The sequence below is a fragment of the Impatiens glandulifera genome, chromosome 1, assembly GCF_907164915.1.
Source record: "Impatiens glandulifera chromosome 1, dImpGla2.1, whole genome shotgun sequence".
NCBI classification, from domain to species: Eukaryota; Viridiplantae; Streptophyta; class Magnoliopsida; order Ericales; family Balsaminaceae; genus Impatiens; species Impatiens glandulifera.
This window is the reverse complement of record NC_061862.1, coordinates 145,981,115-146,053,203: the sequence shown is the minus strand read 5'-3', so window position 1 is coordinate 146,053,203 and position 72,089 is coordinate 145,981,115. Positions and strand designations below refer to the sequence as shown.

At 29.0% G+C, this 72,089-nt stretch overlaps 3 protein-coding genes and 1 long non-coding RNA gene across 5 annotated transcripts; 2 read left to right on the top strand and 2 right to left on the bottom strand.

Moving 5' to 3' along the window:
* Positions 1-28,469: 28,469 nt before the first annotated feature.
* LOC124920039 (3-ketoacyl-CoA synthase 4-like) lies at positions 28,470-30,311 on the bottom strand. The gene has a single exon (XM_047460427.1). The coding sequence runs from the start codon at positions 30,071-30,073 to the stop codon at positions 28,514-28,516; it is 1,560 nt and encodes a 519-aa protein (XP_047316383.1). The 5' UTR covers positions 30,074-30,311; the 3' UTR covers positions 28,470-28,513.
* An 11,948-nt stretch (positions 30,312-42,259) lies between these two features.
* On the top strand, positions 42,260-44,812 carry LOC124920038 (DUF21 domain-containing protein At1g47330). The gene is made up of 7 exons (XM_047460426.1): positions 42,260-42,594; positions 42,689-42,765; positions 42,869-43,381; positions 43,465-43,663; positions 44,001-44,245; positions 44,339-44,385; positions 44,466-44,812. Exons 1-7 carry the CDS (start codon positions 42,417-42,419, stop codon positions 44,566-44,568), a joined length of 1,362 nt encoding a protein of 453 aa, XP_047316382.1. The 5' UTR covers positions 42,260-42,416; the 3' UTR covers positions 44,569-44,812.
* A 26-nt stretch (positions 44,813-44,838) lies between these two features.
* Positions 44,839-48,143, bottom strand: LOC124920037 (pentatricopeptide repeat-containing protein At2g13420, mitochondrial-like). Its single transcript, XM_047460425.1, has 2 exons — positions 46,369-48,143; positions 44,839-45,597 (listed from the first exon to the last, which is right to left on the bottom strand). Exon 1 carries the CDS (start codon positions 47,992-47,994, stop codon positions 46,411-46,413), a length of 1,584 nt encoding a protein of 527 aa, XP_047316381.1. The 5' UTR covers positions 47,995-48,143; the 3' UTR covers positions 44,839-45,597; positions 46,369-46,410.
* A 10,178-nt stretch (positions 48,144-58,321) lies between these two features.
* On the top strand, positions 58,322-60,474 carry LOC124920036. 2 transcript variants are annotated; one of them, XR_007097621.1, is made up of 3 exons: positions 58,322-58,599; positions 58,789-60,058; positions 60,211-60,474. It is a non-coding gene; the product is annotated as an uncharacterized LOC124920036 (long non-coding RNA). The 2 variants fall into 2 exon arrangements; XR_007097620.1 differs by having other exon boundaries at positions 58,322-58,716.
* Positions 60,475-72,089: the final 11,615 nt, after the last annotated feature.

Here is a 72,089-nt window from a genome sequence, read left to right as displayed (position 1 = left end):
GCTTTGGTTATCAAATAGGGAAAGTTCAATGATGCATGTTTAAAAATTGATTAACTGCTGGTTTTGGTAATTTTAGGATAAAACAATCAAAAATTGAGAAATTACTAAAAATACATATAGCACTAGCTTTGATAATTTATTCTAAACAATCAAAAAGGGAGAAATTGTTAGATCAAAATAACTAATTAACTTAGGATAATTAGCCAATGATTGTAAGATCACCAAGTTTTGAATACTTAGTTTAAATAATCAAAAAGAGAGAAATTGTTAAATAAAAGTATTAACTATAAACGTATAAATAAGGAACTGAATTGGGTTAAATCAATTTTGTGCAGAAAAGGAAAAGCTCTCCGATAGTGGATCAAAACTGGAATTTGATCAAACTTCATTATTTTATCAAGGAGCGCTTCCGATTTTATCTCCAAATCGATATTATACAAGATTGGTTATATATTGGAACTATCTGGTAGTTTGTAACTTCGGTATTTTACAAACACGTATCCAGTAGTTTATAATTTCGGTATTTTACAAACACATATCCGGTAGTTTATAACTTTGGTATTTTACAAACACGTATCCGGTAGTTTGCAAGTTCGATTTTATACAAACACGTATCCGGTAGTTTGTGAGCTCCATTTTATAAAGACGTGTCTAGTATTATATAAAATTGGTACTTTTCAAGTTCGGTTTTATATCAAGACGCATCTGGTATTATATCAAGTCGGTATTTTATACCTTAGTTTTATATTGGAAGCATCCGGTAGTTTATCAAGATAGATTTCTGGATAAACGCTTCCGGTTTTATCTCACCCTCAATCCTTCCGGTATTTTATATCAAAGTCGGTATTATATCAAAAAGGCGCACCCGGTTGTTTATCCAAATCGGTCTTTGGATAAATGTATCCATTAATTTATCAATTCGGTTTTATATTAAGCGTACCCGATATTTTACCACTTTGGTCCTACAAGGCGCTTCCAAGTTCGGTATTATGGATTAGCACTTTCTTGTACCTGATCAATCTTAGTTCCCGATTACGCATTAATTATGGGCAGTCTGGCACAGCAGCAGAATCAGACCTATACAAGACTGCTATGAATCAAGAAAAATCAAACATTCTGAGTTGTACGTTCCTCGTACATCGTAATCCCATTCATGAATATTTTGGTTTACTATCATCCACGTACAGACAAGATCAAAGAAGATCCTCCTTGATGTACCATTCTATAATTTAGCCAATCAAATTAGGACAAGCGTCCTCTGAAGCAAATGTGTCCATTACATGTCCGTTGCAGATTGCATATTTAAGAACAAGATAAAGGACAATTTGCTTCACCAGATCAAAGAATACCATCCTTGATGTACCATTCTAGAACTCAACCAATCAAATTAGGACATGAGTCCTCTAAAGAAAATGTGTCCGTTATATGTCCGTTGCAGATTGCATATTTAAGAATAAGATAAAGGACAATTAGTTTCACCAGTTTTTCAACGATCAACTTCTTTTACAACCTTTTGAAATATCGTTTTTCACAGCTCTGTCAATCTCTCAAAGTCCTAAAAACCTTCAAATTTGCTAGAGTGTTAACTTCGTAATACATAATGTTTATTTTGTGTGAGTTCTCAATATTATAAGTTGACAGAATTTGTTTATGTTCAACAGAGTGTTGTGTGCTAAGAGTTCGGAAATAGGCAATGTCTAAGTCCTTGTTGTCCGACTAGATTTATACAAGTGTTGTATTCAAACTAAATCTTGTAGTGAATATCCTTCTCAAGGTTGAGAAAAGGGGTGACGTAGGAGCTTTGTACTCCGAACATCCATAAAATCTCTTATCTCGTGTGTTCCTTTCTTTCAATTCCATTCACTTGCTACTTTAAGTCTAAACAAACATTTCAGCACTTGAACTCGGCTCAAGAGTTTGTGACGACTTGCAAAGAATAGAAACGAATATTAACTTCTAACAGAGTTAATCTCAAAACGAAGTGTGTAAACGTTCAACATAGTAAGACACTAGTCTCTATTGTTGTACCCAATCCTAACAACATTTATAAATATAATAGTTTATTCTCTTTTAAGTTCGTGTTTTTAAACTTGATTTTAACTAAGTTTTAACATCATTAAAAATTGGAAATTTTTGGATTAAATTAAATATAGAAAGGAGAAAATTAATTAATTAAGAAATAATTAATTATCTTAAGAGAATAAGTACGACATAATTTTGATGACATGGTTTAAATAAAAACTAAGTTGTGACTTGAACAAAACTAAGTTGGGTAATTTGCTTTTGTGCAGGTACAGATCTAAAGAAGTATGTCTCTAAATTCAATATCTATTATTTAATTCAAACTTTTTACATTAAATCAAATGTCTATAATACAAATTCATTAATAGGGAAGCGGGTTTTGATCGTCTTAATGACATTCAATTTCATGATAAAAACGATCACACTCATGGGAAGCCGAGGAAATAAAAACTAATTTCCAACAAGGTATGGAATGTTATTCGAGAAAGGGGGTTGGTTGTAAAGTGGGGTCCTTTGGTTTGGTCGTTCAAGCTTATCTCGAGGCAGCAATTCATACTTTGGCTTGCGTTTTGGGGAAAGTTGAACACGAGGGATCGGGTAAAGATGTACATGGAGATTTCGGATGATAGCTGCCTATTATGCGAAGGGAATAAGGAATCTATTTATCCCCTGTTAGGTGGATTCCCGTTTACTAGATTGGTTTGGAACAAACTTGCATCGACTATGGGTTTATTGAGCTTTCCGGAGGAGTGGGAGGAAGTCAAAGTAGCTGCCCTAACTAAAGCCAAAGGTAAAAATTTCCAGCAAGTGTTTATAAATGCGGGTTTGGATCGGTTGTCTACCATATTTGGAACGCAAGAGTCTATTAGAGAGTTCGTAGAGGTGCGGATGGAGTGTGGATTCTCGAGGACGAAAGAAATTGTGAGTTATGCAAAAGATGGGGTATCAAATACTCGGATGTCACGAAAGTTCGTATGTTTAAAACGAGATAGATCATATATTTGCTTAATTCATTGTAATAAGTCATAAAACTTGTAATTTTGAATATTTTCGTTTTTCATTCTGAACTTTATTTTATAATTATAGATTTGTTAGAATGATAAAACAAAATATGTTTGTTTTTTCCTTTTTAGAAATTTTTAATAAAATAACACTAAATTATTCTCCAAAATATATATATATATATATATATATATATATATATATATATATATATATATATATATATATATATATATATATATATATATATATATATATATATATTCCTTCCAAGTCCAAGTTGTCATTCATTTGTTTTTGTCATTTTAAATATTTTCATAGTGTAAAGGAGTCAATAAATTAGAGTAAAGCATTAAAATACTCATACATATTATTAAATTGTTTTTTTTATTTAATTTACATTAAAAACCTGTCATTTATGTATGCTAGTGGTGATATATGATGGTGCAACTCTTTTACAAAATAAACTATATCCTAAAAGTATAGTTCTAAAAGAAAAATAATTATATTTATTTATAAAATTTTATTAAAGAAGTACTCTCAAACTTACTTGCATATTGCACCATTCAATAATAATTTTTTTTACAATAACTTACTTACAATTAATAAAAGAGGGAGTGTATGGACTAAAAAAATTTAGTTCAAAATTTTAACTTATAAATTATAGTAACTTAATTGGAAATTTTAACTTTATAAACTAAAAAAAAAAATTAATTATCATTTTGACACGTTAACGGTTATAAATGAAAAAATAATAATTTTTTGTTTAAAAAAAATTAAAAAAATAAAATTATATTTCTGAGTTTAAAAAAGTGGAATTGAGAATATAAAAATGTACTAGTTTAAATTTTATAAAAATTCTAATTTCAATTCTTAGGAATTTTTAAATGTTCTAAAAATTTAACTTAAAAATTAATTTGAAACTGGACCCTCACATCTCAATTACATTTCCAATTTCATGATTAACAAATATGCAATTAAAAAAATTAAGCTAAACAATCTAAGAAAAATCTATAATACAATATATATATATATATATATATGAGCAGAACCCAAAGATAAATATAATTAATTAATAACATTATTTTAACCACTCCTGTGAATTTCGTTTCTTAATTTCAAGACCGGAGTTCATAGGCTGACTTTATATTAGTATTAAAGGTGCAAGAAATATTTATAATAAAAACATACATTTATCCCTATTTTTTCTCACTATTTGTGTTTAGATGGTTCATTTATAAGAATAGTATAAAAATAACGACAGAGAAAAAAAATAAAAGAAAATTTTCATAAAATATGAAAATAAGAAGAAAAAAAATACAAACACGTTACCTAACCGGTTATTGAACTCGTAAATTTTCAAAAATAACGATTAAGTTTACGACCAATTTCATTTATTTTTCGAAACGAATCTAAAAAGCGTTCAATAATAAATTGATACATATTAGATTATTACTATTATTTTCTTCTTTTCATTTATCTTAAAAACACAAAATATTTAAAAATAAATAAATTAGGGTCCAAAAGATCTAATTATAAGACAAATATAATTAGATCTTGTGAACCTTAAATATATTGAACGAGTAGAGATATTATTCGAACAAACTATTATGATGAAAGTGTAAACGAACTAGGTATTTGAAGTCCTTCCTTAAACCAACTGAACATTTATCCGTAATTTTAAATTTGAAATCGAAATTAAGTTGCAAAATTATAAAAAGCTAAAATAAAAAAAATGGTATGTTATTGCCTCTTAAAAGCGAATATTTTTTTAAGAAAAAAACAATTATGAAACATGTAATCGATAGATAGTTTGTCATCATTCTATTTTAGGCCGAATTGTCAAGTTGAGACTCCTTATTTAGATTATTTTGGATTTTGATTTTTTTTTCCAAACCTTCCAATTTAAGGCTTCTTATTGTTAAACTTATAAAAATATGAGGTTTTATGTAAATGGTTTTTAACGTCGTTAACTTATTATCTAAATTACATTATTTATAAAAAAAAACATGTTACTAATTTCATGACATATTACTTTTTTTTAACTAGTTAAACTTCAACACTTTTAACCTAGTAGGTTTAAAGGATTAATTTAGGATTTATAATTTTAAACTAGGGTTTTTGTTCTTCAATTCCATTTAAAATTAATTTTTTGAAATTTTAACAAAGGTTGTATGTTTATTTTAAACTGAGGTTTTATTTTAAGTTTTATATGAAATTTGATTTAGGTTTTATTTTTTAAATAATTATTATCTATAAACAAATAACATTTGATAACTATTATACATAAACAAACTAAAAACATAAACCGAAGAATTATTATCTATAAACTTATCATAATATAAATCATAAACAAGAAACCATTATTCATAAACAAAAAAATATATATAAATCATAAAACACAAGCCAAAAATCACACATTTCTTTGCTGTCTTAAGACGAAAATAATGATTTCTCTTATGGAATTCATCTTCCACCTTGAAATATACTGAATGAATTTTCTCTTTCATCTTTCTCTTCACAAATTTTTTCTTCTCCAATTACAACATCTTTATCAATATTATGTTAATTTTCATAACACCTTTTTCAATAACATAATATTTCTATTCACCAATCTCTTCTTCCTCAACTTCAACATCTTCGTTAATATTATGTGTTGAATTATTTCCAATATTTGGGTACATATATTATTTAGTAATTGTGTATTAGTTATTATCATATAAAGATTAAAGCTTAATTAAAGTGATCTATTAAAGTATAAAGGTTATGAAGCTTATTTAGACATCTATAATACATATGGGGATTGTGTAGAAGCAGAAATATTATTTATTATTTTGTTGATGGGTCGAAAAATAAATGGGTATATTACTTAAACCCAACCCACATCAAACATTTTGATCTAGGTTCAGATCCAGAACAAGAAGATCCAAGATCAAGAAAAGATCCTCCGATTCTTAAAACATATGTGCCTCTATTAAATATCTCTATGGCCTTTTTAATATTCAATGAAGCTAGAAATCTAGATCCGAAAAAGAACGGCTTAATTCATTACAGATTCAGATATGTTTCCGAAATTACCGTTTATCTTAATTTATCGACACAAAGTATAAGGATTATAAAATTAAGGATTAAAGATTTAGATTAAAGCTTTTAACATTATGTTGATTCAATTCAACACCCTCTTTTTCAACAACAAAATTTTGCTCTTCAGTTACAACTTTAAGTTGAATAGTTGAGTTTTTGAGAAATGTAAGATATTTCGATGGAAATTGAGGAGACCGAACAATGGTGAAGATATAAAACAGTAAAGAACTACTTCATATAATCAAATTATTTTCTAATATATATATTAACCGGTTTAAAAACGACAAATTAGTGAAATGTTTTTTTTTTTGTTTTTTTTTATAAGTTAACTACATTAGAAACCATTAAAATAAAATTGTGAGTTTTGGAAAAAGGTAGTTATCAATGTGGAGCTTTACTTTGATAATTAAGGTCTATTATTTTATGTATTCTCACCAAATTAACTAAATCTTGTATATTTTTAATATAAAAGTGCTATTTACTAAAATAATAAATAAAATCATATCTACATAATATTATATAAATTTGTTTTTTTATGTGATCCTTATTTTCATCATGTTATTTATATACTAGTCCTTTCATTTTCATTTTCATTTTCATTTTCATTTTCATTTTCATTTTCATTCTATTTCTAAAAAAGAGTTTATTAAAATTATATATTTATTTTCTCTTTCAATAATGAGTAAGTTGAATTTTATTTATGTCATTGTAATATTATCTCTATTGATGGTGATGTTAAATGAAGTTCATGCCAGGAAAGAAAAGACTAAGATCGATGACGAAGATATGAATGGCTTTACTAATAATGTTTCCCCAATACTTTATCATGGTAACAGTCACAAGGGCACAGGTCACCTACCATTATATCCATGTGATGAGGGAAATGCATGCCCGCCCATGTCAGAGAGCAAATAAAAATAAATGCCCTTGAGTTCCTATATTTTATCTAGATATGAATAAAATGCTAGTCAAAATAAAACTTCCTAAAATAACTTGACATTCTTACGGATCGGTTACAACAGCTAAAATGTTGTCTTTATTGTAATTCCAACTACATCCTTCTAAATTAATGTATACCTATTTATGGGAATTGTTTTTATTTAAAGTTTCATACCCCAAATGAATTAGACAAGTCGTTTGGACTAATCTTATTTGAAAGTATAAAATATCAAATTAGACAATCCAAATCCAAATTATCAAATACTAGGACGAGTAGCTTATGCTTCCATGATTTTCATTCTAATGTTAAAATATCTTACTGATCCGTGTAACACATTGTCATGCCATGTGTGGTATGTTTTAAACTAAAAAATTAAAATGTTTTATTATATTTATCTAAAAAATATCATATAAACTAGAGTTGTGTCCCAAAAAAAATTAAAATAAAAGATGATATTTGATTAACCCGGGTAATTAAGTGTGAATTCTAGAAAAAAAATTCATACCTATAAAAATTATAAATATTACATTACTAACAAGTGAGCTTATATATTAAACATATTAATTGAACCGACTACTAAAATAAAATAAATATATACAAAATCTAAAAAGTAATTATAATATCTGATTTAGAAAATAAATTTTTATATTTATATTTTTATCCCGTGTTATTAAGAATATAAAAAAAGAAAAAAAAAATTATGAAATTTAACAAATTGTTGCATATTATTTAAATTTATGTCATCAAAACTTAATAGATTAAGTATGTCATTTTGTATTATATAACAATAGATGAAAATAAATCGATCTAACATGATGAGATGTCATTGTTCAATTTAGAGAACGTAAAATAGAAAAAGGTTAATTGAATTACCGAATTCTTGTAGTGATCCCTTTTAGTTGTTGTACATGTCTCTCTAGTACACATCAATGGATATTTATTTTTCCAATATATATCAAGAGTTGATTAATCCACAACCTTCTAACACAACAATATTTTAATCAAATATATCACTTTTATACTAAAATGAAAATTTATATATTTCATAAGAGTCTAAATTAAAGTATAATAATGTAATTAAGAAAACAAGTTATTCTTAATAGACCTAATTTATAACATTGCAGAATCATGTAATAAAAATATGATTTCATCCATAATCAAATCAAAAGGATATTTCATAAACATTGTGATCAATATGAGAAATATAGACAATTCACTTGATATTGTCTTCTCTTTATTTTATTAGATTCATCTATTGAACCATATTTAAGACAAAGAAAAATATAATATATATTTTCAACGGTTGAATAAAGAATGTAAATAAATTCACAAAGATTACCAAAATAAATCCACAAACATTGTAAATGCAATTTCAATCAAATATGTTCTTAAATTTATATACATTACATTTAGTTGATAACTATGAAAAAAAATCAATTAAGAAACAAACAATTATTTCGTACCTTACGTACATTGGGGACAAACTTTGTTACCTTTGCGCCTCTCGTATTTATAGAAAGATCTAAAAACAGGGGATACCATTTTCTTCTTCTTTGTTGTTGCTTGAGTAGAGAATATGGATGAACTAAACCTAGTTCAGACCAATTAAGATCTTAGAAACACATATATAAGGTATACATGCATAAACTATGTCATAACCCATACCCTCCATTTAGTTAAAGATTGTTAGTTTTAAGAAAATTATAAATTTTATTATACTGAATAGCAATGAAAGTTTCCCTTGGTTTTGATAACGTAAAAAAACTTTAAATTAGAAAGAGCAGGTAAATAATGTCTAGATGCTCATCATGATTAATACGATATTAAAATAAATTGTAGATTAATAAAAATAATTTCACCCTTAAAAAAAGACATTATCACACGGTGAAATTTTTACCTATATTGACATCAACTTCAGTTCGGAAATAAGGGCTATGCCCGTCTTCTTAATCCCTTAGAAAATTTGAACAAGGATTAATGTTTGCAGCCGCAATACCGCAATCTTTAGGGTCTAAAATAGAACTAAGAGATGTACATATGTAATTTCACTATATTGAAATATAGTGTTACATATGTAATTTCAATGTACGTTGTGTGTATACCATTTGCACAAATTTTAAGAGATGATTAAATATTTATTTTTTAAAATTGAAAAGTAGTGTTTTAGTTGTTGAGACTAGATCCATGAAAATTATAATATTAAGAGATTTGTGTTGTTAAGCGAGATGGGAAAGAGATACAGAAAGTATTTGAAGAGAAATTAAGTTAAATAAACGTGAAAAGTTAAATTAATTAAGTTTTAAATAAGTGAAGACTAATATATAAATCTATTTTATTAGATTCCGGCTTAATTTGAAGGAAATGTATGAAGAAAAAAAAGTAAATAAGGTAATTATAAACCACAAGATTAGCCTAGAAAGGGTTGAAAAATTATTTAATTTAAAAATAAACTTGCCAAAAATAATAATTAAATTAACAAAAAAAAATATTCCTTTTAATATATATGATTTTTAAAAAGTTATTTATAATATAACGGCAAAAATAGGTGAATATTAATCCTAAGTTCCTGAGTTCGAGTCCCTTATGCGGCATGTTCTGCGCTTGGTTAAATGGTTAAGTATATTTGCGGGCTACATACTTATTCCCGTTGTCTCATTATTTTCCCAAAAAAAATATATATATAAATATAAATATATATATATATATAAATTAAAAAAATTACCGAGATTACAACAATCACTTAAATAAAAAAAAATACATATATTTATTTATTTATTTTTGCTTTCACCTCTCAATAATTTCATTCTTTTCTAAATTTAAGGAGGGCACCCGATAATTAATTTCATTTATAATTTCATTTTTATTATATTGTAAACAGTAAAAACAAAAATACAAAATAATTACTTCCATGCAAAGAATACACAATTACTTTTGTATAAATAAGTTTACATTATTATAAATAATAATAGTCGGTTTAATAGACTAAAATATTACGAGTTCAATTCCAACTTAAAACGTTTTAAATTGAAGCGGGGTCATGATTGTGGAGTGTAGACTAGTTTTCCTTAATTAAAAAAAAAAATAATAATAATAATATGAGAAATGATTAGGTGAGGGAATTTGGTGAGAAAATGACGTGACATAATCTTATTCGCTGAAAAAATCAAATAATTTCTCTTTTTACTCTCTTTCCTCTCACTTTTACATTTTCCAATAAATGAAGGTGATGTCACGTCATTCCCTCACCAAATTCTCTCAATAAATTCCCTCACTCTATCACTCCTATAATAATAATATTGATATATAATAAAATACATAAAAATTAGACTATTTTTAATTATATACTATTAATACGTGATTGACAATAATATATGATACTCTATTTATGTGTGATATAAATATGTGAAAATAAATAATTAGAAAGTGATATTTTCTAATATTTAAAACAATATTTATTTATACACTAAATGCTTTTTTCGAAGTTAATAAATAAATAAACCGATCCGAGAATGTTTTTTTTTATCTGGGGTAACAGAAAGTTATATATTTATCTAGAAAATATATACAATAATAATAAATTTTTATTATATAGTTAATTTATTAATTATGGTTGTGTAATTATTTTAAGATAATAAATAAATAAAGTATGTAAGCTCGAGTATATGCTATGTGGTTACTTGTTACACTAGTAATCGCTAATTAATAATTGACAATATATATATATATATATATATATATATATATATATATATATATATATATATATATATATATATATATATATATTACTATAATTTTTAATATATTAATATTTATATTTGAAGTAAAAAAAAAGAGCTGAAATTAAGACATCCTATAAACTACAATCAATGTGATCATTAGCTTTACTAGTGTTTAATATGCGTCTTTTGTTCATCATCGTGAGTACCACACTATAAAACTTGTGTGTCATTTATGATGTCATCTCTTACTCGTTTGCATCCGAAACGGTTAAATCCATCGTCGGAGAATTATCATTTCACTACAAAAAAAATTATTTGCAACAAGTAATTCAACGGCATTGCAACAATTTTAAATGGTAAATATAGTGGTTGAAGTGTTCATGCTACATAATAAAGACCATGGTTCAAATCTCGCTAGGCATATTTAAACTATAAAAGAAAATGGTTAATATGTGCGATGAAATTAGTGGTTAGGTAATTTACATTCACGATATGGAATGAGATGGTGAGTTAGTCGAAATGAGTATACCACACAATAAGAGGTTGATTGGGGATTGGTGGGCTAGAGTGAGGGTAAAAGAGATTGGTAATGTACCAAAGTGAAAATTTAAGGTCACGGTATGAGAGGTCCAATTATAGTGGATAAGGAATGAGATGGCTGATCAGTCGAAGTGGTAATAAATAAGTCGGGTTGTTTATTGTAAAATATGTGAGGAGATGAATTGTTTGACCAAAATTAAAGTAAAATTTCGAGATGAGACATCAATTGAGATTAATGGGATACAAATGTGGAATAAGATGGTTGGTTAATCGAAGATATTTATAATGTTGGAGATGTTTGATTTGACCGATATGAAAGTGTGTAAGGTCACAGTATGAGATGTTGATTAGGTGTGTGGATAAATGTGGAATGAGGATGTTAGTTAGCCAAAGTGGAGATAAAAAAATCATGTTGTATATTGTAAAATATGTAAGGAGGGTGCATACAAGATTTATGAAAGAAGAACAGAGTATCTGGACACGAAGCATCAATGAAAGATTGATATGGTCATTGAAGAAGATCCTGAAAACAAGAAAATATGCATTTCAAATTGTGCAAACCACAATTGGAAATGGAAGAGGGGTACTATTTTGGCATGATCCTTGGTTGGATAATATTCTCATTATGTTCAAAGAATAAATGCAAGGAAACAGAGTTAGAAGAGAATGCATCAAGTACTCATTTAGAGACACGTCTAAAAGGTAAATGTGATTCACTTCTGAGGCGTATTAAACAAAGTGATAGAATTCTAAACCTGACGAGGCATAAGCAACTCAATGAAAGAAATGATGAAATATGCTGAAAAATATAAAGCAACGAGAAATTCATTACAGGAAAGGCATGAGAAATGGTTAGAACAAGAGGACAGGAGGTAGATTGATATAATGTGGAATGGTCTCCAAAGATTATTTCTCGTCACCAATTTATTCTCTAGATGGTATACAGAAAAAAAGGTTGACAACAAAAGATAGAATTTGAAAATACATAAACATTCATGATATTAACTGTGTCCTATGTTCGGGAGTTGAGAAAAGCATAAACCATTTATTTGGGAAATGCACTTTGTAATACAAATCTGAAGGAGGTATGCTGCAAACATGAACATCATTAACTTTCCAGGAACATAGGGAAAATTTATGAGTGGATGAAGAATAAAACAAAAGAAGATCCTTCTATATAAGTATGTTGAAATGCTACTTTGGAGCAGTAATCTAATATATTTGGAAAGAAATAAATTCAAGAACTTACAGTGGAAGAAGTAGAACTGTTGAAGATATTTAGGGAGATATAACTTCATATGGAAATGCACTCATTCAATCCTGGAGAGGAATCGAAAGGAATGAAGAGAATAGAAAGCTCTGCTAGATATAGGATATTTCATTTGAGAAAGTCACAAATATAATCAAAGTAAGAACGTTATAGGCGCTAATTAATTGTTGTTGATGTTTGTAATTCAGTTCTTGTTTCACTATCAAATCTAGAAATTGTCTAGATTTGATCTTAAATTTTTATATTTTTTTCCCTCTTTTGGGTTTTTTTTAATGAAATAACACTAATTTGTTTTCCCAATAAAAAAAATATATAAGGAGATAGGTCACGAAATAAGAAGTTAGTTGGGGATTGCTGATCAAAATCGAGAGTAAAAGATATTGGTAATGTTGAAGATGGTTGATTTGACCAAAGTGAAAGTGTAAGGTCATATATGAGAGGTCGATTATTGGGGTGGATAAATGTGGAATGAGATGGATAATTTAGTTGAAATGAGGATAAAGAAGGTTGTATTGTATATTGTAAAATATGTTAGGAGATGGGTTGTTTGACGAAGTGAAAGTAAGGTTTCGAGATGAGAGATCGACTGCAAATTGGTGGATAAATGTGGAATGAGATGGTTAATTATTCAAAATGAAAGTAAGGTAACAAGATGAGAGGTATATTGGGGTGGATAAATGTAGAATGAATTGTATGGTTAGTCGAAGTGAAGATAAGATTGTCGAGTTGTATATATTATAAAATATGTGAGAAGATGAGTTGTTTGATTAAGTGAAAGTAAGGTCTTCGAGAGATGAAAGATCAATTGTGATTGGTGGATAAATGTGGAATGAAATTATTTTTTATTAGTCGAAGTAAAAGTAAGGTAAAGATATGATAGATCGATTGGGAACAAATTGATTAGTTGTTTAACCAAAGTGAAAGTTAAGGTCACGAGATGAGAAGTCTGATTTGAATTGGTAGATAAATATGGAATGAGATGGTTGGTCAATCGAAGTGTTTTAAGGTCACGAGATGAGAGGTAAATTGACCGTTGGTGGGCTAAATTGAGGGTAATAAAGAAATTGGTAATGTTTGAGATTTTTTATTTTACCAAAGTAAAGTGTAAGGTCACGAAATGATAGGTGCATTGGAAAAAAAATATGTAATGAGATATTACTTATCTTTTTCAGAAACTTTCAGATTGTTGAGTCAAAAATATATTATGCAATAGATTAGATATGGGATGGGCCATTCTAGTGAAAATAGAATTATAAGGGAGAGTGAGATGTTTAAGATAGATTATTCTTCAATTGGTTTCACAATTTCAAGAGATGAGTATTACCTCAAAGATTTTGTCAATTTGGGTCCTTCTTATTTTTAGGTTAACAAAAAAGAGTGAAAATTTCAAGGGACGAAAAAATGTGGGATCAAAAGCTTATGTAATTGGTCAACTACTGGAAATCTTTCCAAAGTTAGAAAGACTACTAGAATGGATCAAATCCATTTGAAAGAATTTTAAACAGGTGAATATTTATGCTGAGAAAGCATATCATCTAATATTCAAGATGTAATTTTAATGTCTTGTAATTATTTATTTCATTAAAAAGAAAATCATTGTAAATATTGATACTTTAGATTATCTTGTATGTGTTTTTTAGACTCATCTTTGATAAAAATGTAGGTCTACTACAATGAAGAAATAGTGAATCATATATCAGAATTGAGGGTGATTGTTTATATGGCCATAAAAGTGGTAATTAAACTTTTTTATCCTATATACTATTAGGAATGTCCACTTGTTATTTAAGATCTAAGTTTGCTATTTTTTTTTTGGCTACAGTTTTCAACTCATATCCAACAAAGTTTCTCAAAAGTTATAATCCAATTGGAAACAAAAATAAAGGGAAGGGTAAAGAAGGAGAATATAATTTTGATGACACTGAAGAGCAAAGAAGGAGAATCATATTACTCCCTTGTCAACCCTCGATATTTTTGTTGGTTGTGGTGGTTTATCGGAAGGATAATCACATTACTCCCTTGTCAATCCTTTTCGAATTATTTGTATACCAATTATTTGTATCATATATGATGAAATTAATAGGAGAAGGTTGAATGTTTTTTATATTGAATTTTGGGACAAAAAGTTCTTATTTTGATTTGGACTTATTAAGATGGAATAAAAATTCTCTTACGAAAACTATATTGATAAATTTCGAAATGATTTTGTATGAAATGTTTATAATATGTTTGAAGTGGTCGAATTTAGATAAACATCAAGTTTTATAAATTCAAAATTTTTTTATAGATAACAATGTATATACCATGGCTTTTAAATCTCAAATGCTAAAAATAATAGCGCACTTCTTGTGAAGAATGAATTATTTTTGTAACAGATATTTTATCCGTGGTTGGTACTTATTAGGCTTGGTCAAAATTAATATTTAATTCAAAAATGAAGTTGATATATGTTGGAAAATTAATGTAGGAGTTGTAAAATTCATAACTAATTGTTTTTCACTCTCTTGTACTTGAATTTACCCTTGCAAAACAAATACTAGTATAATATGAATCGTCTCTCTTTTGCCTCTGGTCGAATGAAAAAGGGAGATCAATCCAAAATAAAAGTCTTGAATGAAAAAGTAGTTGACAACTTCTTTTCGATATATATTTCGCAGCCATTCCTGCTTTGCAATCATTTCTAGTGTGGTCTCTCAAGTCCACCTCAATAAGCTATATATTGACCAAGTTTTCCCATAACACATTATGGTTTGGGTTAAACTCTCTTATTTGACAATTGAGTCGAGAAAATATCTATAAAATAACTAGAGTAACCATTTTTCTAACATTTGATTTGGATCATATAAAAGTATTGATTTTTTTAAAAAATTTTATTTATTTCATATAAAAATACAATAAATTTTTAAACTATTTTTTTTTAAAAAAAATATTCAAATTTATACAAATAATAAAAGATATTTTAAATAGACCCAATATACTTGATAAATTATTTGTTAATCCAAATTCTTATAACTTTATTCAAATTATATAAATCATTTTATAAGATTTTCAAAATCTGAAATTTATTTGACATGAAATAATTAAAAAAAATAGACCCAATGTATTTGATAATTTGATTACTTTTAAATATATATATATATATATATATTAAGAAAACAACTTATTGCTATTTTTATAAATAAAAACAAAATTCTAAAAGAGAAAATGAGTTTTAAGAAAAAAGTTAGACATTTACTTTTAAATATTCTCCCAATATTTTTATTGTCGTCATCTTTGTGCAGTTCAATAAATGTATTTCATAGCTTTTATATAATCTAACTTTAGTAATTGATATTTAGATATTTTATTAATTATTATTGTCAAAATCTCAATGCAATTACTTTTATTTCAAAGCAAATTTAAGAATTTGAAAATCTCAAAAATAATTTATATAATTTGAATAAAGTTATTAGGATTTAAATTAACAAATAAATTATTAAATATATTATATGTTTATAATATGAATCCCCTCCCACATAAGAATATATATATATGTGAGTGTCATATTAAATGAATGAAGAGAAGGATGGTTAGTGTCACATGTTTCAAAATAAGGGTGATTATATATATTGGATAAAATTAAATGCGTTGGCGATATTTTTTTTTTTTTTACGAAAATGCCCCGTTGTGAGACGCAACCGGCAATCGTGAGATGAATTTTTTTTATTTTTTTTAAAAAAAATTGCGTCTCGCGAATGTCGGTTGCGTCTCGCAAATGTCAATTGCGTCTCGCGATTTTGAACGTCTCGCGACATGAGAAAAATCATCCAAAAAAAAATGTCACCAACGCATTTAATTTTATGCATAGGTACTTATAACAAATAAGATAATTTTTAGTCTCTTTTCATCAAATTTCCCTGGGTACGAGGGAATAAGAGAATGGTTTATTAAAATGATTAAAATTATTATAGTATATGGGTGCGAGTGATTCCTTGAATGATCCATTATATATATTAAAAGGATAATTATTTAATACTATACCTTATGTTGTACGAAAAAAAAAATATAAATGAAGTTTTTATATGATATTTAATTTAATATGTTTATATATAATGAAAGAAAATATTTACATAAAATTAATAATAAAATAATATATATTTATATTAAAAATATATATATATACATATATGAACTTACAATATTTTTATTTTTTATAAACAAACTTATATGAACTAAATATTATTATATAAATATAAACATAAACATGAACTTACACTATTTTAATTTTTCTTAATAATTTTTATAAGTTTGGTTCTTTTTAATGTTAAATAATGAAATTTTTTAATGTAAATTTAGTGGTGTCTGCAAAATGTGTTCATAACAATCATTAAGAGATACTAAATTGTTGGAATAAGCTAAATTTAACCTCTTCAACAAAAACGGTGTCACCCTCCTTTACACCAAGTTTAGACAAAGATTTCTATACCCATCTGCTTCTAAGATGTGCTGAAATCTTCTTTTTATATCTATGTAATTGTAATGAAAAGTGATCAGTTATGTTTACATGTTGTGTAAATGAAAGTTAAGATTTTAATTCCATTTAGGCCATCTGGTCCATTAGAGTCATTCCATATCATCTCCATCTGCAAAATGTGTTTTCATAACTCAATCATTAAAAAGATACAAAATCGTTGGAAGAAGAAAAACCTAAATTTAACCTCTCCAACGAAAACGGTGTCACCTCCTTTACACCAAAATTTAGACAGAGACTTATATACTCCACATACTTCCAATACGTGCTGAAATCTGATACAACTAAAATCATTTCATTACACACTCTTCACAATTAACTACATTATAACTGTCACTTTATTCTCGTCACTATATTTAAGCCTAATACATTTCTCTCTTGTATCAAAATCTTCTTTCTGAATCTATGCAGTTGTAATGAAAAGTGGTCAGTTACACAATTATCAATTCAAGTTTAGTAATGAAAAGAGAATCCAACATAAAAAAATAAAGAGTTTATGTTTTGTATCATCATCACAACCAAAAATATGTTTATAGGTTCATTCAAAAACACTTTTGTATTATACTTCTGAAAAAACGTTAATAAATTTATGGATACAAAAAGATGTATTTGGCTGAGATACAATGAAAATAGAAACCTCCCACTCTGAAAGAGAGTAATATTTGAAAACAAAATTGTATTTAAACATTAATATGATACTTCAAATATTCTAAAGACATTAAGATATTTTTTTAAAAAAGGTAAGACCTTGATTTATATTGTTTCTCTTTGAGCCAATATGACTTTATAAGATGCATATATCACTTCTAAGGTACCATTTCCCGTGACAACACTCATACAAAAACATTTAATACCACATCCTTCAAAATTTCCTTGAATGATACCCATTTTTTCATGTGCTTCTGGATGATCCATTTTGTTATAAACTACCAAACATGTTTCTGAATCTATGTAACTGAAATGAAAAGTTGTCAGTTATATAATTATCAATTCATGTTTAGTAATGAAAAGAGAATCTAACATAAAAAAGTAAAGAGTTTATGCTTTGTATCATCATCACAAACAAAAATATGTTTAAAGGTTCATTTATAAACACGTGTGCAATATACTTCTGAAAAGCTGCTAATAAATTTATAAATACAGAAAGAAAGATGTCCCTAGTTGAGATACAATGAAAATTGAGACATCCCACTCTAAAAGAGAGCAATATTTGGAAACAATTTTGTATCTAAACATTAATATAAGATTTTAAATATTCTAGAGATATTAAGATTTCTTTTAAATAAATGGTAAGAACTTTATTTATACTGTCTTCTCTTTGAGCCAGTATGAGTTCATAAGCTGCAGGTATCACTTTGTGGGTACCCTTTCCAGTGGCAGCACTAATACAAAAAACATATAATGTCACGTCCTTTAATATTGTCCTTGAATGATGCACATTTCTCATATGCTTCTGGAAGATCAATTTATTTATAATCTACCCAACATGGTTTTACAGAAAGCTCTGGAATAAACAATTATATTTCAAGCCGAACTGAATCATATTCGTATTCTGGCTGTTTAGATGAACCATCAATAACTTGTACCTGAATTTTATAATGGCTATAAATAAGCAGTAGCACAGTATAATAACATTAATGAATATATAGTTTCATTTTACCAAAAGAAAACATCTTTTCTGTGTGACTAAGAAATTCATGGATTAAACCAAAACCTTGGTGAGCTCCCTCGAGTAAACCAGGCAAATCTGTGACAACTATTGTTATATCATAATCGAATTAAACAATGCCTAGAGTTGGAAGTAAAGTGGTGAATTTTTATATAATCTCATAATTAACCCTAGATTCAATTATAAAAAAAGTTTAAAATTGGCTCAAACTTTAAGCAATTAGGAAGAATAAAATTTATTTAGACAACTTTTAGAAATCAAAAGTTGAGAAAATGGTGGAAGGTGCACTCTCCTCTGAAAATTATATAAAAGTTTTATTTATTAAAGGAGATGAGAAAGTAAGAAGCTCTTTGTCATTTCGTCAAACACTTGGTATCCTACAACTATCACATCACTCCTCCGATTCTTCTCATCTCTCCTCTTCCTCGTCGTCTTCATCGCCACCGTCGTCTCATTAGGGGAAGAAGACGATGCACTCACCATCTATGATGTCCTGCAACAGAACAATTTTCTAGTATGTCGTCTACCAAAAAGTGTAACAGAATACAAGATCAATCGAAACTCAGAAAAATCAATGTGTACCTTAAGGATACCTGTAGTTACAGCGTGGAATGTTGGTAGAATGACGCGATGAACGCCACATCCTCTTGTGCATCAATCTCTTTATATTGATATATATAAAAACGGAAAGAAAGAGAAATTAGTAATTATGAAATGAGAAAATAAAATATAAATTAATTATTAAAGTTATAAAAAAAATAAAAAATATTAATTAGGAAGAAAAAATTAATATATATAAAAACGAAAAGAAAGATAAATTAGTAATTATGAAATGAGAGTTAAATTAGTAATTATTATAAGAGAAAATTTGAGAATTATTATTATTATTAGGTATATTATATATATATATATATATATATATATATATATATATATATATATATATAATTTTTTCTTTTATTAAAAAAATATAAAATTTATTTGTGTGAAAATATAAAAAAATATATATTTATATAAAATTATTGATAAATGAGAATTATTATTATTATTATGTATATTATAAATATTTTTACATAAAAATAAATAGATATTTAATATTAAATATAAAATTATTAATAAGGTAATATATATTTTATGTAACTTGTGTGAAAAATAATATATTTATATGAGAGAGAAAATAAAATAAAAATAAAATAAAAAATAAATAAATTAATAATTATGGTAAGTGAAATAAATTAGTATATATATTTATATATATATATATATATATATATATATAAATATATATAAATAATGAGAGAAAATAAAAAATATATTAATTAGGAAGAAAAAATTAATATATATATTAACGAAAAGGAAGATAAATTAGTAATTATGAAATAAGAGTTAAATTAGTAATTATTATAGGAGAAAATTTTAGAATTATTATTAGTAGGTATATATTTGCATAATATTTTATGTTATATGAGAAAAATATAAATAATTTTTTTTAAAATATTTAATTTAATAAAAGAGAATATATTTATATGAAGAGAAAATATATAATATAAATATATAATTAATTATTAATATTAAGTGTATCTCCTAAATTTATATATATTATTTTTTTCTTCCTAACTAATATTTTTTATATATATAAATTTGGTAATTTTAATGATTAATTTATATTTTATTTTTTATTTCATTGTATATATAAAATAGAAAATAAGTTTCAATTTTTTATTTTATCATTAATTTTATAATAATACAAAAAAAAATTATATTGTCTTACAAATAATTATATTTATTTAAAAAATAAAAAAAAAATTATTTATAAAATAAAATTTTAAAAACCAATATTAAACATTACCCCATTTATATACGCTCACCATATTTCTACACATTTTATAAGAATTTACCTCTCCTATCATAATTACCTATATATAATTACTAATTTATTCATCTAACTATAATTATTAATTTAACTTTCCTAATTAAAATTTATTTTATTTTATTTATTTTTCTTTCTTAATTATATTTTTTATTATTATTTTTATTCATTAATTTTATATAAACTTATATTTTATATTAAATATTTATTTTTTTATTTATTTTTTATATAAATATTTATGATATAATAATAATAATATATATATAATAATAATAATAATAATAATAATAATAATATATATATATATAATAATAATAATAATATATATAATGACCTTTAATATGATTGATTAAACTTACACTCAAATTACAAATTTCTCCATCTTAAATATTAAATATTCTAGAAAATTATATATTTATCTGGGGTAACAGAAAGTTATATATTTATCTAGAAAATATATACAATAATAATAAAATTTTATTATATAGTTAATTTATTAATTATAGTTGTGTAATTATTTTAAGATAATAAATAAATAAAGTATGTAAGCTCGAGTATATGCTATGTGGTTACTTGTTACACTAGTAATCGCTAATTAATAATTGACAGTATATATATATATATATATAATTTTTAATATATTAATATTTATATTTGAAGTAAAAAAAAAGCTGAAATTAAGACATCCTATAAACTACAATCAATGTGATCATTAGCTTTACTAGTGTTTAATATCCGTCTTTTGTTCATCATCGTGAGTGCCACGCTATAAAACTTGTGTGTCATTTATGATGTCATCTCTTACTCGTTTGCATCCGAGACTGTTAAATCCATCGTTGGAGAATTATCATTTCACTAAAAAAAAAATTATTTGCAACAAGTAATTCAACGACATTGCAACAATTTTAAATGGTATATATAGTGGTTGAAGTGTTCATGCTACATAATAAAAACCGTGGTTCAAATCTCGCTAGGCATTTTTAAACTATAAAAAAAATGGTTAATACGTGCGATGAAATTAGTGGTTGGGTAATTTACATTCACGATATGGAATGAGATGGTGAGTTAGTCGAAATGAATATACCACACAATAAGAGGTTGATTGGGGATTGGTGGGCTAGAGTGAGGGTAAAAGAGATTGGTAATGTACCAAAGTGAAAATTTAAGGTCACGGTATGAGAGGTCCAATTATAGTGGATAAGGAATGAGATGGCTGATCAGTCGAAGTGGTAATAAATAAGTCGGGTTGTTTATTGTAAAATATGTGAGGAGATGAATTGTTTGACCAAAATTAAAGTAAAGTTTCGAGATGAGACATCAATTGAGATTAATGGGATACAAATGTGGAATAAGATGGTTGGTTAATCGAAGATATTTATAATGTTGGAGATGTTTGATTTGACCGATATGAAAGTGTGTAAGGTCACAGTATGAGATGTTGATTAGGTGTGTGGATAAATGTGGAATGAGGATGTTAGTTAGCCAAAGTGGAGATAAAAAAAATCATGTTGTATATTGTAAAATATGTAAGGAGGGTGCATACAAGATTAATGAAAGAAGAACAGAGTATCTGGACACGAAGCATCAATGAAAGATTGATATGGTCATTGAATAAGATCCTGAAAACAAGAAAATATGCATTTCAAATTGTGCAAACCACAATTGGAAATGGAAGAGGGGTACTATTTTGGCATGATCCTTGGTTGGATAATATTCTCATTATGTTCAAAGAATAAATGTAAGGAAGCAGAGTTAGAAGAGAATGCATCAAGTACTCATTTAGAGACACGTCTAAAAGGTAAATGTGATTCACTTCTGAGGCGTATTACAAAAAGTGATAGAATCCTAAACCTGACGAGGCATAAGCAACTTAATGAAATAAATGATGAAATGTGCTGAAAAATATAAAGCAACGAGAAGTTCATTACAGGAAAGGCATGAGAAATGATTAGAACAAGAGGACAAGAGGTAGATTGATATAATGTGGAATGGTCTCCAAAGATTATTTCTCGTCACCAATTTATTCTCTAGATGGTATACAGAAAAAAGGTTGACAAAAAAAGATAGAATTTGAAAATACATAAACATTCATGATATTAACTGTGTCCTATGTTCGGGAGTTGAGAAAATCATAAACCATTATTTGGGGAATGCACTTTGTAATACAAATCTGAAGGAGATATGCTGCAAACATGAACATCATCAACTTTCCAGGAACATGGGGAAAATTCAAGAGTGGATGAAGAATAAAACAAAAGAAGATCCTTCTATATAAGTATGTTGAAATGCTACTTTGGAGCAGTAATCTACAATATTTGGAAAGAAATTAATTCAAGAACTTACAGTGGAAGAAGTAGAACTGCTGAAGAGATTTAGGGAGATATAACTTCATATGGAAATGCACTCATTCAATCCTGGAGAGGAATCGAAAAGAATGAAGAGAATAGAAAGCTCTGCCAGATATAGGATATTTTATTTGAGAAAGTCACAAGTATAATCAAAGTAAGAACGTTATAGGCGCTAATTAATTGTTGTTGATGTCTGTAATTCAGTTCTTGTTTCACTATCAAATCTAGAAATTGTCTAGATTTGATCTTAAATTTTTATATTTTTTTCCCTCTTTTGGGTTTTTTTTAATGAAATAACACTAAGTTGTTTTCCCAATAAAAAAAATATATATAAGGAGATAGGTCACGAGATAAGAAGTTAGTTGGGGATTGCTGATCAAAATCGAGAGTAAAAGATATTGGTAATGTTGGAGATGGTTGATTTGACCAAAGTGAAAGTGTAAGGTCATATATGAGAGGTCGATTATTGGGGTGGATAAATGTAGAATGAGATGGATAATTTAGTTGAAATGAGGATAAAGAAGGTTGTATTGTATATTGTAAAATATGTTAGGAGATGGGTTGTTTGACGAAGTGAAAGTAAGGTTTCGAGATAAGAGATCGATTGCAAATTGGTGGATAAATGTGGAATGATATGGTTAATTATTCAAAATGAAAGTAAGGTAACAAGATTAAAGGTATATTGGGGTGGATAAATGTAGAATGAATTGTATGGTTAGTCAAAGTGAGGATAAGATTGTCGAGTTGTATATATTATAAAATATGTGAGAAGATGAATTGTTTGATTAAGTGAAAGTAAGGTCTTCGAGAAATGAAAAATCAATTGTGATTGGTGGATAAATGTGGAATGAAATTATTTTTTATTAGTCGAAGTAAAAGTAAGGTAAAGAAATGATAGATCGATTGGGAACAAATTGATTATTTGTTTAACCAAAGTGAAAGTTAAGGTCACGAGATAAGAAGTTTGATTTGAATTGGTAGATAAATATGGAATGAGATGGTTGGTCAATCGAAGTGTTTTAAGGTCACGAGATGAGAGGTAAATTAAGCATTGGTGGGCTAAATTGAGGGTAATAAAGAAATTGGTAATGTTTGAGATTTTTTATTTTACCAAAGTAAAGTGTAAGGTCACGAGATGATAGGTACATTGGAAAAAAAAAATATGTAATGAGATATTACTTATCTTTTCCCTAAACTTTCAGATTGTTGAGTCAAAAATATATTATGCAATAGATTAGATATGGGATGGGCCATTCTAGTGAAAATAGAATTATAAGGGAGAGTGAAATGTTTAAGATAGATTATTCTTCAATTGGTTTCACAATTTCAAGAGATGAGTATTACCTCAAAGATTTTGTCAATTTGGGTCCTTCTTATTTTTAGGTTAACAAAAAAGAGTGAAAATTTCAAGGGACGAAAAAATGTGGGATCAAAAGCTTATGTAATTGGTCAACTACTGGAAATCGAAGTTAGAAAGACTACTAGAATGGATCAAATCCATTTGAAGGAATTTTAAACAGGTGAATATTTATACTGAGAAAGCATATCATCTAATATTCAAGATGTAATTTTAATGTCTTGTAATTATTTATTTCATTAAAAAGAAAATCATTGTAAATATTGATACTTTAGATTATCTTGTATGTGTTTTTTAGACTCATCTTTGATAAAAATGTAGGTCTACTACAATGAAGAAATAGTGAATCATATATCAGAATTGAGGGTGATTGTTTATATGGCCATAAAAGTGGTAATTAAACTTTTTTATCCTATATACTACTAGGAATGTCCACTTGTTATTTAAGATCTAAGTTTGCTATTATTTTTTTTGCTACAGTTTTCAACTCATATCCAACAAAATTTCTCAAAAGTTATAATCCAATTGGAAACAAAAATAAAGGGAATGGTAAAGAAGGAGAATATAATTTTGATGACACTGAAGAGCAAAGAAGGAGAATCATATTACTCCCTTGTCAACCCTCGATATTTTTGTTGGTTGTGGTGGTTTATCGGAAGGAGAATCACATTACTCCCTTGTCAATCCTTTTCGAATTATTTTTATACCAATTATTTGTATCATATATGATGAAATTAATGGGAGAAGGTTGAAAGTTTTTTATATTGAATTTTGGGACAAAAAGTTCTTATTTTGATTTGGACTTATTAAGATGGAATAAAAATTCTCTTACGAAAACTATATTGATAAATTTCGAAATGATTTTGTATAAAATGTTTATAATATGTTTGAAGTGGTCGAATTTAGATAAATGTTTAAATGGAGTACCGATGTATAATCATCAAGTTTTATAAATTCAAAATTTTCTTATAGATAACAATGTATATACCATGGCTTTTAAATCTCAAATGCTAAAAATAATAGCGCACTTCTTGTGAAGAATGAATTATTTTTGTAACAGATATTTTATCCGTGGTTGGTACTTTTTAGGCATGGTCAAAATTAATATTTAATTCAAAAATGAAGTTGATATATGTGGGAAAATTAATGTAGGAGTTGTAAAATTCATAACTAATTGTTTTTCACTCTCTTGTACTTGAATTTACCCTTGCAAAACAAATTCTAGTATAATATGAATCGTCTCTCTTTTGCCTCGGGTCAAAATGAGAAAGGGAGATCAATCCATAATAAAAGTCTTGAATGAAAAAGTAGTTGACAACTTCTTTTCGATATATATTTCGCAGCCATTCCTGCTTTGCAATCATTTCTAGTGTGGTATCTCAAGTCCACCTCAATAAGCTATATACTGACCAAGTTTCCCCATAATGTTTGGGTTAAACTCTCATATTTGACAATTGAGTCGAGAAAATATCTATAAAATTAACTAGAGTAACCATTTTTCTAATATTTGATTTGGATCATATAAAAGTATTGATTTTTTTAATTTTTTATTTATTTCATATAAAAATACAATAAATTTTTAAACTATTTTTTTTATAAAAAAAATATTCAAATTTATACAAATAACAAAAGATATTTTAAATAGACCCAATATACTTGATAAATTATTTGTTAATCCAAATTCTTATAACTTTATTCAAATTATATAAATCATTTTATAAGATTTTCAAAATCTGAAATTTATTTGACATGAAATAATTAAAAAAAAATAGACCCAATGTATTTGATAATTTGATTACTTTTAAATATATATATATATATATATATATATATATATATATATATATATATTAAGAAAACAACTTATTGCTATTTTTATAAATAAAAACAAAATTCTAAAAGAAGAGAAATGAGTTTTAAGAAAAAAAAGTTAGACATTTACTTTTAAATATTCTCCTTGTCGTCATCTTTATGCAGTTAAATAAATGTATTTCATAGCTTTTATATAATCTAACTTTAGTAATTGATATTTAGATATTTTATTAATTATTATTGTCAAAATCTCAATGCAATTACTTTTATTTCAAAGCAAATTTAAGAATTTAAAAATCTCGAAAATAATTTATATAATTTGAATAAAGTTATTAGGATTTAAATTAATAAATATATTATTTAATATATTATATGTTTATAATATGAATCCCCTCCCACATAAGAATATATAAAAGTGTGAGATTAAAGGAATGAAGAGAAGGATGGTTAGTGTATGTTTCAAAATAAGGGTGATTATATATACTTGGATAAAATTAAATGCGTTGGCGATACTTTTTTTTTTTTGGACGAAAATGTCCCCGTTGTGAGACGCAACCGGAAATCGCGAGATGAATAATTTTTATTTTTATTTAAAAAAAAATTGCGTCTCGCGAATGTCGGTTGCGTCTCGCAAATGCTGATTGCGTGCCGCGATTTTGGACGTCTCGTGACATGAGAAAAATCATCCGGAAAAAAATGTCACCAACGCATTTAATTTTATGCATAGGTACTTATAGCAAATAAGGTAATTTTTAGTCTCATCTCATCAAATTTCCCTGGATACGAGGGAGTAAGAGAATGGTTTATTAAAATGATTAAAATTACTATAGTATATGGGTGCGAGTGATTCCTTGAATGATCCATTATATATATTAAAAGGACAATTATTTAATATATGTGAGTACAGATGGTAAGTGGTTAGGTTTTCCATCTTCTTATAAAATTAAATTAATTTATTTAATTATTTATTCTCTTTTATATTGATTTATTTTCTTTGTATTCTTATATTTACAATTAAAATATTTATTTTTTAATTTTTTTCATATTTATTAGTTACACTTATTATTTTAATTTTTTTTAATTTAATTTTTATTTTATATTTTTAATTTTTTAATAAATAATTGTATATATAAATCAATAAGTCTATTTGTATTAATTATTTTTTACTATATAATCATACATTAAATTTTAAAATAATTTTCACACTAGCGTATAATTAAAATTTTCAAATAATTTGTATACATCCCCTCTAAATATTTATTATTTATATTAATAAATAAATATAAGCACTAAAATTTTACATATTCAATTTATAAAATTTAAATAAATTATTTTAAATAAATAAAATTAAAATTAAAACTAAAATATTATTAATTAATTAATTAAATTAATTATTATCATAATAAAATCTTAATTAATTGAAATAATGGCATGAAAAAATAAATAAAATAATTTTGAAATAAATGTATATATAGTCCAAGTTGCAACTCTGGTCGATCTTTGTCTACCATCTTTGTTCCTCTTGGCTTATGAGTGAACATTAAACTTTCAAATCTAATAAACTATTTATAGAAAATCCTCAAATTTCTTTTGAAGATATTGTCATGGCACTAGAAAAAACACATTCAAAATTTCACTTTGATCGATAATCCAAACAAATCTAAAACCAAAGTCAAACAAAAATTTGGGAAATCTGAAAACAAATAACACTCCATTTTTAGACTTTTGTTCTTCCACAGATAGAAAACAAGATCTGAATAACAAAACAAAGAGAAAAATCTAACTACTAAGAAAGAAGAAGCCGCCTATTTCCTTTCCAAAGTATGTTCTCATCTCAAGTTTCGACTAGTCAAGCGAGCTCTTCCCACTCTTTTCCACCACAGTTGCAGATCGAAAGATTAATTTCAAAAATTAAAACCATAACGCAGAAAAGAACTTCTACTTTGGACGAAGCTCGGATATCAATTGTTGGTTCAATTAACCATGTAAACAATAGAGAGAAAACAAAATAAAGAACAAAAAAAATGATGTTTGAGTTCGACTAATGATGCCTAAGTCCATGCGAGTGTCATCATTTGTATTAAGCTAAGCTCTCTAGAGTTCAAACATTATAAACATGGTATTTATAGAGTAGTAAATAAAGTCACAAAAACTACACTACTATGGACACGACCCACTTACTATAAACTCTGATTATAAGATGTGTATATAAACCAAGTTCACAACAAATTTGCCAAAAAAATACTCTTTCTGCTTAAGACAGTGTTTTGATTCAGCTTGGTGATGGTTAAAAAGGGCATTAAGAAATCTAAGATGATACAAATGACAGAAAGAAGAAAACATAACATAAAACAAAACTTAATGATGTTATAATACCAGTTTAACAGGATACTTATCAATACAATCTTCCCAAGGACCATCTCTAGTCGCCTTCACATTTTTCATCGCTTGCCAAACCGCGCTATTACATTTAAATCCACTCCCAAACGCAATCTGCCAAACGCGATTCCCTTTCCTTATTCTCCCTTTAGCCTCCATATACGCAAGCTCATACCAAATAGAACTTGAAGAAGTATTCCCAAATCTATGAAGTGTCATTCTAGAAGCTTCCACATGAATCGGCATCAATTCAAGATTCTTCTCAAGTTCATCAATCACGGCCCTTCCTCCAGCATGAATGCAGAAATGATCAAATGCTAACTTAAAATCAGGAATATAAGGCTTCACGTTTTTGTTCAACAGTTTCTTCAGCACAAGAGTGGAGAAGAACAGCAATTGCTCACTAACAGGAAGAACCAGAGGTCCTAAAGTGGTTATATTGGTTTTCAAAGCTCCACCCGCGATAGCCATTAGGTCTTTCGATAAGGAAACACCGGTTTTCCCCAATTCATCTTGTTCTTGATATACACATTGAAATGCTTTATCATCTGCACCTTTATGTGTTCTAACAATGTGAACTAGTTTATACTTTGCCCTTCTTCTTTCTGAAGATTTGTTCGTTAGCAGAACTGCAGAACCGCCGACTCTAAACAGACAATTGGGGATCAACATTGATTTCTTATTCCCGAAATACCAATTCTGTGTTATGTTCTCGGTACTGACAACAACAGCGTAAGTTTTCCTATGAATTTGTAGTAAGTCCTTTGCGAGATCAACTGCAATCACACCAGCACTACAACCCATTCCTCCTAAGTTAAAGCTTCTGATATTAACCCTAAATTTATACTTGTTGATGATCATGGCAGAAAGAGAAGGTGTAGGATTAAACAAACTACAATTCACCACAAGAATCCCAATATCCTTTGGTTTAATCGATGTATTTCTAAACAAATTATCCAATGCTCCAAACATTACCTGTTCTGATTCATCTCTCGCGGCAGCCATGGACGGAACAGGAGGAATTTGATGCATAGCGTCAGGAACATATGTATCATCGCCTAGACCTGATCGTTGGAGGATCTTGCGCTGGAATTCGAGAGAAGACTCATCGAAATCGCCGGTTAGTTTGGAGTGATCCATGAATGTGTGAAATGGAGCTTTGAGGTGGTCGGGAGGTCGGTAACAGGAGTAATCGATTAGATAAACAGGTAAAGGACGAGACATGATATAAACGGTCGAACCGAATACGAGAATCGCAGAACAAACTATAACGCTAACAAGATTATACTTCAATTGAAGCCATAACTGACGAATGTCGTTTGGATTCATCTGCGAAACCTCGACGAATATCACCGCCATTATAGGAATCAAACAGAGGGTTAACAAATGAGAGATTAAGTGATGATAACCCAACTTAACATACTTTAGATTTACGCTCTGAAGGAAATCAGGAAGCCTCCGATCGTTCTGGATCTGAACACCAACCGATGGTCCACCGCTTACGCCACTACGGCCGGCGTTGAATTGAGATCCTACAGTACCGTCCATGGCGGCTCCACAGCTGTTTTACAGTGTAAAAGAAAGAGGGTTTGAGAAGAAACGAATTCTTCTTGTGAGGTTAGGAAGAAGAGTTGGAATCGGAGTGTGACATTGTAATAATCATCATGAAATGTAAGAATAATTGACAGAAATTCTCAGATCTCACATTTTCTCTCACTGTAAATCGAGATCGAAAGGTTTTGGATTGAAGCCGAATGCTGATCCCCAATGGCGCAATATTAACACTGCATGCTGGCCTCTGCTTGATTGTTTCATTTTAAGTATTGATACTTGGTCTTTTTAGCCTAAACTTTCACTTAATTATCAGATTACTATTTAATCTTATTTTTTCTTCATTTTCATGCTTATTTTAAAAATAATTCTTTAATTTTTGTAATTTTATTTATTTATTTATTATGAAAAAGTTTATGTATATTAAAATGATGAAAATCGTATAAACATAACGGCAAAACCATGGTAAGAAAAGAAAATAAAAATAAATAATTAATTAAAAAATTTAAAAAAAAATTACTTAATAGGTTATTGAGCTCGCAAATTCTTGAGAAGAGCGATTAACTCCCAACGGATTCTACCGGCTTTCCGGAATGAATATAAGAAAGTATTATAATAATAGCATTATAAATAATAAACATCAAAGGATTACGATTAGTGAAAATTTTTCTCTAATTAGGTAAGTCTTCCATATTAGCCGAATCAATCCAAATTTCTCGACCTAAAGAATCGGACATCACCTAATGAATCTTAGTGATACTACACAAAAGACTTTGATACTAGTCACATTTTTTTTAACTCTAATTTATGTATTTGTTTCTAGTAACAACATACTTTTAAAGTTTTATGAAAGTTATGTGCTCCACAAAGGGATGGAAACAAAATTAGAGTTAATGTAAATGAATGTAATCAAACTTAGAACATTTAAAGTTCAATAAATCTTATTTATAAATAATAATCCCTACATAATTAGTGTGACTCACCTTTGGGGTGCCTTACTAAAATTTTTTTGTTTTTGACAAGTATCTCATATAGGATATTTTAATATCTTAAATATATAGGATCAAATTGCATGAAGCTGGAAAAGTGGTTAGAAGAGATAAATCTACAAAACATACCAAAAGAAACAGCCCAAATTTGGTTCAAGCTTTGGAACATTCCAACCCACATGTACAATGCTGAAGCAATTAGTCATTTTGTAAGTACAATTGGGAAACCATTATATATGGACCCAATAACTGAAGGAGGAGAGCACTTATCATTTGCTAGAATTAGCATTGAAGTGCATCCTAGGAGTGTCTTGCCAATGAAAATGGCAATTGTTGACAGAAAATAAAAGCACAATGTCATGGAGATCTCTTATGAATGAAATCAAAGAGGTGTGCTTTCTGTAATATTTTCCTGCACAATAAATGTAATAAAGCTAAAGAAGAAGAGCAGAAAAAACAGAAAAGTCAGGAAGCATGAAATAAAAAGAAGGAAACGGAGGAGGCCAAACTCAAAGATCAAACAGTTGTAGAAGAAAACAAGAATGATTCTGGGAAAAAGAAAAAACATTGAAGGAAAGAAAGTAAAAGGAATCAAGGTGAAGAGGAAAATAAAATTTTCTATAATGTGAAGGATCAGGATGGAAATGGAAGATGAACCTCAAATTGTTGTTGAGGAAACTCAAGAGAAAGACACCCAAAATTTTAAAGTTGAAATAGAGAATTTAAAAACCGATAAAGTAGATTCTAAAACCGATGTGGAGTCTGAAGCTAAAGCCGAAGATAAGGAAGACAAAAACATAGAAATTAAAGTTGAAGATAACAAAGGTAAAAGCCTGAAATTCTCATAAATAATTCTTTCTATCAAATTAGAACGGGCTCATACAAAGAGAATTTTAAATGAGAAACAATAATACTCACCATCCTCTTCAATACAATCTCCTTACATCGTCAGAGTAAAGGGAAGAGGAAGAGGAAGAAGGCCTCTCAATGAAGATAGATGGCATGCGAAAATCCCAGGCTGGGATAGTTAGGTTTGAATGTAGTCTTTTCTGTTTGTAATCTCTGTTTTTTTTAAGAATGTATGATTGCTACTAATCAATTTTTTTAGGGTCTTTTGATTGTCATCCTTAATCATAGCTAGGGTTTGTCTAGCTTTGATTTATGACCCTCCCACTTTTGGGATTTTAATGAAATGATTTTAACCGTTTTCCCAAAAAAATATCTTAAATATATATAAATTATAATTTGTTGTTTGAGTTATAAATATATATAACAATAAATACTCTTATGAGGCTAAAAATAGATATTAATAAAAAAAATAATTAATAGATTTAATGTTTTTTTCTCACTTGGGGTGAATTTGTAAATTAAACGTTTCTCTTACTCAACTTAAGTTTAAAGAAAATTCTAGTTCCATATTTCATGTATTCCGCATAGGTAGAAAAACGTCTTACAAAGTACCATTGGTGATTGGAACTTGTTTGAGGTTGATGATTTGATGGTTTTCAAGGGGATTTAAAAGAATATATGGTTGATAGAAAAGGGAAATTTGACGAAATGACCCTAAAAGATGCCCTTATTTGTATCCGTGGTCACCGTATAATTTTTATTGCGCTGGTGACCATTTTATTTTATTTTTTACGAAAATACCCCATTCGCGAAACGCGAAAGGAAAAGTTATCTATATAAATACTCAAATTTTTTCATTTTGTTATTTTTCATTCTCTCTATTCTCTCTCTACTCAGTGTTCTCTCTCTCGCGTGACGACCACGATGGAGGCGACGGAACCCTAAATGAACACATATACAGATCGATGACCAAAACCCCTTCTAATATCAGGTGTTCATCTTATTGTTCATCATACGTATCGATTTATGTTCTTATTTACATTATGTTCATCTTCAAACTCTAAACCATGAGGTTGTGCTTATTGTTCATCTTGTTTATCTTGTTCATACTGGTTGTTCATCTTTTCGATGATGATATTTGCAGATAATGCTCTGAATTAGTTCTATTTCAGAGAAGATTCGTGTGATCTCGCAAAGCGGCATGGTGGTCACGTGAAGATCTGTCGCGTTACACAAAGGCCCATCGCGTTGCGCAAAGCAGCACGATGGTCGTGCGAAGCAGTACGGTCGTCACGCGAAGTGGCACGGTCGTCACGCGAAGCGGCACGGTGGTCATGCGAAGGCCTGTCGCGGTACCGTGGTCACGCGAAGGGTCATCCCTTGGTTGTTTTGTTTTACCTTCTGACTCGGATTTTGTTGGAAGTTTTCGTTGTTCAATAATCTTTGCATCTTTTGATATTCTAAGATTGCCTAGAAAGACAACTGTTTAAGGTGATTAATAATACACTTATTTATGTTGTATCTTTTTCACTAGTTTTAGTGGATGATTATCTAATTGTTGGATTATCTTAAATTTGGTTCTTTGTGACAATTGTTTTTTGAGCAATTTATAAGGCCTTATTGTTTTCAAATAACCTTAATTACTATAAGTTATAGACTCTTAATTCGAAAATGAGTTTATTTGAAATTAATCTTAAATTGATTGAGATTTACACCTATAGACTGAGACGAAAACATAGTAGAGAAAAGATTGATAGAGTTAATGATATAATGTTTGTTCATAATATACAGCATAACCTTAAACATATCCAAATTAAAGCCCTTAGTTAGGAACTTAACTAATAAGTCAAGACAGACAAATAGGTCTGAATATGAGTAGATGACAGATTCTTTAATCAAATAAAACAAAGAAAATCATTCTTCATTCAGCTGAAAAACAATAGGAATCGAATTTGGTGTTTTAACAAATCTAAGTACAACTCCGTCATAGCACGTACGTCTGCCCTTCGCGTGACGACTGTGTCTCTTCGTGTAACGCGATGGACCTTCGCGTGACGACCATACCGTTTCGCGTGACCACTGTGCCGCTTCACGTGACGACTGTGTCGCTTCGCGTAACACGATGAGCCTTCGCGTGAAGACTGTGCCGCTTGACGTGACTACCGTGCCGCTTAGCGAGATTACACGAATCTTCCCTGAAACAGAACAGATTCAGAGCATCATCTATAAATATTATCATCGAAAAGATGAACAAGATGAACAATAAGATTTACAATAAGAACAACCTAATGGTTTAAGGTTTGAAGATGAACATAATGGAAATAACACATAAATCGATACGTATGATGAACAATAAGATGAACACCTGATATTAGAAGGGGTTTTGGTCGTCGATCTGTATATGTGTTCGTGTATATGTGTTCGTTTAGGATTCCATCATCGTCGTCGTGACCGTCGCGAGAGAGATAGAACACGGAGTAGAGAAAGAGAGAACACGGATAGAGAGAGAAGAGAGAAAAAGAAAAATTACGAAATGAAAAAATTTGAGAATTATATAAAGAACTTTTCCCTTCGCGAAATGCGATGGGCCTTCGCGTTTCGCGAACGGGGTATTTTCGTCAAAAAATATATAAAGTGGCCACCAGCGCAATTAAAATTAGGCAGTGACCATAGATGCAAATAAGGCAATCTTTAGGGTCATTTCGTCAAATTTCCCATAGAAAAAATATGTTATTTGTATAATGTCATTTTATATTTAAAATTTAAATAAAATAAGAATATTTGAGTATTTTTGTTCATAAATGTGAGTGATTTGATAGTTAAAAAACATATATGATGGAAAGATTAAACTTTGAGTAAAAATTCAATAAATAAAATAAAATTCAAAGATTCATCACATCTTGTGGTGAGGGTTGTCAAAATTGGTTTAAAAAATAGAGTTAATCAACTTTTAAAAAGAAATGATTAGGACAATGAAATTGTAACAAAAGCAGGGCCATGAATCTATGTGACACGCCACATTGTCGTTTTTTATATTTATTTTATTTTCATGTCCGTCTCTTTGTATTCCTCACTTCTTCCTCTCTTCGCCTCATCCGCCATTTTTAGAAACAATTCTTCTATTCGTATCTTCTTCATCTTTCAGAGAAATCTTAGTTCACTGTCATTCTCTTCGTTTGTTCTTCTTCTACAAAACCCTAGTTGTCGCCTTTATCGTCGTTCAAAAATGGTAAGCTTTCAACATTATGTCTTTTGTCATTTGAAGCAAAAATAATAGTATTTGAAACAAAACTAATAGTGTTATGTTCTTTTACTTTTTAGGATAATATCGTTCATGAATGATGAAACTGCATTCAATACGTTTGTCCAAAACTTTCAAAGAAAAGTTATTTTTAGCTTTTTATTGTTTTGATTCTGTTGTCGAAAATTAATATTCGTACTTCTAACTTTTTTTAGTTTTGTAGGTATAAGTTATATCTATTTAAGCCAAGATTTAGACCAATATTTTTTTTATAACATTCTCGTTTTGTTTTATTTGGATAATTTTGTGGGACACTCACCATTTATATCATATTCTATAAAACAAAAAATTATGATAAAATTATATATAATGATATTTTTATATAATATGTAATGTTACGTTGAAATTTTACATTATTATAAAAAAATAACTTAAAATTCTTATAAAAATAAATAAATATAATAGTAATGTTATATATTTAGTTATGTTTATTTATGTTCGGGGAGAAGTCAGAACCGGGACACAAATATCATCTCCGTCTCATCCTAGGTCAACTAACAGTTAAACCATAAAAAACTTTAATATACGGACAATTCGAATTGAATATCGCGAACAAATTATTATTGCCATCCTTAATGCAAGGTAATAAAATATTGAGCACTATATTTACAATGTTAACTTCCTTCTAATATATTATTAATATATTTTTTTCAAATAAATATAAATTTTTATTCATCGCTAAAAAGTCAAAAACACTATCAAAATGTTGAAATTGAAAAATCAATTCAATATTAATATTTTTTTAAATGGTTCCATGTATGTTAATAAATTAAAAAAAAAAATAGCTTATGCAAACAACAAGTAAATGAGAAAATAAAAAAATGTCACAAAACATTAAATATGAAACGAATACAAACACATTGCCCAATATATTATCGAGCTCATAGGTTCTCGAGAAGAATGATTAATTTCCTGACCGACTTCGCCGACTTTCCGGAACGAAACTCAGAAAGCTTCATATAATATCATTATGAATGATACGCATCACACGACTTCTATAATTAAAAGTTTGACGATTTCTCTCCCAACCAAATAGTACTTCTGAAAATAATCGGGATGGTAACACAAATATGTAGGAGTGTCATATTAGTCACCTCAATCTAAAATTCTTAGGAAATACCCAAGGACTCAAACATTACTAATAAATCTCAATCATACTTCACAAAAGATTTCAAATACTATTCATAAATCGAAAATACAAAAGTAAGTGAGTCGTCGATTTCACCTCATTGTGACACATATGACAACGATTTACCATAATAAAATCTTTTTCATGCACATATTATTCGTAAAAAATCCATAGTGTATAGCGCTGCATCCAAAAACGATATCTTAGATGTAATTTTTTACTCTCGAAGTTTTTCCTAACAATAATTATATGAGATCATCTTAGTGAACATATTGTAACAATGTTTCACATGAAAACTAGATATGTCTAGTCAATGCATAACATCTTGCTCCGACGGGACACTTGTTTACGTCCTATTAGAACTTAGAAGTACGAATTTGTTATGGAAAAAACTCGATAATGTTTAATCTCCTTTTATATCTAATTTTACTAGTGAGTCCACTAAATCGGTGATCAAATATATCTTTTAATTGTGGCATTTCTATATATAAAAATGGAAACAAACTCATGATATGTTATTAAAGGAAACAAGATTTAAGATATTTAGTCCTCCTTGATCTTTACAACATTAACCTTATCTTAATTTACTAGATGACAAAAATTATGAGTTAGAAGATATTTAAGAAAATTACACATTATTCTATTCGGTTTCACTGTCACTCTTGGGAAGAATGAAAAAGGAAATCATATATATGGGCATAGAGGATAATACTCTTAATATTGATTAACTGACTCACTTTCAAGATTATTTTGTTTTTCCATTTAGATAACTTAAGTTTATTTTAGTGATAATTAGGACCCAATAGACTTTTGATCGTTACTTAACACTCAATAACATACCAAGATAGGTTGATGGAAAAGAATCAATCATGAACCCTAAAATATTTGTCAACGTCATTCTTCTCTTATACAAAACAGAATCTGAGAAAAAGATGTCTCACTTATGAAGATTAACTCGAAGACCAGAATAAGCACCGAATATCATAAAATATTCTAAAGATGTTTAAAATTCTTGTAAGTGGCCTAAATCATTCAAAATGTGTCATCGACAAAAATCAAATGGGATATGACAAAAGAATACCTCCTCATTCCAAACTCATTCCATAGATGAGTCCCACATTTTCTATGAAGACCATCACTTTTTAGAGGGTATACATAACAATGACAAACAATAAATGAGAGAGTGGATCACCACGTCCGATCCTTTAGGAGCTCTCGAAAAATCCCTAAGAAAACGTTTACAATGAAAAAACTTAAACGTCGAGAGGTAAATCTAATCAAGCTATCAATTTCACCTCATTCACATTTTATTCATGACATGGGTGTTCAATATTTAGTCTGAACCAAATATCCAATCGAATTCAAATTCACCGAATTCGAATAAACTGAATTTGAATTTTATTTTCGGTTTTCGAAACAAAATTTAAGCCAATTCAAATTCAAATACGACTATATTTAATTTATTATATAATATATTTAGAAAATTTAATTCAATTCGGTTTTATTAGAATTTATTCAAATTCAGTTCGGTATTCGAATCGGCTAAAAAAGAAAATTTCAAACAACCTGAATTTAAGAACTCGAAAACCGAATCGATAAACACCCTTAATTAATGATATCAAACAAAAACTCTCAATTGACGTGATTATAAGTCTTTTCAATGTCTAACTTGACAAAAACACAAGTATTGCCTTTTGAATTAGCTTAGTCAATGCACTCATTAATTATTAACAATGTATCATAAATTTGATGACATTTGATAAACATCATCTAATTCCTAAAGATAACAGTCTCTAACACCCTTAGTAACATGTTGACCATCCCCTCTTCTAGCTTAGCGACAACAAGATGTGGATATCCTCCAAACCTTCATGAGGTCGTGGGTTCGAGCCCGTTAGGCGGCAAGTTCTGCGCCTAGTTAAATGGTTAAGTGTTTGTGGACTATGTGCTTAACCCGCGGGGATTAGTCGCACTTCATAGGAACAGCAGAACCTAGCGTTCTCAAAAAAAAAGTTGACCAATTTCGAAACAATCTTATAGAAAGATGAAACGAGACTGATAATCTTAAACATTTTTAAATCAATAGTCCCTAGAATTTTACGAATAAAACATATCAATGTAAAGTTTCAACTTTTGTCAAATGATGAGAAACGGTAAAATGATCAATTGTTTTCATAATTCCAGTTTTAATAAATTGTCATGTCTTCTTAAAAGAGCCAAAATAATCTTGTCACGTTCCGGAGTTTTATCACTTTCACACCCCATGATGACCTCTTCAACCTTCTTCATCAAAAAACGAGCATCCAACATAATTTTTTTGCGCTGAACTAATGAAATCAAGAGTAATATTGTTCAATTTAGGTCTAACTTTAAATAAATCTTAAAACAAACTTTATAGAAGTTGACAATACTCGTAGAGATTTCTAGTTCACTATCATGAATTTTTCCTCGACCGAGATCAAATTAATCACATTATTTCTTGCTTGCACGTTAAAAATCTCATGAAAAATTTTGGTGTTTCTATCCCCAATTCTTAGTCATGTAGCTATACTACGCTAACGTGCCCCCAATTTTTTCGTCCTTAACAATGTGAATTCGAGAACTAACCTCCTCCGTCGAGAGCTCATGAATCTTCACTACCTTGCCAATTACGTTAATTTCATTACATAAGTCATTGATCTTAGCACAAAATATAATACGATCTCTCACAAACTAACTTTTGAAGAGTTTACAAAGATTCTTTAAGTTCACAAAGAGGTTACTAAACGGAAAACCGACTAACATCTAGCTCACACACATAATTTTACTCGCGATATAAAGTCTTCATTGATCAACTACTTATTTTTGAATCTAAATGGTCGATAAGTTCTCACAATCACCCGACATTTCATCAAAATCAGTCGGTGGTCTGAACAACTTCATAGGATGGACCTCTTGAAATATATTAAAACACTCTCAAAAAGTTGATTCACTAATTAGAAATATGTCAATATGAGAATGAATGTGATTCTCATTGGCATTACATCTCCTAAAGGTGAACTAATCACCTTCCAAATGCAAGTCGATAAATTCAAGGTCTTTAATTGTCTTTAAGAACTCACACATTATGATATTAAGCCTATTTGTTCTTTTTTATTTCAAATGGAGATCTAACTTCGTTCATATGCCCGCAAAAATAACTGGTAAGCCCTAAAAACTAGTCACGTTCTTTATCTCATTAAAAAAATTGTTTTAAACTGTGAAAGAACTGACTCATAGACCGTAGAAATTACCCAACGGAAATTGTCCTCTCGATTTCTTAATTGAACGTTTAACGAGTATCTACCCAAACTAACCTCCATTTTCTCATACATTATTTTGTACAATGCCACAATAATTCCACCTAACGCCCATATAGAATTAAGAGCTTCCAACTACACAGTCGTCAATTACATAGATCTCTTATGATCCACTAATCAATTTTCTGAATTTTTAGTATCATTAAAACAATAATATTTCCAATCATTGATCAAATCTAATTAGAATAATCATTTATCTTCGTCGAGACACGCTTTTTCTCTTGATTATAGCCTTGTAGTAGATTATTTAGCTTCTTCAGTTAACAACGTTGGTAGTTTGTTCAATGAAGAAAGACTTGGGTAAAAAGTATACGTGAATGGTGGAATTTCGCGCACATTGAGTCACACTTCAGTGTGTACTTCAAGGACCTCCTTCACAGAGGATTTGTTTTCATTTAACGTCATATTATGTTTTGAAAAGTCTATTATAATTTTCTCATTCACGTCATAATCTGACTCAAAATTCATCGTTCTTCATTAGACACATCGTGAATGAAGACTAGTAATTCAGGATATTTATTCTCAAGATAAAGTGTTTAATATGGTTGGCTTGGTTTATATTTTCCATAGATGACGAGAATCCATTTTCTACTTAAACAATCATTTTTTTTCTTCAACAACAAATTCAAAATAGGATGGGATGAAGGGGTGGGTCAGTACGGTATACCGTAATTTTCTACTGAAAGTTTTGATTTGTGAAAAATTATATTATTACCCTACCGTTATTTCAGTATGCCAAACTTCGATATGACACAAGTAATATATCAATCACACCGAATATTAACGGTATATCGCGATTTCAGTACAGTATAAGGTATCGATATTATATTGTTTATACCGAATAATATTAAAGTTTAATTATATTTTGATTTAATTTTTAAAAATTAAGTTTCTTTTATTAAATTAACATTAAATTTGTTTAAAGAAGGAAATAAATCTATTAATGTTAGAGAAACATAAAAATACTTTTAAAGTTTAGCCTCAAATTTGTTTAAAAAAAGAAAACAATTTTTTTTTATGATTGGTTGATTAGTTGATAACAGCTTAATTTTACTAAAAGTTTAAAATGGCTTGTTGAATATAATTTTTAAAATGAAATTTTAATTTTTTTTATGTTATATATATATATATATATATATAAATTATAAATATTATTTTGGTATTTCAGCAAATATTAATATATTAAAATTTTGAAAATCTCATATCTTACCGTATCAATAATTTTGGTATCGGTATACCACACCTTAGCATATTTTTTGGTGTACTGAAAAAATCGATATGTTCGGTAGTTTTACGATATTTTCGATATAGCAAAAATATCGATAATTTTTTCACCATAGGGTTGAAAACCTCAGCTCTTGAAACACCATTAACTATCTGCATTAGAGATGACAATGGGTACCCTATCCGAAGTATTTATCCCCGGACCTGATTTTTATTTTAATACTCGATTCCGACCCCAAACTTGACGAGTATTTCTACTTCTATCATCATCCTCGATTCGTCGGGTACCCAATCCCCAACGGGTACCCCATTACTCGATTAAAAAAATTATAAGATTAAAAGATTGAAGAAAAAGAAACATAACTTTAATTAATTTAAAAATTAGTAATATCAAAATGTTTAAAATACAAATAAAAATATTAATTACATGTAAACTTATTTTGTAGATCTTAAAAAAAGATAAACTAGAGTGGAAAAAAATAGAATAAAAATTGAAAAAAATTAGAGACTGAATATAAAGAATGGTATGAGAAAAATAATATTTTATAATTAAAATAAAAGTTAAAGTTGGAGATTTATGTAGAAAAATATATTTTTTTAATATAAAAAATTTAAAGTTGGAGTGTAACGTATTTTTGACATCTTTAGAGTGGAGTGTGGATATAACCAAATTAAATGATGGTAATTGTAATGATGAAATATTTGAAAAGTCACAATACTTTAATAAAAAAAAAAATATTTTTAATATTAATATAGTTGAGTATTGATTTTGAGTTTCGCACACTCTCCATTTCTGATCTCGTACTCGACCGGGTTCCATCTCCCCTTCCCATACCCGACTCTGAACCCGATTTAAAACATCCGAACTCAACCATTCGGTACCCACAGATATCGAGCATACGAGTACCCATTGTTATCCTAATATGCACTCTTCTTCTTTTTAACCTCCGGCAATTCGAAGGGTTATTTGAATCGAAATTTTTGATACAATATTTATATTTGTTTGATCTTAAATTATTTAATTTGATAAATAACTTTTTATCACATCATTATTTCCATCATAATACAAATCATTTAAACTATAAATAACTCAATTTTCATTAATTTTGTTAAACTATAAATAACTCAATTTTCATTAATTTTGTTAAACTATAAATAACTCAATTTTCATTAATTTTGTTTTTCTCAAATAATCCTATAGATTTGATAAGCAAAACGAAAAAAACACAAAAGAGGACAAACTATTTTTGGAAAATATTCACAAATTTACATAGGAGCAAACAAAATCAAGTTCACATTTTACATAGGAGCAAATATAGAATTCACGGTTACTGCAACTAAGTAAAAATGTCTGCGGAACGATAATAAGCAGAGCAAAAATACTCTCTAACTGAGATTGATCGACACTTTCCTCTTCCATTCGTCTTCCTCATCTATCACTTACCAATCTGACTTTTTTACTATTACCCATTTCACTTCATACCCACCAATCCATCCCTCTTCTTCCACGATGGGGTCCGACTTGCCGTGCTGCAGCGGGACGTTCTTTTTGTACGTAGCCATAATCATAGGGCTAGTCATCTTCGCCGGTTTAATGGCAGGTTTAACCCTTGGTCTCATGTCTCTGGGTCTTGTCGACCTTGAGGTTCTAATCAAGTCCGGCCGCCCCCAGGATCGCATCCATGCCTGTATTCTCTCACCCTCTTTCTAAATCTTATCGTTACTTCACTTGATTTTGATCTTAAACCTACTGGGTATGCATTGATTTTGTTTTTTTCGCAGCAAAAATATTCACTGTTGTAAAAAACCAGCACCTTCTTCTATGTACTCTATTGATTGGAAACTCTTTAGCTATGGAGGTAATTCATTTCAAATCCATGATGATGATGATGATGATGATGATGTTCTTTCTTGTTCATTTACAAATCAGATTTGTTCTAATATTCTTTTCATCTGCTGCAGTCACTTCCCATCTTCTTAGATAAGCTTGCACCTCCAGGGGTAGCAATTCTGATATCTGTTACTCTTATCCTCTTATTTGGAGAAATATTGCCTCAAGCCATCTGTACTCGTTATGGTTTAACAGTTGGAGCTATGGCTACTCCATTCGTTCGGGTTCTTCTTTTTCTTTTCTTTCCTGTTGCTTACCCAATCAGTAAAGTTCTAGATTGGATGTTAGGTAAAGGACATGCTGTTCTTCTACGTAGAGCTGAGCTTAAAACCCTAGTTGATTTTCATGGTAATGAAGCTGGTAAAGGAGGAGATTTAACACATGATGAAACAACTATAATTGGTGGAGCACTTGAAATGACTGAAAAGACTGCTAAAGATGCTATGACTCCTATTTCCAATGCATTCTCTCTTGATTTGGATGCAATTCTTAATTTGGAAACTTTGAATGCAATTATGACAAAGGGTCATAGTAGAGTTCCTGTTTATTCTTCAACTCCCAGTAATATCATTGGTCTTGTCCTGGTAAGAAAAAACAAAATCTGAGTCTGATAGTTTGTATTATTAATGCAAACAAACAGTGTTTGTTTATACTATGGCTGGTGCAGGTTAAGAATCTTCTAGGAGTTGATCCAGATGATGCAGTTCCTCTAAGGAAGATGCTAATAAGAAAAATTCCTAGGGTTTCAGAAGACATGCCTCTTTATGATATTCTAAATGAATTTCAAAAGGGTCATAGCCACATTGCGGTTGTATACAAGGATCTGAAGAATGATTCCAATAAACTTCGAAAAGTTAATGAAGACGGTATGTATGTGATTTTGAGATTGGTATTCTTGAACTATGACCATAACTAGTCCAGTTACAATTTTCATCCCATTAAATTTTTATTCAAGGAATAGAAGAACATTTACCAACAAAATGGGGCCGACTCTAATGATTCTAATTGAGCAATGGCTAAATAACATTTTTCATTTTGATTAATTCTCCAATTCATTTAGGTACTTTGTCTATTTGGGTTGGTTTTTCACAATTCCATTAATAAAATTGGCAAAAGTATGTATGAATGTTGTTACAAGGATCATATCTGATATATTCACGAGTGTTTTCTTTTGTTGTTAAATGTGTTGTGTGCTTTATGTAGTTTATATGGATGCTGTGAAATCCGAGGGACAAGATTCTTTGGATGCGGGTGCAGTTAAAAACGAGGTTGAACACCAACAATTGAGAAGGAAAAGTCCACCGCCTCCTCCTGCTTTCAAGAAACGACATAGAGGTTGTTCATTCTGCATCTTGGATTTGGAGAATAACCCAATTCCGGTTATCCCATCATGCCAAGATGTGGTTGGTGTAATTTCCATGGAAGATGTTATCGAGGAGCTTCTTCAGGTAAATTTATTGTTGTTTCGACACTTATAGTTGTGATAATGCGTCATTAGTAACTGATGTATGAAACATTTTTTGTGTTTATGGTTATGACAGGAGGAGATATTGGACGAGACAGATGAATACGTAAATATTCATAACAGGTGCGAAAAAAAACTGTTTGGATTACTTGATTGGTTATTAGATCATTAGAAGTTTGATTTAATTTTTCGTTAAAATGTAGGATAAAGATCAACATGCATGCTTTCAACGAATCTCAGAGTGCTTCGACAACTGCTGCTACGGCTGGTTCTGATTCGACTGACTCAACTTTGTTAGTCCAATAATAGTTTAAGAGAAGTAATATAAGGCTGCTCATATGAAGGTTTTCTATAAGTTATTGTCATAATTTAAAACTTTATTAAGATTAAATTAATGCTGAATTAATCCAAGTTAGAAGTAGTAATAGTAGTATTAGATCTCTATGTGCAAAGTTGAGATTAAAAAAAACTTTATTGTTATTGTTAATTGTATTGATAGTCCAATCTGATTATATTTAGAGGCTGCAATGAATTAGTTGCATTTATATAATCCAAAATAGTTTGATTTAAGGCTAGTTTGATTTATGTGAATTATCATTAAAGCAGTGTTGTTGTCTTCAATCTAGCTAGCAAGAATAAGCATGATAATAATTGTTCTATTTGGAAAACTTTATTTTCCCCTGAATTCATATTTGAATTCGAATCAGAAACAACCAATATTCTATTGAATCTGTATCAAACTAAATTTAATTTCGAAACGTGATCTCATCCACATTCAAAACCAGACAAAAAACAATATATAATCTTATTGGCTACTCTTGCGAGTTTTGCTTCTCCACCTGACGGTTCTCGATGGAGGAGGGGAAATCGAGGGCAATGAATATCATATTGCTGGATTTTGAGTCCAGGGCAGAAAAACAAGCTGTGTAAATCTGAATTACTAGGACTCATTGATGATAGTGATTATTAGTCTCCACCTACACATAATAAAACTTGAAATATCAATATCCTCTTAAAAGAGTTGAAATAGTTGACACAACTGCCCATTTGGAAACATTTTCAGGAGGTTTAGGTCTGGTTTTGAACTAGTAAACTTCAACAAATTTATGAATATATCTAAAACCTTATATCATCTAAACCAATGAACAAGAAACTTCATCTCCAATCTTCAGAAAGTGCTTCCAAATGAGCAAATATTATGCCATTAATAATAATATTAAAAGTCCTTACTAGTTTTTCCATACCTAAACTTTTCGGATTACTCACCCCCATTGTCATCTTCCACTTCAGTATATTTTTCGTAGGGAGAGAAGAGAGCAGCATCCTCTGCATCTCCTGGTCAAAAATCTCAAGAGGAATAAATTAGAGATTTGCACTAACTTGAAAAGTTGTAGGCATAAATTCACTTATTTCCAAACAAACAAGGAAGAATTCTTGTCAAAATGATAAGTTAATAACTAAAGAATAAAAGCTACTATTTAACCATCATCAACACAAATACATATATTGATAAAGAAGAAAAGCAAATAAATACCCAATATTTTATTTTAGTACTTTTTAATGTTGGAAACTAATATGTACTGCAAATTGAACTCGTAACCTTCGTTCTCTTATGAATCACTCTTGACACTTGAACTACCTTAGTGGGTTAAATAAATACTCAGCAATGAAGAGTTTATTTACCATATGTGCTTGCTCAGAAGAAAATGGCTATACATATTATTGAGCAATTCTTCTATATTTAGATCTGCTGTTCCCTTGTTTTCAATTTGTTTGATTCTGATCTTTGCAATCCTCTCTACAATCTTCTCATTATTTCAAAATATTAGTCACCTCCATCAAGAAACCCCAGAAATGTAAAACAATCTTAATACTAAACTATAATCTAGACCATGATTTGTAAAACAATCTTATACTAAACAAAAGTACATTATTTTAAATTTTAACTTTGAGAACTTTTAAATTGTTTAAAGGAATGTGACAAAATACCAAATTCCAAATATGATCAATAATCACATAAATCATTTTGAGGCAGGTATGCCAATAGTACAAGAAGAATAACAAGTAAATGAATTGTAACATTGCAATACAAACATACTGACTAACCTCAAACAGTAGTCATTACGACGATCAACCACTGAAGCTTATCTATCTTCTATATGGCTTGAAGTGATATTGTTCGTATTCTGACCCAAATGTCATGGACTCTTCTTCGAGCTTCTTTTTCAATCTTCTCCAAGTTCTCAACATATTCGACTGTATCAAACCCTTATAAAGTGTTTCAAATGTGATCTTCTGAGGAAGAAATCCCTTTTCTATCATCTCTACAAAATATTGACAAGCTTCTTTCCACATCTGATGCTTACACAATGCATGAATCAACAAAGTGTAGGAATCCAAATCAGGCCCAGAGCCAATACTCTTCATATCATCCCACAATTCCTTTACAACCTTCATTTCATTCAATTTCACAAACATATCCACTAAAATATTATAAGTGTGTGAACTAAGCAAGCATTTCTTTTCTCCTTGAATCTCCCTGTATAGCTTCAAAGCATTTTTCACATCTTTCCTTCCACGATACTCCTTAAAGAAGCAATTGTAAGTCGCAGCAGATGGACTTACACCATTCGAAACCATCTCTTCAACCAATTTCACAGCATCTTCAAGTCTATCACATGAACAAAGGCATTTCACAACCGAAGTATAAGTCGCGACTGTAGGCCATATCCCTTTATCTTTCATCATCTCCAACTTATCGAGAACTAAATCAGGTTTGTGCGCGCGGCTATAAACATGAAGAACTATCGAATAACTCGTCACATCCGGTTCAATCCCTCTAGCTTGCATTTCATCGAGCAGCTTATCTGCTGCTCGAATGGTAGACTCAAACCTATTGTCTGGATGTAAACTTGACTTCCTACAAATACCATTTAGCAGAACGTTGTATGTAACAACGCTTGGCTCAATCCCATTATCCATCATCTCCTTGAAGAAGCTGTTAGCTATTTGTATACGATTTAGCTTACACCAACCATAAATCATAACTGTGTAAAGCTTCACATCGAGCGAAAATTGATGTTTTCTTTCGTTAAAAACCTGTGTTGCTACTTTCACATGCCCATACTTACAAAGTGTGTCGAGTAGATAACAAAAGTCGTCTTCATTTGGTTCCTTCTCAAGAAAATACTTCATGTCATCAAATGCACTAATGGATTGACGAGTCAAGCCAGATGAAACTAACCTGCGAATCAAAACCCTGAAGACAATTGAGGTGGGTTTCACGTTTTGTTGATCCATCTCAATAATTAGTTGCCATGCAACATCGAATTGTTGGACTTTACCGAGAATATCAATCATGAGTTCGTAAGCAATGGCGTCGTGGCGATAATTGGCTTGTGATTTGGCCCAAGAGAAAAAAGCGAATGCAACCTTGGAGACGTTTCTGAGTCGAATCAAGACTTGTTGTACTAAGAGAGGGGAGATTGTAAGGCCGTTTAGTTGAAGAGATGATTCCATTGTGTGAAATGGGTTATGGTGTTGAAGAAGGATTAGCGAGACCATTTCTGCATCATTGGAAGGTTGAAGGGATGGGAGAGGAAGAGGTTCATTGACAAATTCCAATTCTTGAGATGAAGAGTGGTCGCAAAATAGACGGAGTGCAATAAGCGAAGGACGTTGCTCCAGGATGAAGGAAAGCATTCGATGGGAGTTTCTAATGGAGAAAGCCATTAAAACGTAAAGTGATTGCAGCAAAAAATCAGTGAATGACTGAGCTCTTCTTCTTCTTCGCTGAAGTAAAAGTAGGAAATTAGGGTTTCAGGCAGCTTCCGTTTTCTGCTGGCAAAGAGAAGAAGACGTTTCAGACAGCTGAAAATGAAGTCAGAGTGAAGTCGGAAGGAGAATACTTAAGCAATATGAAGAAGACGAAGAAGAAGCTGATTCTACAGTAACTTGCGGATGAAATTCAGCCGTCCATTTTCTCGCGGTAATCCAACGACCTACAAATTCTATTCGTGGAGCGCTCTAAAGGCCAATCGTGAACCGCCCTAACCCGTTTCATTCAAAAAATGGGTGGATAGCCGACCCATACCCTTTAAACTTTTTCATTAATGAATAAATTATATATATATATATAAAGAATGATAGAGAGGTCAACGCCAGTGACCCACCTTGACAGTCACATAGATAAAATATGTCACGGTGAAAAAAATAAATAAAAATAAAGAGCGCGTTATTTTATAGTTTTGATCAAATCATAGTTAGGTTACTTAGGTATGATCAAATCATAGTTAAGTATGATCAAATCATAATTTTCTCTTATCGAAAAGAGCTCAAAAGTACAAACTTTAGATTTTTCTCTCAATGAGAAACTTTAGATTTCTCTCTAAATGAGAAACTCAAATCGATGCAGACGACGACAACCTAGAAGACGACTACTACGAATAAGACCACCGAGAAAAAGATCACTGTGAAGACCATTACGAAGAAGACGACTACCGTGCATGAACAAATGTCCGCGAAGAAGACAACCACTGAACTAACTATAATGTTATTTTAACTTAAATCGTAATGTTCTTTTAAGGTGAAGTGTAATGTTCATGTTCGTGACAAAATGGTCCCGATTATGGCCAAAATGTAACATTTCTAAAAATGTCTAAAACTTGTATAACTGCAAATTCAATGTTTGTGCCATTTCTATATATATATAACTGAAAATGTAACAAATTAGTTTAAGATTTTCCATTGTAACTCAGTTTTGTTACTATCATTAACATGTAATTACCAAAACAAACACCTAACTTATTAGCACAATATCAGTAGGTCTATTCTAATATTTAAGTTTTGTTTCTAAATGTGTGACTAAGGTTTTTGTAAATGGATATAAATCCACAAACCAGAAACATAAATAAAAAAGTTTTCAAACTTTAAATCAACTTCTCGAACATGGACATGTTCGGGAAAACCTTAAATATAAGATCATGTTCAGAAACTTACCTTGTGTTAGTGTTGGACTTGAATGTAGTTGAAATAACTAATTCTCCTGAAAAGTAAAAGTAAAATAATTTTAGGGTTTGAGTTGTTCGGAAACATTGTTGTTCGTCATTGAAGGCTTACCATTTTCAAACTTGCTAAAAAAATACTCGAAAGAAAGAAAAAATCGCCGAAGTCCGAAGTCGTAAAAAATGAAGAAGAAAGCCGAAGTCGTAGAAGAAAAAAAAAGTCGAAGTCGCAAAAGAAGAAAGAAGAAAGTCGAAGAGTGAAACGCATAAATTAAAAATTGAGAGACTAAGGAAGATACTGAAGAAGCTGGGGAATGGAGTGAGATTAAAAAAAATTAAAAATAAATTATCATTAATTTTTTTTCCATGTGGCTAACAGAAAGCCTAAGTCGCTCTCTTTATCATTTTTCATTTATATATATATATATATATATATATATATATATATATATATATATAAAATTAATGTAAGATTATTTATTTATTTATTTTAAAAATGAGGTTTCATTTTTTTTATACTACTATAAACACTAAAAATCTACATAATCAATTTATAAATTTTAAAATAATTATTTTGATTATTTTTGAATAAATAAAATCAAAATAATTAACACCAACGCCAAAATCGAATTAAATAGTTAATTATATTAATTATTGTGATAATTAAATCTAAAATAATTAAAGGTATGGCTAAATAAATAAATTCGGGATAAATGTGTTACATATTTTACCCCAAATTAATTTTTAAAACATTAAGGGGATTAAAATAAATAATTTAGGATGAATGTTGTATCCATTTTATCCCAAATAAATTGTTTATTTAACCTAAAAATATAAAAATAAAATAAAAATTGACAAAATAAATGTCATATTTATTTTAAATATTTTGTATATTTGAAGATTTAAAAATAAAGCCAAAAGGGTAAAAGAAAAAACAATTTCAAATAAACCCTTAAAGTTTTAAATAAATAAATAAAAATCCGCAATCGAGTGCAGCCGAAATTCGGGAGAATATATACAATCGAAACCGTGGTCATCAGATGGACGCTTGATTTTCATCCAACGTCCATGAGTTGTCCACGTCACCCGTTGCAGCGAAAGGAATGCGCGTTCGCGCTGCATAGGATCGGTTAATGCATAGTTAATTGAAACGCAATGAATCGCTCGGTCGCAAACGAAACGTTGCTCCGCTAACGGAACGCTCCTCTTTCGCCATACACGCTCGAAACGACGTCGTTTCGCCCTAGTTCGTCGTCTTCATCGCGTTCGCCGAGCAGATAAGGATGAATCCCATCTTTGATTTGTCGAAGATGGAACTCCGTTGATAGTCCACTATTTTGGCTAATTCAAAAGCTAAAATGATCACCCTACCATAGTGATTATTTCGCTTACGTCATAACCTGATCGGGCAAGTTGAACCAAGAACATCTAAAATGTCATTGATGGTTGTTGACTAATTCGAGCTCACTTGCTCCCTCAACCAACTTTGAGAGGCTATAAATAGTCTCCCTTGATAATTCTGAAGCCAAGAGAACACATCTCAAGCCTCGAATCGGAATTTACAAAAAAATCCACCATTGAAGCTCAAAGCTTCTGAATTTTTCAAAATCTCGTTCCAGACCTTAAAACTTAGATCTATGCATCACAAAAGCTTCCCTAAGGTCTAATGAGTAATCTCCAATCTTTGGTATGCTTTTAATCATCATTTAATTCAATCTTTCAATTCGACATTGAAATTTTATATTTCAGTTTTCATAAGTTTGTATATTGTCTGGTTGTTGATTTTTTGTTTGTAAAACGATCATATGATCATTTACAAGCTTTCTATGAAAGCTAGAATCGATCAATCTATCTAAAACAGAAAAACCCAAATTTGAATTTTAAAAAAAATCCAAAATTAGGTTTTCTGTTTTGAGTTAATCTTTAAGAACAGCAACCAAAAAGATTCCCAGTATGTTTCTAATGATCTTAGGCACATATTTGAATCATGTTTGATCGATCATTTTGATCAAAATCAAAATTTTCAAAAAATAAAAATTTTTATTTTCTTCAATTGGTCCAAATGAACGGTCAATGTTCATATTTTGGTACAAATCAATCATATGAAGTATAAGGAAGCTATTGGCAAACTCCTTAAACTTCATCAAACTCTAAACCAAAAACTTGATTTTTTGCCTTCAAACTGTTTTGAATAAATAGATCATCATTCATGACGAATGATACATTGAGATGATGTTTCGAATATTCTTGAGAGCTTTGTGAAGCTACTTAAGCCCTTGGATCAAAGAATCCAAGCCTTTATCAAAATTGCAAAACCTACAATTTTGATGTTCTTGATAACCGAGAGGTCCAACTAAGACCGAGAGGTCCGATTGAGAAATTCCACCCACGTCTAAGAGGTCAATCGAGGCTTTTTAGCTAGGACCGAAAGGTCCGACCGATGTTCTTCAGGTAGGATCGAGAGGTCCGACCGAAGTTTACCAACTAGGACCGAGAAGTCCGACCGACCAATGATTTTTACATCCGACCGATGAGTCTCGCACCCGACCAAGAACTCCCAAACCTGACCGATGATTTTTACATCTCACCGAGAAGTCGAACCTTGGACTAAGGAGTCTCACCCCGACCAAGAACACCTGAACTTATGACCAATGACTTCCACCTAGGACTGAGGTGTCCGACCAAGAATTCTGGCACCCGACCGAGAATTCTGGTTAAGGACCGAGAGGCCTTATCACCCCGACTAAGGGACTCTTGATCCATGACTGAGGGTCTTGACCCCCCGACCGATGAAAATGCACTCAGGACTGAGGACACTGGTCCTAGGGCCTGTTTGGTTGCACTTTTCAATTTTCAAATTTATTTTTGTAATTTTGGGACTTCAAACCATTTTCTAAAAATCCAAAAAAATAGAAAATGATTTCAAATTTTTTGGGGGATATTTCAACAAATATATTTTGATAAATGCTCGTATGGAATTTATTTTTAAGCTCTAATGCATTTTAAACAGATGTTCTTCAGATATTTTCCTCCCTAGTTATCGTCATCAACAACATGTACCAATGTTGTTACAATTTTTAAATATACATAACCTATGCAAGTCTAGGACCGGAAGAATAATTGATTAAATAAAACGTTATATAACCAATTTTCAAAAGTCAATACTTTATAAAGTAGAGACCATTTTTAAAAACGGGTACGGAGGATGAAGCTCGAAAGTCCTTTCCCGAGTATCACCAAACTTTGAACTAAAACGAATCTTTGGTGAAAAATATGTTTTCACGCGTGCATCTTTTATTGATTTTAAAAATTAATTGGCAACTCTGTTTTCAAATAAATAATCTTTTAAATTAATTATTTTTTAATTAATTTAAAAACATATTTTCAAAAATCAAATTTTAATTTGATTATAAAAATGTTAAAGATTATTTATAATTAATTTCAAAAGTGGTCTGAATTTTTAAAATCTCTTAAAATAATGTTTTATTTTTAAAATATTTTTGACACGCAAATCAATGTTAAAATTTCTAGAGTTTTAAATTTTTTTGAGACAATAATTTTATAGAGTTGCAACAACTAATTCTGACGTGTTAAACCTACATAATGTAAACATACTTAATCAATTTAAACAGACATGTGAACTTATTTAACAAATGTTATTTAAGTAATTCATTATAATCCAACATTATTTCACTATTTTTCTCATCTATTAAATCACTCATTTATTAACAAAAGAGTAATGAAAAATAACAAAATATGATGATACAAAAATATTATCTATTAAATTATTATTTTATATTTTATATATATATATATATATATAATTAAGGAGAACTAGAATCACATCGTAAATAAGGACAAATCTATATAATCTATGTAAAGACAAGGACAAGTCTATATAATCTATGTAGAGGCTCGGTCCACCCATATAATCTATGTAAAGACAAGGACAAGTCTATATAATCTATGTAGAGGCTCGGTCCACCCCGAATATATATATAGCTAGAAATGTGATATCAAACCATAATTTTTTCTTAAAATTTAATATAATTCACTGTTAATTATTAAAATAATGATAAAATTTATTTTTATCCACTCATTTTATCTAAAAATTTCTCGTTAAGTACACTCCAATTTTTTTTTTAAACCCACCAAATTTTAAATCCTGAATCGGTCTCTGAACGCATAATCATGCACCGATTTCATTCAACGCGCTTTAGTTAAAATTGAACCGTTATATTTTTGTCTCCCATGCCGACTCTTACATCAATTATTATTTTTTAAATAACTCAATCCCCTAATTTTATGTTGAGTTGTTTTTATTAAAAATATATTTATTACATTTTATTTTATTCCAATTATTCAATCACCTAATTTATTATCAAAATACTATAAATTTTCACTTTATTTTATAAATTAAAATTTTAAATACAAGAATATTAAAATTATATATAATATTGTATGTATTACTATCACTTTTAAAATGATTAAAAGTAAAAAAATGACAATAATTTAATTTTAATTTAATATAAATATGATTAAATTAGATAAAAAAAATTGAAAATGAATTTCAATCACAATAAATAATTGACATTGTTTAGCAACTACAACATCCAACAACATTTAGAAACTAAAATAGTTGAATTATAGCTAGAGCCAACTAACCCAACTTCAAATTCATTCTTATTTTATTTTTTAATTATTTAAATTGTAGGACCTACCATTATCATGTTCACATTCATTTCCCTACCAACTTGTTTGATATTTTTTTTGGGGTCTTTTTATTTTTTGGATTTTGTCTACAAAAATGATTAAATAAAAAAATATTTTTTTTAGTTCTTAGTTAATTTAATTATAAAAATTACTTTTATTATTTATAATTTAAATTTAATAAAATAAAATAAAAATGTTTTAGTCGATAAAATTAGTGATTTAATAGTTAAAATAATTATATAAATTTTTATTTTTAAACTATAAAAAAAAAAATAATCCTAAAAAAAACCTATCAAACATGCTAAGACTTTACATTTTTTTCCAAGTAAGTTATAAATATTTTTCAAAATTTATTTGCTGTCAAAAATTTGAAACTAGTTTAATATCATTTGAAACCTGTTTGAATTCAATCATACTGAGCCTTGTTTTATTTCTCTTCTAAGCTTGTTTGGTATTGTTTTATAGGTTGGTAGGATCTCGACTACAACAATAGAAGAGAGTGTTGAATATTGTTGTGTTAATCTTTATTTTCAATTCGATTTTAATCATGTTAGGGACTTAAAATCTATTTATATTCTTCGACAAATCGTCGCAAGCTTTTGAATGGTTTCAGGTGCGGAAATGTTTGCTAGATTTGAAGCGGCAGATGCAATACTGTTAGATACAGTAAGAAAATAACACAAGAGTTTTATGGATGTTTAGAGATTAAACTCATACATCACCCCTTCTTCTGTTTCCAAAAAGATTTCCACTAGAAGACTTTGGTTTGTATAACGTCTACACAAACCTAGTCAGAACTCAGGACTTAACAGCTGCCTGTTCTGAACTCCTAGCTATCACTCTGTTAAACAAACAACTTTCTGTTCAACTTACAACACTGAATACACTCTCAAATAGTGCAATGAATTATCTCTCAACTTAGCGTAATTGAAATATAGAATGCACTAATGACAAATGAACTAGAGAGGGAGTAAATTGATCGAGAGTTCTAAAACTTGTTGAAAACTTCTTGTTATCTATATCTGTGTGTTCGAAAAGTGTGTTCACCGTTGTACCTTACTGCTCTTTTATATTGAAGCGTAACAACTGTCGAATCTGATTATTGGATACGTGAATTGACCGGGAGGATTCGTCGTATCGAGAGTTCATATATTCAGGGATCCACCGTGCAGAATTCTAGGAATCCGCCGTTCAGAAATTCAGGGATTCGATGTTGTGTTTGATGTCCTTTTATATTAAAATGTAGCAACGGTCGAATCTGATACGTAAGTACGTGTCGACTTTCTAATGGTTGTATTTCAGGTGGCAGTCTACTGTTAACACATCACATCTGTTAACGTAACACTACTGTTGGCTTCTTCAGACTACTGCTGAAGCAATGCTGTTGTTAGCGCTTTTTCAGGCTGCTGATGAAGCAAGCTGTTGTTAGCGCTTTTTCAGACTGCTGCTGAAGAAAAGCTGCTGTTAGCGCTTATTCAGCCTGCTGCTCAAGCAAGGCCGCTGTTAGTGCTTCTTCAGACTACTTCTGAAGCAAAACTGTTGTCAGCGCTTTTCAGCTATGTTGTTGATGTAAGACTGTTTCCAGCGTGTTGAAGACAACTCTGCTGTTGACAACAACCTTGCTGCCAACGCGTCTTCATCTCTATTTACGTCAGTTCTAACGCTCGCGCTACCTGCACATAAAACATTTGCATAACTTAGTTTTATTTAATTATCAGCGCATCATCAAAACTATGTTGAATTGATTTTAATTATCCTAAGTTCATTTTAATTTATTAAATCGTTTTTCTTAATTCAACTTAATTTAATTAATTCTTATTTACTCTTAATTATTTAATGAATTCTTATTTAACAATTTTTTCCTTTTATTTAACTTAATCTAACATAGTTTTTTTATAAACATTTTTGGTCGTGAGAAATAAATTAGTTGAGTTTTCAATTAATTTTATTATTAAACTTTTTTTTATGTATTTAAAATTTAAATTTAATAAAAATATAAATATTTTAATTAATTAAATAATTAACTTGATAGTTAAAATAAGACTAATATGGTAAAGATATAATATTCATGATGACTATAAAAAATAAATTAGTTAAATTAAAGATTTTTAGTATTCAAATTATGATCAAACAGTGAAGTGATGACATTAGTAATGTTGTAATTTTCGAGTTATTATTAATTAATATTAAAAGTGATCAAACAGTGAAGTGATCACATTAGTAATGTTGTAATTTTCGAGTTATTATTAATTAATATTAAAAGTCTCAAACATAACGTAATATTATCTTAAAAAAATAATTTGTTTTTATTGAATAATTGAATATATTCAAATATTATTATTTTTAATTAAATAAATATAAATATATATTTAAAATATAAATAATATAATAAATATAAAATTAATATATTAACTAAACCAATAAATTAAAAATAAAAGGTATAAATTAAACCTAAAACACTCAGGCTTTGTTTGAGGAAAGAGTTTTTTGGGTTTTATTTGAGTTAAAAAAAAAACATTTTTTTTTTTTTTTGATAAAATGTAGGAAAAACTGGTTTTTAAAATTTGAAGACTAATTTGTCTTTTAACTTTAGAGGATATGGTGTAGGTGGTGAGAGAATAATGGTTGAGAGAGAGGATAAAATTAGAGAATAATTTTGATATTTAAATAATAAAATTATTCAATTTGATGATTGATAAAATATTTGAGTTTTGAGATAAAAAATGAACTTTATCAAAAAAAAAAAAAACATTTCATTAAACTAGGCAAGTATAATAAAAATACATTCATGTTTCTATGATTGGTACGTAGTTTTTGTACTCAAGAATGAGAAAGGGAATGAAATGAGATGTTTGGTTGATGGTTTTGATTCCAGTATATTGATTTGATTCCCGAATACTTAGGAATCATCCAATCCTCTCTATATTGGGAGGAATGAATCCCATTCCGGAGCAATACAATTTCTCTCCCATTATCTCCACTCTCATATTTTCTCTCTCATACTTATAATTATAATTTTAATATCATATATATTTTATAATTATATTATACGTTATTTTATAATTAACATAATAATAAATTTTTATTTATTTATGAATAAATAATTTCAATTATTTAAATAATATTAAGAAATTATTTAAAATAAAATTTTAGTCATAATTATAATAATATAATTAATTTTAAATATTATATATTAATAATAAAATTAAAATAAATTAACTAAAATATAAAAATATAAAACTAAAAATAAAATAACAATTTTATATAAAAAAATATTAAAAAATTAAATATGAAATATTTTAATAAAAATTATTATTACAAAAATTATACCATGTTATAATATATTATTAAATAAAATATTATATTTAATTTAAAATATATAATATTTGAAAGACTTTTTCTTATATTATTTATATTTAATAGATAATTATTTATTTATAATTAGTAAAAAATTGAAACATTCAACATTTATTTTTGTTAGTAATATTTTTATTTTTATTTTGAAAAAATATAATTAATATGAAAAAAATATTAGATGTTTATATTTTATTAAATTATGTCACTTAAATATTTTATATATTTTAAATAATTATGTTACAAAAATAATAATATTTTATATTTTTAATTTAATAAAATAAAATTAAAATTAATCATAATTTTAGTAACAAAATTATATTTATAACTTATTTCTTATAAATCCAAACGTTATAAATAGGAATGGTAATGATTAAAACTTTTAACCAAACACTACACTTTTATCAATCATACCTATTCTCATTCCACACTCTATCAATCCCAATCCTATTCTCATTCCTTTATTTGAACCAAAATTCCTAAATCATTATAAAAAAAATTAATATATATATTTTTTTAACAAATATAACTGTTTTGATTTTTAATAAAAATAAAAAATATTTTGATATTATAATAATTTAATCAATTAATATTTTTTTATTAAATAAAATTTCAAAACCTAGGAACTTGTTTGATACAAAATTATTTAGAAAAATATTTCAATTATCAAAACTAATATTAAAAATATATTTTATATTTAAATTTATTATAAAGAAACGAATAATTCAATATTTTATTAATAAAATATATAATTATTTAAAATAAGGACCAAATCAAATAATGCAGCAATACCTAATTAATAATTTAATATTCTAAAAAGAAAAAGTATTAATAATTTATGAAATAAAAAAAGGAACATGTGAACAACGACGAGACACCTAATACACCAGCGTTCTTATCCCCACGTCAAAACAAGCATCTCATCAAAATCATCAATCGTTTACAGCCGTTGGATCATTCAGTTTTTCACCATAAATAATTCCTCCCTTTCTTCATCTCTCTCATAATTCACATCCATCTCTTCTTCCCTCAAGCCTAAAGCTCCATTTCTCTTCATTCATTTCTCAGATCTTCTCTTTATAGTGTATCAATTCGTTCCGATCTTCACAGATCTGTATAGATCGGTAGATTATCTACGTTTTGATTATGATTATGTCTATACTTTTCAATCCATCGGTTCTATTTGATTCGCGGCGAGATACGATGACGATCATCACCGGCTACATCGGATCGTGGAATCGGAGGCATAGATACATCATCTAGAGAGGTAAACTTCGTTTTGTTTCGATTATTGACTTGTTTTTCTTCTTATCTGAACATTTCGACAGATTGAGATGTTTAGGATGCATCGGAATGATGTATTCTCTTCATTATTTTTGATAAGGTGTGGATTATCATCTATTTTCCTTGTTCTTAGATCTGTTATTACGTTTCTAATGTTTGACTTTTGTTGCAGTGGCTGATCGGATCGTGGAAACAGTTCAGATCTGAAGGATTGTGTTCGAGATTGTTGATGTTGAAGCTATCGATCTAAGGAAGGCTATGGATCTGCTTTGTTGATGATAGGTTTGCTGTGTAAAGATCGACTTGTGTAATTTCGGAATGAGTGGAAAGTGAGTGGAGATGATAAGTAATTTGATGGAAGTTGTTGTGTCGACCTTTGCCATGTCGGGTGCGCTTGCTTGGCAGGTCAAAAAAAATAATAAAAAGATCTGTTTTTGGTGTTGGAGGGGAGATGGTACGGGTAATTTGCCCGGCTCTCCTCGCTCTCTGGTGTCTCTTCTCCCTTCTTCTTCTTCTTCTCTATATTTCTTTACAGATTCATCTTCATTTCACTAACACGGACGCACTCAATCATCATATTGGAAGTGTTAGCTTCATTGGGGCAGCTTAATAAGGTACAATTAACGAATTTTATCATATTCAATAGTTGATCTGAACATCTTTCAAGCATCTCATCGTAAATTAACACTAGTTTAGTTCATTAATCAATCGAAATCTAAGCTAATTGAACCTTGCATCGTTTGGGTTTTATAATTCAGACTTCATGTTTACAATTTTATTATGCACATATGAAATTGAAAGTCTTGAAAGACCAACAAAAGCAATTGTAAATTCATCTTTCTTGCAATCAAACTAGTTAATTTTGAGTATATGTTTACTGGGTAGTAATGAATACATTGTTTGAGTGATTATAACTCATCTTCATCAATTTTGAGTTTGGAATTAAAGATTGCCTTAATAATTTGCATTTATCAATTTCAAGATGTCTATGAAAGTTCTTCCATTAAACATGATTAACCAATAAAGAAAGCAAATTAAACTGATACTGAATTCGATTAAAATGGTATAAGTTAATTGCGTGTTTCTACTGTTGAGCCTATTTATTTTTGTGTAATTGTTTCTTCCATTGTTCCATAGTATGATCCATTGTAATGAGATAAATTTGCCGAGAGGGATTGGATTGTTGGAACAAATGTACAATTTGGTGTTAGATTTATCTAGAGATAAGACCCACCAAAAAGTTTTATGAGGGGAATTGTACAAGTCATGTTATTCTTGTTTCGACACAAACAACATAAGATAGTCTTCAAGAGACACAAGTGGGGATTCACTGCTGGCGATTAGGAGCTGATGGAGTGGCATGGAAGAAGGCATTGTGAAAGAAGACTTTTAATGGGAATCTACTGATGTTTCTCTCAAATGGAAAACATGTGTTCTCTCTGGTAATTACTTAATTTATACTAAACTTTGCACTTAGTTTATATTGAGAATATGTCAAATACTAAGTGACTTGCAGTTGAGATCTATTAGACAAATTGATATCTTTGTATGTATAAAGATATCATTTCAATCAAAATTTGTCTTATTTTTGCAGGTTTAAGCCCCCAAAAAAGAAGGCCAAAGAACTAGAATCTACAAAATCCATGTTAAATAAACATTGTCAGCTAGCTGGTAATTGTACTGGAGATCAAAGATTTGATCCTCATATTAAGCCTGCTCGAGTTGAGTCCTATTCAGAAGCTTGTAATGGAGTGAATTCCTTAATAGGGTTCATAAGTCATTTTGCAAGTCTTGTACCATCATCATCATCCATTGGGTTTTTCCCCCATTCAGTATACTATTTGGTATTTCATTTTAATGTTCTTTATTATCATTTACTTTGATGAAAAGAAATATTGGGCTAGTTGTTACTATGATGATTATTGATATATTAGTTTATTGATTCTGGTTTTAAATACTATAATTGTGAAGATTATTAATTTCTTAGTTAAGATGTATTATTCCCATACTTATATTATACTTTTTATCCTATCAGTTAAAGTGAATTATTGGTCTTATGTTAATGTGTTTCTTTGTTTTCAGGAATGAAGATTTTTTTGTACAGGAATATCATATTTGTTCAGGGAAGTTCCTTCTTTTGAATTAAATAATAAATAAATTAATAGTGGTTCCTAGTAAATAAAAGAGAAGTGAAATATCTCCATTTTGAGTAAAATTTAATACCTTTTCTCATTTGGGTGAAGTTTAATGGATCCATAAGCTCTAATCGGTAAGGGCGCCTTATTGTTGGATTTGTGTAAATTCCAAACAGTAAGGAGAATAGTGGTTCGAATCCACTTGGATTTGCCTTGTTTTCTCAGTTGTGATCTTTTGAAAACTTGGTTTATTTGAAAATAAATACTCTATTTATTTTATTGTGTTTGAAAAGGTGAACAGTAAATACAAATCTTTAAGTATTCACAAGAATTTGTAAAAGATATATCACTGACTTTTGTGTATAGAACTAATATTTTTATTACTAAAATTAAATAAAAAGGTGAACAAAGGTGTATAGTACCTTTTTATTTAATTTTAGTAGATGCTTTGTTATTTTAATGAAGGATATTTTGGAAAAGAAAGTTTGGGAAGCAATTAACAGTTGCAAGGATTTGAGGGGATATTTAGGTGAGTAGGAAAGTCTGCCTTTGTTGTCCCGAGTCAAACGCAATGCAAATTATGTTTGATGAACAAGCCAAACGTATCGTGATTGAGCAAATTGTGTCAAACACGTGATTGAGCAAATTGTGTCAAACAAGTGATTGAGCAAATTGCGATGAGACTATGAAAAGGGTTTCAGGGTGAGCCAATCTCGAACTCCTATGCATCGTGATTGAGCAAATTGATGAGACTATGAAAAGATTTGACTAGGGTGAGCCAATCTCGAACTCCCATTGAGTGATTTATGCATTTGTGGTTTGTTGTCACATTTGTTTGTGATCTTTAACTTGTACTGAAATGTTTTTGGATGAGTTTTTATAATTTGGTTGTGATCTATGTAATGAAATGCATTAATGAAAAATGTTTTATCATTTAAAAAAAATTGTATTTCTAACCATTTTTAATGTATGTGAAGATGCACTTCTAGATCAATATGCTCGTTTTTTAATTTTATTTTGAATATTTTTTACGGAAATATTTTTACATCCCTGGGAAAGGCATAAAGAATTTTACACCCCTAGGAAAGGACTTAGAATATAGCTAAGTTATGACATGCCTAAAATGTTAGTCCATGGGAAAGGCATAAAGAATATTTTTAGTCCATTCAATATTCAATAAAATGTTATCGAAGTATATTCAATAATTTAAGGGTTTTTTTTAAATAGTCAAATGCAGTATGAACAGTCAAGACGATGAGAGAAAAGGACATGTAAAACCCATTATACGGACTATTGGAGATGGTCTAATAGCAAAATCCCTACTTTAATCCATTGTTTTTATTTTTATCATTTTTTAGAAGAAATAACATTTTTTTGTCTAAGAATATTTTTTTCTTCATATTTTCAATATAAATTGTATCAGAGTAATGATATGTTAAATTGGGCCGCCAATATTGAATTTTTCTCTCAATCTCACAAATTTCTCCCTCTATTAAAGGGCAAGGATTCGTTGTCTCCTATTGACCTACCCACTGTTTCATTCTAAACGACGCAGTTTTATTAGTACCTAAAATTTTTAGACATTTTAGACCTGTTTAATTTAACTGGTCTTAAACTTAACCATTTATAACATTTTATCATCATAACATTTACTAATTTGGATTAGTTATTTTAGATAGTATCTAAATATTCAAATAAGAGATATTTTTTAATTTTTTTATTTATTTCATCCCAATATATTATATTTTCGCATCATTTAGACAATCATAAACATTAATTACAAAATAAAAAGAAACTAAAATAAATAAATTTATTAAATAATTTGATACAAAAAAAAATTAAATTATCAAAATTATACTCAATTCAATATATTTTAATCAATATTATAGATTAAATTACATATATAATTTAGATTTAATATGGATTGAATAAAACCATTTACTTAGCTTCATGCATTGTCTCACCGTAACTTATTATTATTATTTTGAAAGGTTCATATTTCTATTTTTCAGATCAACCAAACAAGATAAAATATTTAGTACAACTGATAAAATAAAAAAAGGTTCAGATCTTGATTATATATAAAGTTTAGTAAATCATTTAAAAAAACAGATATTAACAGAAATAAAAAATTATGAGTTATGACGTTGACAAAACTTAATGTCTAAACTTAATATCTAAATTTTCAACAATCAGGATGAAGACAATCCAACGAATTAGTTATAACATAACATTTATAATTATATTGTTTATTATTAATTACTGAAAGATTATATAATTACTTAAGTACCATTGTTTATTATTAATTACTGAAAGATTATATAATTACTTAAGTACCATTACTCTTAATATATAAAGGTTAAAGGGATTAAGCTGTAAAATAAAGATTACGTTTTTTTATTTAATAAAACTCATTTTACATCCTTCTTACTTCTTGGACTTCATCCCCATCTTTACTCACATTCAGAATTCTTTTTCTCATCTCTTTCTTAGTTCTATTTCATAATCTCCATCATAGGTTAAACTCCTCAACGAAGCACGCTACACTGGTTTGATCGTTGAAAATTCAATTTTTTTCCACTTTCACTGCAAGAAAAAGAAACAAGAATTGACCATTCATGTCATGGTTGAGATAATATCAATAATGGAGAATCAAGATTCCAAGAAAGTCCCGAATCACATTAACGAATGTTTGGAGGAACACAATTTTATAATCAAAAGCTTAGAAGATTCAGTTGTACAAATCATTGAGAGATTAAGTATTGAAAAAAAGAGTTTCGAAGATTTTAATGCTCGAATAGATCTACAATTTAACAAATTACAAAAGGAATTCGAGACAGCGATTGAAACAATGATGCAACAAATTAAAAACAATAATACTAACATCAATCAAGGAATTCTTAGAGAACATCAGGAGCATCGTAACAATCCAACACCAAACGTAAATGTAAATACAAGAGGAGTTCATACAAGTAACGTTCAAACTCTTAATACAAATAATGTTCAACCTGATAATATAAATACAAAAATGGATCATAATCTTGAAGAAGATAATTTTGAATTTCAAGAATTTAACAATTATCATGATCAACACAATTTCAGACAACCAAGACCATATCATATTCATAAAAGTCTAACAAGAATAGATTTTCTCAAATTCGATGGAAAAAATGTGGATGATTCGATATATTCAATTGAAGACTATTTTTTGCAGTTGATGACACCCCTCAGAATATTAAGGCAAGAATTGTTCGATTCGATTTCATTGACAAAGCAAAAATGTGGTATACAAACTACAGAACAATGTTAGACCCTAATTTGATAGTAACATGTGATATGTTTAAGAGGGAAGTTAAAAAGAAGTTTGCTTTAACAATATTTGATACCCCAATGAGCAATTTAATAAATCTTAAACAATCTGAAATGGTAGAAGCACATAATGACAAATTTATAGAAATTCCTACAAACTTTCTAGAATGCCCAATGATTATATGATGGATTGTTACTTTGAAGGACTTAGACCAGAAATTGTTAATCCGATTAGACTACTCAATCTTACAAATATCAAAAATGTGATGACAATGGCCCGAGTTCAAGAACCAACATACACGTCATATGCTAAACAAACACATTTGTACAAAAACGGTCCTCCATTACTCCCAACTCCGACCAAAAGACCATTTAACAATAATTCTAATAGATTCAACTTCAAAAGAGTAAATTCTAAAGTTGCAGCAGAAAAAAGGGAAAAAGGAGAAAGCTATCATTGTCCAGAAAAATTTGACTCCACACACAAATACTAGGAAATTATTTATACATTTGAAGCATCCGAAAATATTTAACTTTCTAATGACGAAGAAATAGAAGTTACAAATACAAAGATCAAACACTTATTTGCAGTATCATTGAATGACTTGACATAAAAAATTACTACAAAACAATGATAGTACATGGATATATCAAAGAAGTAGTCAATATTCTTATCAATTTAGGCAGTATACATAATTTCATAAATGCTAACCTAATGTCATTAATTAATTACCATGTTTTAGTTATTAACCCTTTGTATGTTTCAGTATCAGATGAGTGTATGTTTCAGTATCAGATGAGTCTACATTACAGAGTACACAATTATATTCTCAAATACCATGTTCCATACAAGACTACCATTTTAACACGAATTTGAGAATCTTAAAGTTATGACTTGATTATAGGAATATAGTGCCTCATTAAATTGTCAGATATTTTATGGAATTTCAAACAATTAACAATGTCATTTTCTTCCCACCATAAAAGGTTTTCAATTACGAGTCTCACATCTACTATGTCTAATGAGGAAAAACAAATGATAAGTTTCAAAAAAGAAATTAAGTTTGACAAAGCTACATCATTGACAAATTGTTTTTCTCTATCTCCTCAATTTTGTTCAATCTAAACTAACACTAGTTTTGGGATGCCGAAAGAACAATTAAACATACTTTTGAATGAATTTAACTTTTTATTTCAGGATCCCATAGCGCTGCCTCCCACTAGACAACAAGATCATCATATTGTTCTTAAGGAGGGAGCGGTCCCAATTAGACTATAGAAAACTAAATAGCATGACAATTAAAAAAAGTTTCATATACCTATTATAGATGAATTACTTGATGAACTTCTTGCTAGTTGTATATATTACTAACCTGATTTAAAATTTGGATTTCATCAAATTCGCATGAACCCAAAAGATATATATAAAACAATATTTAAAATCATGAAGGGTTATATGAATTTCTAGTCATGTCATTTGGTCTAACAAATACTCCTTCTACATTGTAATGAACCATGAATACAATATTCAAACCATATATGTGAAAAATTTCTTGATATTTTTTTGATGATATACTTGTGTATAACATTGGAAGGATAATTTAACTCATATTAGATTGGTTTTTTATATTCTGAAATAACATACATTTTTTTCTAAAAAATTTAAGTGTTCTTTTTGCCTAAAAGGAATAGAGTACTTAGGTCATATTATCTCAATTGAATTCTAATAAATTATTAGTAATGAAACATTGACCTATCCATACAACAAATAAAATGCTAAGAGATTTTTTAGGACTAACATGCTATTATAAAATATTTATATGTAATAATGGTTTAATTGCTAGACCACTAATTAATTTGTTGAAAAAAAATAGTTTTGTATGGTTTGAAATCTCACATGTAGTTTTTGACAAATTAAAAAAAAATGTGTACTCCACCAGTTTTTGCATTACCTAATTTTAAAGATACTTTTATTGCAGAGAAAGATGCAAACAATATTGGTATGAAGACTGTTTTAATTCAAAAACAACAACCCATAACATTCATAAGCAAATCTCTTTCTCCTAAGAATAAACTTCTTCCTATATATGAGAAATAATTACTTGCGTTAATTATGGCAGTGAAAAAATAGAAATCATATCTACAATTTAAGCCTTTCATAGTTAAAACTGATCATGAACTGTTGAAACATCTATTGGAGTAGAGAATACACACAATTAACCAAGAAAAATGGTTGTATAAGCTTATAGGGTTTGACTTTTCTGTTACCTATAAAAAAGATTTAAAAAAAATTGTTGAAAATGCTCTCTCAAGCATGGAAGGTCATTGTTGGGCCAGCTCCACTATTCATTCACATTTTTTAGATACTATTTCATCATTATGGGATAGTGATCTAAATCTTAATAATATTATTATTGATATTCAGAGAGATTCAGACACTCACCCATACTATTCTTATATTAACAATCATCTTAGAAGGAAATAAAAATTAGTAATATGATTTGACATGAATCTTAGAAATAAAATATTATAAACAATTGATACATCGTCGATGGGAGGACATTCTGGAGTAAATGTAACAACAAAGAAAATACAACTTGTCTCTTTTTGGAAAGGTATGACAAAAATTATTCGAGAATATGTGCATAATTGTCAAGTTTATCAACAAAACAAACATGACTCACAACTCCCCAATGAATTATTACAACCCCTTCTGTAACACTAAAAAACTACACACCAATTTATAATATTAAAATATATTTTTTAAATTTATTTTGGAATAAATAAAATCAAAAATAATAAACCCATAGACAAAAACCCAATTAAAAAATTAATTATATTAATTATTATTATAAATAAAGCCTAATTAATTAAGGAAAGTGGCTAAAACAAAATAATAATAAAAATAAAATTATTTGGGATAAATGTTGCACTCATTTTATTTCAAAATAATTTTAGAAAAATTAAGGGATTAAAATAAATAATGTACCTCATTTCATCCCCAAAATTATTTATTTAACACTAAAATATAAAAAAATTTGGCAAAATACTTGGTCACATTTATTTTAATATTTTGTGTATTTAAAAAAAGATCAAAATTAAAACCAAAAGGGGGAAGAAAAATCAATTTCAAACAAACTCTTAAGAATTTAATAATATATATATATATATATATATATATATATATAATCTTGTGTAGTCAAAATTGTGAAATTCGACTACATCAAGGACCAAAGCCATCGGATGAGCGTTGTATTGTGATTAGATGCTCCCAGGCTGACCGCGTAGCCCGCTGGAACGGAGGGAACGCGTGCCCGTGCCGCACCTGATCAACTAACGCGGACGTTAGCTTCGTCCATCAAATTGCAATGAAACCCCACGTTTTGATGGACCACTAACAGAACGCGCTAACACACATGAAACAACATCGTTTCGATTGCCACCGTAGACTACATCTTGACGCCTGATGGATGAGGACGATGTCTTATCCTTTGATTTCCCAAAATTGAAATACAACCGATAGTCAACCGAATTGGATGATTCAAAAGCTGAAATGATCACCCTACTTCGGTGATCATTTCTACTACATCAATATGGATGATTCATCCCTATTTCGACAAGTTGGTTCAAGAACAACCAAAACGCCATTAATGACTTTTGGATGATTCGATCCACTTGAAGCATCCACTAACTCAGGAAGACTATAAATAACCTCCATCAACACTTCCGAAGAAAGGGGAAAACATCTCAAGCCCTGAATCAAAAGAAATCAAAAATTCGTCATTGAAGCTCAAAACTTTAGATTTTTAAATTTTTTTGTATAAGGCTCTAAAGCTTGGATCAATGCATCCTAAAAGCTTCCATAAGGTCTGAGAAGTCTTCTCCAATCATTGGTAAGCTTCTAATCATCATTTAATTCATACTTCTAGTTTGAAATTAAAAATTTTACATTTTAATTTTAATAAGCTTGTATGTGGACTGGTTCTTAAATTTAATGGTTGGAAATCGATTTTATGATATTTATGAGCTTTTTGTGAAAGCCAGAACCGATCAATTGGTCTTAAAAAGAAAAACTCAATTTTAAATTTTAAATATAAAAAAACGGGTTTGCTATTCTTAGGCTAAACCTTAAGGATCACAACCCAGAAAGTTTTTGAACATGGTTGTAATGATGTTGGGAAATTATTTGGATCACGTTTGATCCATCCCGATCACGTTTGATCAAAATCAAAAATTTCAAAATAATTGAAATTTTTGAGTTCGTAAATCGGTCCAAACGAACAAACAACGTTCTTGTTTATGTATCAATAAAGTATATGAGGTGTAAAGAAGTTATTGTCTAGTTCCTTTCACCTCAAGACAACTTTAAAACCCAAAACTCGATTTTTGACTATAAACTATTTTGAATGATGATACCTTGGGTGATGTTCTAAATATTTTCAGGAGCTTTGTGAAGCTACCTATGTCCTTGGATCGATGAATCCAAGCCTCCATCAAAATTGCAAAACTTAAAATTTTGATGTTCTTAAGGACCAAAGATCCTTGGTCCGAACCGAGAGGCCCGACTAAAAAAATCTTAACCTATGACCGAGAGGTCTAACCGAGAAATTTGATAGGATCGACATGCCTGACCAATGTTCTTCAGCTAGAACTGAGAGGTCCGACCGGTGTTCTTCACCTAGGACCGAGATGTCCGATTGAGAATTTTTACATATAGGACCGAGAGGCCAACCCAAGATCCAGAGGTCTTACCTAGGACCGGGGAATCTCGACCCTTGACCGAAAATTCCAGAACCTAGGACCGAGAGGTCTAACCCAAGAAATATAGTTTTTACACCCCAATTGAGGGTTTCAGCCAAGGACCGAAAGCCCTTAGCTCCCAATTGAGGGTTTTCGACTCCGACCGATGAAAACAAACTCAAGACCTAGGACACCGATCCTAAGGCCTGTTTGGTTCCCATTTTCAAAATCCAAAACTATTTTTATAATTTTGGAACCTTAAACCATTTTATAAAAATCCCGAAAAATTAGAAAATGACTTCAAAATATTTTTGGGATATTTTCAATTTTTTTTTATAAAGGCTTGTTTGTGATTTATGTTTAAACCCTAATGTTTTTAAATGACTGATATTTTTAAGGTATTTCCCCCCAAGTTATCATTAACAATAGGTACCAACATTTAAATAATTGTTTTTATAATTCTTTAAATAACACACACCTTATGCATTCTTAGGACAAGAAGAATAATCAATAAAAATAAAACGTTATAGAACCGATATTAAAAAGCAAATTTATAAGTAGAGACCGTTCTTAAAACAGGTACGGAGGATGTAACGTGAAAGCCTTTTCTCGAGTATCACCAAACTATGAACTCTGGCCAATACGTTTGTATACGTATGTCATTTTTATTGTTTTTCAAAAATCAATTGGCGACTCTGTTTCAAAATAAATGATCTTTTAAATTAATTACGTTTAATTAATTTAAACAACGGATTTTTGAAAAATCAAATTATCATTTTGATTAAATTATAAATCCCTAGGTTATTTAAAATTGAACCCCAAATTAATTATTTTTAATTAATTTCAAAAGTTATCATGAATCATTTAAAAAGTTTTTAAAAATAATGTTTTATTTTAAAAGAATATTCTTGACACGCAAACCGATGTTGAAATTCTCGAACCTCAAGCTTTTCTGCGGAACCAAAAATCTAAGAGTTTTTCCAGGGGTTACACCTTCCAATTCCTAATCATGTTTGGACTGACATTTCTATGAATTTTATAAAGGGCCTTCCAAAATCACAAGGTAAAACTACAATTTTTGTTATAGTAGACAAATTATCTAAAATGACTCATTTGATAGTAATTACACATTATTATACAACTTATTCAATCACTATGGTTTTTATTGATAATATATTCAAATTGCACGGGTATACCAAGAATATTAAGAGTGACAGGGATACAATTTTCTTAAGTGCTTTTTGGAAAAAATTATATAAATTATAGGGAAGAGAACAAAAATTATCTACGACTTATCACCCTCAAATAGATAGACAAACAGAGATAGTCAATAAATGTGTGGAAACTTACCTAAGATGCATGATTAGCCAAAGACCACACTTATGGAGTAAGTGGTTACCCTTAGCTGAATGGTGGTATAACACCAATTTTTAGTCTGCAAGTGGTATGTCTGCATATAAATTAGTATACAACCAAGAGCCACCAATGCATGTCCCGTATTTGGCTAGAGACACAGTTGATCCCAATTTGGATAAAACTCTACAAATAAGAGAACATCATCTCTAATTAGCTAAACAGAACCTCCGACGAGCACAAAACAGATTGAAACAATAGTATGATAAAGAACATAAAGAGGTATTTCGAAATATGAGACATGTGTTCTTAAAAGCTCAATCGTACAGACAAGTCATGCTCACACAACACTTTAACCTAAGTTATATGGGCCTTACGAAATTACAGGCAAAATCAGACATGTATCGTATTATTTAAAACTACCATCTCATACTCGTATTCACAATGTATTTCATGTGTCACAACTCAAAAAGTTTACTGGAGATCATGTATTGTATCAAATACAAACATATATGACCTAGAAATAACCGACTTTGAACCAAAGACGATTTTAGAAGAAAGACTTACCTTGAGAGATGGAAAAACAATGCGCTAGTTACTCGTCCAAAGTGAGGGAAAAAATAGATCGGATGCTTGTTGGTAAGATGCTTCTATAATCAATATTGATTTCCCCAATCTCAGATAGAAATCGAAGGAACTTTTGTAGGAGGCGACGCGGTCGTCTTACATCTCATGGAGGAGTAGTGTTACGACATAACAAAACCTAAAATCTAAGTGCTTCAACAACATAATAGACAGTCAAGATGAAGATGAAGACAATTCAACGGCAGAAATTATAACATAACATTTATAATTATTTTTTTTATTATTAATTACTGAAAGATACCATGATTACCATTACTCTTAATATATAAAGGAATTAAGATGTAAAACAAAGACTACATTTTTTATTTAATAAAACTCATTTCACATTCTTCTTACTTCTTGTACTTCATTCCCATCCTTACCCACATTCAAATTCTTTTTTACATCTCTTCTTTAGTTCTATTTCATAATGCCCATCACCTATTTAACCAATAAAATAATATAGATCGTTATTTTTCTTCCTAACCTAAGTTCTTTATATAGATGTGGATAACATCTTTTAATTTGAACAGATCATTGTATTCTTTTCCAGATTTCATAAATAAAAGGATTAAAGTGGTAAATAATGGAGGATGAATCTATGAGTCGTCGGTTGAATTTTGAAGTAAATGAAGATTATTAGGATGACATAGTGGAAGTAATAGAGGAATATTATATTATGGAGATTGAGAATATATTGTATTAAATTTGTTTATAATATTTTAGCATTGCTGGGTTGAATTTGTATACATTGTTTGATTGATTTTAAAAGATTAATCAATAAAAAAAATTTAAGGAATACTAAGGCACCTATGAAAGAAGACATTGTACCATGTATATGTCAAGAATTTGGAAGTAAAGAAGATGTCTATCATTTTTATTTTTCTTATGTTAAAATAGTTAAATTTAGCATACAAAAATCTAGATGTTATTTTAGGGATTTTAGGGCTAGTTTGATTTAACTTAATTTCAGTTTATTGACGTCAACTTATTCACATGTACGTTTGATATGATCTCAACTTATTTAATCAATCGTTAAATTTTAGTATATTTGATTCAGCTTATATGTCTATCTTATTTATTTTTTATATTTATAATATTATTTAATAATTAATATTATATATATTTATTAACTTAATTTTAAATATTAATAAATAATTTAAATTAAAAATAATATATATTAATATATTAATTTTTATAAATATTTGTTAATATATAAAATATTAATAAATGATTTAAATTAAAAAATAATATATTTTAAAATAAATTATATGAATATATTAATTTATAAATATATTTAATATAAATATGT

Bases quoted from the DNA above. Each gene is read 5' to 3' on its own strand.
- LOC124920039 (XM_047460427.1), bottom strand. From the start codon at position 30,073: ATGGACGGTACTGTAGGATCTCAATTCAACGCCGGCCGTAGTGGCGTA.
- LOC124920037 (XM_047460425.1), bottom strand. From the start codon at position 47,994: ATGGCTTTCTCCATTAGAAACTCCCATCGAATGCTTTCCTTCATCCTG.
- LOC124920038 (XM_047460426.1), top strand. From the start codon at position 42,417: ATGGGGTCCGACTTGCCGTGCTGCAGCGGGACGTTCTTTTTGTACGTA. The intron at 44,246-44,338 runs GTAAATTTATTG...TGGTTATGACAG, and splicing joins TTATCGAGGAGCTTCTTCAG to GAGGAGATATTGGACGAGAC. The intron at 44,386-44,465 runs GTGCGAAAAAAA...GTTAAAATGTAG, and splicing joins TACGTAAATATTCATAACAG to GATAAAGATCAACATGCATG.